Source organism: Cibotium barometz, chromosome 46, assembly GCF_041138505.1.
Source record: "Cibotium barometz isolate CiBa-2024 chromosome 46, ASM4113850v1, whole genome shotgun sequence".
NCBI lineage: Eukaryota > Viridiplantae > Streptophyta > Polypodiopsida > Cyatheales > Cibotiaceae > Cibotium > Cibotium barometz.
This window is the reverse complement of record NC_141091.1, coordinates 18,844,890-18,916,978: the sequence shown is the minus strand read 5'-3', so window position 1 is coordinate 18,916,978 and position 72,089 is coordinate 18,844,890.

Genomic DNA, 72,089 nt, shown 5'->3' with positions numbered 1-72,089 from the left:
TTTATCATATTTGATTTTCATGCATAGAAGTATGCATAAAAGATTATTTTTTTATTATAAAAGTGTTACTTTTATCATATTTGATTTTTATGCTTAAAAGTATGCATAAAAGATTATTTTTTTATTATAAAAGTGTTACTTTTATCATATTTGATTTTTATGCATAAAAGTATGCTTAAAAGATTATTTTTTTAATTATAAAAGTGTTACTTTTATCATATTTGATTTTCATGCATAGAAGTATGCATAAAAGATTATTTTTTTATTATAAAAGTGTTACTTTCATCATAAATGATTTTTATGTATAAATGCTTGCATAAAAGAAATTTTTTCTATATTAAAAGAGTGATTTTCATCATAAATGGTTTTTATGCATAAATGGGTGCATAAAAGATATTTTTTTATATTAAAAGTGTGATTTTTATCATAAATGATTTTTATGCATAAATGGGTACATAAAAGATATTTTTTTATATTAAAAGTGTGATTTTCATCATAAATGGTTTTTATGCATAAATGGGTGCATAAAATATATTTTTTATTAAAAGAGTGATTTTCACCATAAATGATTTTTTATGATGACAAAAGTGTGACTTTCATCAAAATCTGATTTTATGCATAATAAGATGCATATAGAATCTTTATAATTAAATAAGGATTCTCCTTAATCCTCTATTTAATTTTCGCAAAAATTGAAAAAATGAATAAGTAGATAATCTGTGAGAAGAAATGCTACCGTTTCATATTCACTAAGATGGTAATGAGAAAATTCAATAAAACTATCGAAGTCGGAGATCGAGATAAGATCGAGATAAATGACTATTTTATTCCTCAAGAAATTCATGTTTTAGAAACCTGTAAGCAAATATTCATCGAACGAAATTTAGAAAAAGAGAAATTGAAATAGTAGCTTTCGAGAGAGATAGTTTAGGAAGAACCTTTCCAGACCCAAACTGTGATTCAGACTATTGACCAAGACCTAATTCCTTCGTCTCAATGATGATGTGATCAGTTCAGGAAAAATGCACTGAAAACACCCACCGAATTTGAGAGACTAGTTAAGACTTTTGATTTTGATCTGAGGATCAAGTTAACAGAATTCAAGAAATTCTGTTTAGAATTCAGACCTAGATCTAGAAGTATTGGGATATGGATTTAAGATTTATTCATGGTATTCAAACAAAATCAAAACTATAAACTTGCATAGAAACCTTGTTTTCTTAAAAGACTGTCTTACGCCAGAATGCTGGAGGGAGCATTTGACATATATGTTTATCTAAGGGAAGTTCGGTTGCAACAGCTAGTGGGGAGTGTTCGAGGGACAGCTCACGCGGCAAAGCCTACCGAGGTCTTGACCAGCCTCGGTATGGTTAAAATGGTGCGCTTCCGATACGATGGGCGAGGGCCGACGAAGCGGTCCCTGAGTGAAGTGCCAGGACACCTAAGGAGGATCTTGGAGGGTTCTGACAAGGCGATGCACGGGCTCGCGGTGCCGAGGACACCCATACGTATGTCGAGGAAGATATTGTATGACACACCAATGTTATTGTAATCTATCACCGGATCTCGTTGTTGACTCGCTGGTCTCAAACGAAGAGTCCAGAGTGATACTGTTTTGTGAGAAACAAAGACTCAATGGAAATTTTGAAGTATGACATGTGTAACCAGTAAATTGTTTGTCAATGGATTTTTTTAAAGTTTTAAAGAGGAGTGTGTGCGTATCTGTTTTCTAAAGCTAAAGTTAAGAAAGGCATTTCAATTATGGGTGGGTGAGTACTTGTTTGGATCTACCGATTCCAGTGTGGCAGGGTGGTGGCTAACCCATGGGCCGGATGGGGTTAGGCTGGAATCAGTGGAGTTTTAATAATCAAACTGAAAAATCTTAGGATTACGCTAAGATTCGAGTAGATAGTTAATTCCTTGATAAAATTCTCGATTGAGTGGATCAACGGCTGTGCCTAATCTTGATTAGGAAAAAAGCGTTGAATTGCTCAGATGATCAAATTATATCAGTGATAGTTTCCTTCTATCTGGTTTATTCAGGTGGAGGATAGTTTAGATTTTGATCTCGTTAGAAAACTCGTTAAGAAAAATTCAAAAAGGTGGAATTGTCCCCGCTTTTCGGGCATGGGAATTTTTCTCGGTTTCGATTTTCGGAGTGACCACCAGTCTAGTCTCGTGCCCGGACATTCATGGGCGAGGCCCCGAGTGGGAAACCCTACCCCGCGCATGAGGAGGCTGCTTCCGCTATGAGCTACCGAGAATCCGGTGCGTGTAGGGGGCAAAGGGATCCCACAGTGACTATTCCAAACAAAAACCAAAAGTTGCGGGTCTGTGTGGATTACTGGAAGCTAAATGCCGCAACCATCTCAGATCCTTTTCATTTGCCATTCATAGATTCTTTGCTTGATGTTGTGTGGGTGGCCATGAGATGTACTCCTTCTTCTTGGATGGGTTTAGTGGATACAATCAAGTTCAAATGGCCCTGAAAAACTAGCAGAGAAAACAATTTTTATCATAGAATGGGGAGCATTTGCATCAAACATCATGATCTTTGGCCGCAAGAATGCTCCTGCCACATTTCAGCACATGGTCCAAGAAATTTTTGTTGATTCTCTGACCATCGTCATACGGGTATTCATTGATGATCATCTTAGCATCTGATGTATATACAATTGTGCTTGGCCAAGTGCCGAGTTTCTAGATTAAGCTTGAATTTGGCTAAATGTGCCTTTGCCATCCAAAGCAGTATGATTTTGGGCCACATCGTCTCCAAGGAAGGAATTTTAGTCAACTCAGCCAAGGTAGAGGTCATCCGAAAAGCTCCAGCTCCGACAAACAAAGAACTCAGAAGGTTTTTGGAGTAGGTGAGATGGCATAGTCGTATGCTTTGGTATCTGGCTCATTTAGCAGCTCCCTTAAACCAAAAGATGATGCAGATCAAAGCGCTTTTGATAGAGCAGTTGTGGAAGGCCAATTTCAACTAGACTGGGAAATGCAACATCGAATTCCAGTGTCTCAAGATCATGCTGTCCAAAGCACCTGTCGTCCATGCCCGAAACTGGGAATTGCCCTTTAATGTCTTCGTGGATGCCACATTGTTTTGATGTAGGAGGCCGAGAAGAAATGGTTTTGGCCAATCTACTATGCCAGTGGAAGGCTCTCCGATGTTGAGTGGAACTACTCAACCACACATCGGGAAGCCCTTGGCATGAGTTACTCAGTCACCAAGTTTCGTCACACTACTTACTCGGTAAATAACAAGTTTACCTTTCATGTGGATCGCTCCGCTTTGCGGTATTTGGTGGATAAGCAGAGTTTAGCAAGCAAACTAGCAAGGTGGATGTTAATACTGCAAGAGTTTGAGTTCAAAATAGTGCACACCCTAGGTGAAAAACCATACAGTGGGGCAAATTATCTATCCTGGCTAGAGTCTGGAGAAGCCCCAAGCAACATAGCGGATGACCTACTGGATGTCAAGCTATTCGTAGCTGCAGCAGTCATCCCAACTCCCTAGACTTGGTATGATGAAATGCTAACATTTGTTGCCACATGTTTGATGGAGGAAAATATTTCTAGAGATCAATAGAAACGGATTGCGGTCTGCAACTGGCACTTCCAAGACATAGCTGTCATGTTATATACGAAAGGGATTGTCCGGTGGTGCATTCCACCACATGAACAGGAAGCTCTCCTTAGAGACACTCATCAAGGAATTAGTACAAGACAATTAGCTAGAGAAGTAACCAAGAGGAAAATCCTCCAATAAGGTCTCTGGTGGGCCACCAACAGTTCCTAGGTGATGCCTACAGATGGGCCAAGCAGTGTGATGGATGCCAACGGGAGGAAAATCCTCCAAGCAGGTCTTCGGTGTGGCCAATAGTCCCAGGTGATGCTTATAGATGGGCCAAGTAGTGTGATGTATGTCAATGTCTCGGTGAGGCCCATGATGTTTATGGTGTTTACCATTTTTTTAATGTATACAATGTTTACCATTTTTTATGGTGTTTACCATTTTTTATGATGTTTATGGTGTTTACCATTTTTTTAACGTATACAATGTTTATCATTTTTTATGTGTATTAGGTTATTGTTTATAGTCTATGGTTTATGGACATTGTTTATGCTTATGGCTACGTTGTCACACAGCCTGTCATCCCACTGGCCGCATATCACCCATAATCTCACCAACCATGCCAGTGGTGTAGATGTTGAAGCTATCACACCTAGGCAGGTCATTAATGCCCGCCGTAGCACTAGTTGAGCTCGATATCTCAACACTCCCCCTCGAGCTCAACTCCACACACTACACTCCAAGCAAGCTCCTAAACCTATGGAGCTTCTCTGTGCCCAATGCCTTCGTGAAGATGTCAGCCACCTGATCCTCTGTGCTCACATATACGAGATCTACATCTCCTGCTAGAACCTTCTCCCTCACAAAGTGATAATGCACCTCAATGTTGTAAGATTCCTCCCCCACCCCCTTTTTGATGTCTAGTATCTTTCCCTGTAATCAATCCCTCTTCAGAAATATAAAGACCTTGTTTCTATCTGTTTTAGCCTAGAGAGAGAAAAATATTCTAGAGAGAGAATATTCAGATTTTGAATATTTCTGGATAGAAAAATATCTCTTCTAATTCAGATGAGTTTCCCTGAAACAGAAATTCAAAAAGAATTTTCCAATGTGCAATTGGAATTAATTGAAAATAGCTATAAAGAACCTTAGTCTAAGGGTCTAGATTTTCAGAAATCTTTAGACTATGGTCCAATTAAGGTTCCTATGGACCAATAGCATCAATCCATGTGTAGGGAAGAGATAAATCCAACTTGTAAAAAGAAAATACCCAAAAATGAGTAAATGCTCACATGAGGTGAAGAGTTGAAAATGTACAAGGTTTATTAGTAAAAAAATTATGAGCAATATTAAAAGTATGACATATGTAAGGAAGAGGAGTTCTTTAAAGGAGGTGCATATTTCACATAAGATGAAGAGTTGAAAATGTACAAGGTTTATTAGTAAAAAAATTATGAGCAATATTAAAAGTATGACATATGTAAGGAAGGGGAGTTCTTTAAAGGAGGTGCATATTTCACATAAGATGAAGAGTTGAAAATGTACAAGGTTTATTAATAAAAAAATTATGAGCAATATTAAAAGTATGACATATGTAAGGAAGGGGAGTTCTTTAAAGGAGGTGCATATTTCACATAAGATGAAGAGTTGAAAATGTACAAGGTTTATTAGTAAAAAACTATGAGCAATATTAAAAATATGACATATGTAAGGAAAGGGAGTTCTTTAAAGGAGGTGCATATTTCACATGCTTGAATGAGTTTTAAACTCATAAAAATTGAGATATTTCATCTCTCCTCTCTCCTCATTTAAGTCTAGTTCCAAAAAGTTAGCTTAACTGACCTAAAAATGGTCAAATATTGACCAAACTGATTTAGAAAATTCTAGAATCAGTTTGTTTGGTTAGGAGCTCAATTTTTCCTATAAATAGAAGCCTCCCCCTTGTTGAAAAATAGATAGTGTTTATGCATCGTTACTCTACTCCACCTAAGCCAAGAACTGTGAATTCATTTAATAATTCACTAGTTTTTGGAGCTTCCCTCTTTCTTTAATCCCAATTAGTGGCTCCATCAACATACTTAACCAATTGATTGGTTGGGGGCCTCTACCGTGAACAAAGAATCAAGCAACTTGTAAGGTAATTAGTGAATATTGCTCTTTTCTATAATTTCTCAATGTTTCTCTCTTCTCAACCCCTCTCAAGCTTGAGAAGCTTAATTGGTATGGTTTTTTAAATGCTATTGAAGTTAATTGGTGAATAGTAGTGAAGAGTTACATAATTTAATAAATGCTATTGAAGTTAATTTTCATTTATGTTTAAATTCTAATGGTTTTTATGTAATTTCTCTCTCTCACTCAAGAAATGGTCATACTCATGACCCATTCTCAATCCAAAAGAAGCTTTTCATAAAGCTTTTCCTTAATCCAAGATTAAGCTATGCTTGAGGCCAAATTAATGGTTTTTTTTTTCTATGCTTTTAGTTTATGCATATTGATGATTCAATCCATTATGGATTAATGATCCAATTAGAGATCATTTTAATTATTTTCTTAATGATAAGCTTTATCCCGTAGAAAAATTGAGATTTATCAGTCATAGCAGCGGAGCTATGGCAAAATTTTTATAAAAATTATGCATAAAATAATTTCATTCAAAGCATAAAAAGAGAACTTCCTACCATATTCTAGGAATTATCATCCTAGACTAATTGAAAGAATTTCATTATAATCATGGAGAAATTGAATTTCTATATTATGCATAAAGAATAAGTTTTTATATCAAAAGTGTTACTTTTATCATTTTATTTACTTGCATAGAAGTATGCATAATGGATAAATTTTTATATCAAAAGTGTTACTTTTATCATTTTTATTTACATGCATAGAAGTATGCATAATGGATAAATTTTTATATCAAAAGTGTTACTTTTATCATTTTTATTTACATACATAAAAGTATGCATTAAAAAAAATTTTTATATCAAAAGTGTTACTTTTATCATTTTTAATTTTCATGCATAGAAGTATGCATAAAGGAAAAATTTTTATATCAAAAGTGTTACTTTTATCATATTGGATTTCATGCATATAGGTATGCATAAAAGATATTCTTTTTATACTAAAAGTATGATTTTTCTCATAAATGGATTTTATGCTTAACTTAGATGCATAAGAGAAATTCATTTATTCTAAAAGTATAATTCCCTACCAAATTGAAATCATGCATAAGAAGATGCATAAAAGATTGATTTTAATTTCGAAAGTGTTAGTCTCCTTAAATGGAATTTATGTATAAATAAATGTGTAGAGAAATCTTATATCAAATAAAAGAATTCTCTTTTAAAAAAAAAAAAGATATGAAATGTGATAAGATGTGATAAGAGGTGTATGAGATGTGATAAGAATTGATAAGATGCGTATGGAAAGTGATAGGATGTGATAAGAGGTGTGATAAGAGGTGATAAGATGCTTATGAAATAAGTTAGGATGTGATAAGATGAATTAAGATGTGTATGGGGGGATGAGGTAAGAAGTGTATGTGATAGGATAAGATGTATATGGGTTGTGATAGGGCGAGAATGGATGTGATGTAAAAGATTAGATGTGAAGGTATATGGGGTTATATAAATGGGAATGTGAATGTAGATGTGAATGTGGAATGTGGATGTATAGATGTGGATGTATGGGAATGTGGATGTGGATGTATGTGAATGTGAATGTAGATGTGGATGTATAGATGTGAATGTGGAATGTGGATGTGGATGTATGTGAATGTGAATGTAGATGTGGATGTATGTGAATGTGAATGTAGATGTGAATATGGAATGTGGATGTATAGATGTGGATGTATGGGAATGTGGATGTGGATGTATGTGAATGTGAATGTAGATGTGGATGTATAGATGTGAATGTGGAATGTGGATGTGGATGTATGTATGTATGTGGATGTAGATGTGGATGTATGGATGTGTATGTATGAATGTGGATATGGGATGTGGATGTATAAATGAGGATGTGAAAATGGAGGTAAGCATGTAGATGTGGATGCGTGGATGTGAATGTGGATGTGGATGTGGATGTGGATATGGATGTGTATGTATGAATGTGGATATGGGATGTGGATGTATAAACGAGGATGTGAAAATGGAGGTAAGCATGTAGATGTGGATGCGTGGATGTGAATGTGGATGTGGATGTGGATGTGGATATGGATGTGTATGTATGAATGTGGATATGGGATGTGGATGTATAAACGAGGATGTGAAAATGGAGGTAAGCATGTAGATGTGGATGCGTGGATGTGAATGTGGATGTGGATGTGGATGTGGATATGGATGTGTATGTATGAATGTGGATATGGGATGTGGATGTATAAATGAGGATGTGAAAATGGAGATAAGCATGTAGATGTGGATGTATGGATGTGAATGTGGATGTGGATGTGGATGTATGGATGTGGATATGGATGTGAATATATGATATGTGATGTGAAGGAATCTGAAGTGAAGAGATGGAAAAGGAGGTGATTGGATGAGTACACATATACATGGAATGTGGAATAAGTAATGTGGATTAATGAGGGATAATGTGGAAAAATGAGAGTTAATATAGAAACTGTATTTGTAAACTGTTTGTAAATGCTGTTTGTAAATGGCTGTTTTATGTCAAGAATGCTGGGGAAGCATTTTGACCGTCTTGTGATTAAGGTCGTGGAGACCTAACTGATAAAGTTGCAACTGCTGACGGAGAGTCAATGGAGGACGTCTCGCGTAGCAAGGTCGACCGAGGTCTTGACCAGCCTCGGTTCGATTAAAATGGTGAGCTTCCGGTACGGTGGATGAGGGACCAAGGAAGCGGCCTATGAGTGAAGCGCTAGGTCACCTGCGAAGGATCCTAGAGGGTGCTGACCATACGGTGCTCGGGCTCTGGGTCGCCTAGGATACCCACGCGTGCGTCGAGGAAGATATTGGAACAAGGAGTAAGAGTTGTTTTGTGAAACCGGGCATGGATCTGGTTGACTGACCTTGCTGGTCCTCAACGGATGAGTCCATGGCTCTTTTATATGGATCTGTTGGTTGATCTTGCTGATCTTCAACGAGAGTCCATCTTGATAAGTGATTATATTGCCGAGTATTATGGGCTAGGAACTATGGAAACGGCCTCTGTGTGGACAGGTGGTGAGCGTTCTAGTTGCCAATGATGCCATAGATACTCTGATGAAGGAATGATGGGAAATTATGAATCAACTGGATAAATTGGGAGATTGTGATCAGTGGTACTATGGTTTCATTAAAGGATTGTTTTAAAGTTAGCTGATGCTAAGAAAAAGGCAATTTTCATATTGGGTGTGTAAGTGGTGTGGCTAGTTTTATGTTTGCATGAAATTCCGGCTAGGGGGCCTTGGAACTCTTTTCCTTGGTACCCGGGACAAAACCTAACCAAATTCCAAATTGGATCCCATCACTACAGTGGTTGGGCGGTTGGCTAACCCATGGGATCGGATGGGGTTAGGCTGGACTGATGGATCCGTAAACCGAGACTCAATTTCTGTTATTACGATAGATGAAGTAAGTCCCGGATAGTAATTGTTCTATGGATAGGAATCAACGGCTGTGCCTCTTGATGGGGAAAAAAGCGTTGATCCCAATGATCCAAGTGCAAGTTTCTTCCTTGATCCAACCGAGTATCTTTATAGGTGCAGTTGGATCAGCGTGATCAGTAATGATCTTGACTACGTTAGAGTAAAAAAATTATCCTGGTGGAATCGCCCGTGCTTTCCGGGTAAGGGAAGTTTTTCCGGGTTCGGTTTTGGAAAAACCGACGGATTAGTCTCTTGTCCGGATATCCGTGGACGAGGCCCCGAATGTGGGACCCCTGTCCCGTGCGAGAAGTACTACTTCCGCTGCTAGTACTCGAATCCGTTGCTCGGTGGGAACAGGGGGATCTCACAGTTGGTATCAGAGCGTTTGGTTAATAAAGATCAATTGAGAAGACAAATAGGTCAGAAATTTATCAAGAAACACAAAAAGGTTGTAATTGTGTGATATAATTCATACAATTTGATATTCAAACTGAAATTCGTAATTTGGTAATTGGGTCTTCAGATAGAAGTACCGCAATTATATAGAATCCCTGACTTGCTTGAGGCCTAGACATGATGGTATTTACCTTATAAATTCAAGAGCCACGACTACCCGTATATACCGAGAGTATACTGCAGCTCTTTACTGACAGTATATACGAGTAAATCTAAGACTTGAAATTATAAGCGTTAATGCTATCCAAATGATGAATTCGAATGTGGTTGATATGATTTTTAATTCTGTTTGAGAATTGATGAATTGAATTGGATTCTGATTGAAAATTCTGATTGAAAAATGATGATTTTTGAAATTAGTTGAAATATAAAAATCTGAACAAAACCACAATGAGGATGAATGGGACGAGTCCCAGTGATGATATTCATAACAGGAATGATGATAATGAATTCAGCAAATCACTATGAGATTAGTGGGTTGTGCTGTCAAATTGTTACCGTTAACACTTGATCAGTAGATCAAGTTAAAGGATGACAAATTGAGAACTTGCTTGACTGAAATTCCCGTGGAGGAATGTTCAGAAGGAAATTTTTCGGTCTAATGGACCATTATCATGTTAAAGATATGAATGATATGATCTGAATATTAATGATGAGTTCTATATAAGGGATATTTATCCCAGTGTTCTGTTGGGTTGACCAGAATATAAGGAACCCCAAAATAAAATTGGATGTTAAGAAAAAGAGTTGTCCTCTACCTTGCGAGATGAGGACATCTCGCACTTTTTAAGTGGGGTAGAATGTAAGATTCCTCCCCAGCCTTCGAGGTATACAGGAGTAAGAATCTCCCTTTCTGATCTTATAATTATTCCCTCTCTAAAATAAAAGAAAGTTCTGTTTAACAAAGGACGACCCTTTTCCTAGAATACTTCTCAAGAGTCACGCTGTTTTAAGGATTCAGAACAATGAGTTCAGAAGTGAAAATCGGTGTTTTGGATACCAAGGTTTTGGTCTTCATTCGAGTACGGCACAAAAGAAGTTCTTTATCTATTGGGGAGTTTAAGAAGTTATCCCCCAGATATTGTGAGCCTTATCTGACTTCAAAGAAAGTAAGTGACTTAGCTTACGAGCTTCTTTTATCTCCTCATCTCAAAGTTCTTAATGCCTTCTATAGAAAAATGTGTCAAACCCAAATCATGGAAAGACGGTAAAACTTCAGTGGCAAGTTACCGTTGGCTTCTAAGTTACGCTAGCTCCTTCCTTTATATAAGTCGTAACTTTTACTTGTCGCTCACAGTAATCTTACTTCCATCGATCTCCTTTCTTTCTTAATCTCCTTCATGGCTTGGCAACAAGAACTAGTTTTATCCCTAATGATTTCTCACCTTCAAGACGCAAGGGAGTCTGTGAAGAAAGATTTTATAGAGCAGTATGAGCGCTCACTTTTCCCTCACTTGGGAACTTCTGTAGCGCAGACAAAATGGCGGACCTATCAAGACATAACTAGGGTAACACCCTGGGGTCAGCAGCACTTTCGTAACAATGTCCGCTTGGCCATGGTTATTGAAGCTTTGGGTTTGGGTCCCCGATACTACTGCGTCATGAGATCAAGACATCCTGGGTTTTCTGAGCGGGTCTTCTTACTGGCGTGTTTTCTTCCTCATGAGAAGATATGTCTTTACCCCGTTTTTGGCTTGCCTCTCAGAGGTCCTTTTGTTAGAACACCTCATACCACTGAGATAGGCGCAGCAATAACCCCCAGAATCATTCCCATAGATGAGTTACCTTATACTTGTGCAGCTTGTGAGGACTGCTTTTGTGACCATATGATGGACGGGCTTATGGAAGTGTAAAGAGTTCCTCTATCTTTACTGTATAAGTTCCGAGAATGAATAAAGTTTAAATCTTGTTCGTATTTTGAATCTTGCTCTCTTTAAGACTTATCTTGGTGGTTAATCTTGATTAAAATTTTTCTCTAAGTCTCATATTCGTGAATCTTGCGAAATTATCACAAGTTGCGAGATGAGGACATCTCGCGTTTTTTAAGTGGGGTAGAATGTAAGATTCCTCCCCCACCCCCTTTTTGATGTCTAGTATCTTTCCCTGTAATCAATCCCTCTTCAGAAATATAAAGACCTTGTTTCTATCTGTTTTAGCCTAGAGAGAGAAAAATATTCTAGAGAGAGAATATTCAGATTTTGAATATTTTTGGATAGAAAAATATCTCTTCTAATTCAGATGAGTTCCCCTGAAACAGAAATTCAAAAAGAATTTTCCAATGTGCAATTGGAATTAATTGAAAATAGCTATAAAGAACCTTAGTCTAAGGGTCTAGATTTTCAGAAATCTTTAGACTATGGTCCAATTAAGGTTCCTATGGACCAATAGCATCAATCCATGTGTAGGGAAGAGATAAATCCAACTTGTAAAAAGAAAATACCCAAAAATGAGTAAATGCTCACATGAGGTGAAGAGTTGAAAATGTACAAGGTTTATTAGTAAAAAAATTATGAGCAATATTAAAAGTATGACATATGTAAGGAAGAGGAGTTCTTTAAAGGAGGTGCATATTTCACATAAGATGAAGAGTTGAAAATGTACAAGGTTTATTAGTAAAAAAATTATGAGCAATATTAAAAGTATGACATATGTAAGGAAGGGGAGTTCTTTAAAGGAGGTGCATATTTCACATAAGATGAAGAGTTGAAAATGTACAAGGTTTATTAATAAAAAAATTATGAGCAATATTAAAAGTATGACATATGTAAGGAAGGGGAGTTCTTTAAAGGAGGTGCATATTTCACATAAGATGAAGAGTTGAAAATGTACAAGGTTTATTAGTAAAAAACTATGAGCAATATTAAAAATATGACATATGTAAGGAAAGGGAGTTCTTTAAAGGAGGTGCATATTTCACATGCTTGAATGAGTTTTAAACTCATAAAAATTGAGATATTTCATCTCTCCTCTCTCCTCATTTAAGTCTAGTTCCAAAAAGTTAGCTTAACTGACCTAAAAATGGTCAAATATTGACCAAACTGATTTAGAAAATTCTAGAATCAGTTTGTTTGGTTAGGAGCTCAATTTTTCCTATAAATAGAAGCCTCCCCCTTGTTGAAAAATAGATAGTGTTTATGCATCGTTACTCTACTCCACCTAAGCCAAGAACTGTGAATTCATTTAATAATTCACTAGTTTTTGGAGCTTCCCTCTTTCTTTAATCCCAATTAGTGGCTCCATCAACATACTTAACCAATTGATTGGTTGGGGGCCTCTACCGTGAACAAAGAATCAAGCAACTTGTAAGGTAATTAGTGAATATTGCTCTTTTCTATAATTTCTCAATGTTTCTCTCTTCTCAACCCCTCTCAAGCTTGAGAAGCTTAATTGGTATGGTTTTTTAAATGCTATTGAAGTTAATTGGTGAATAGTAGTGAAGAGTTACATAATTTAATAAATGCTATTGAAGTTAATTTTCATTTATGTTTAAATTCTAATGGTTTTTATGTAATTTCTCTCTCTCACTCAAGAAATGGTCATACTCATGACCCATTCTCAATCCAAAAGAAGCTTTTCATAAAGCTTTTCCTTAATCCAAGATTAAGCTATGCTTGAGGCCAAATTAATGGTTTTTTTTTCTATGCTTTTAGTTTATGCATATTGATGATTCAATCCATTATGGATTAATGATCCAATTAGAGATCATTTTAATTATTTCCTTAATGATAAGCTTTATCCCGTAGAAAAATTGAGATTTATCAGTCATAGCAGCGGAGCTATGGCAAAATTTTTATAAAAATTATGCATAAAATAATTTCATTCAAAGCATAAAAAGAGGACTTCCTACCATATTCTAGGAATTATCATCCTAGACTAATTGAAAGAATTTCATTATAATCATGGAGAAATTGAATTTCTATATTATGCATAAAGAATAAGTTTTTATATCAAAAGTATTACTTTTATCATTTTATTTACTTGCATAGAAGTATGCATAATGGATAAATTTTTATATCAAAAGTGTTACTTTTATCATTTTTATTTACATGCATAGAAGTATGCATAATGGATAAATTTTTATATCAAAAGTGTTACTTTTATCATTTTTATTTACATACATAAAAGTATGCATAAAAAAAAAATTTATATCAAAAGTGTTACTTTTATCATTTTTAATTTTCATGCATAGAAGTATGCATAAAGGAAAAATTTTTATATCAAAAGTGTTACTTTTATCATATTGGATTTCATGCATATAGGTATGCATAAAAGATATTCTTTTTATACTAAAAGTATGATTTTTCTCATAAATGGATTTTATGCTTAACTTAGATGCATAAGAGAAATTCATTTATTCTAAAAGTATAATTCCCTACCAAATTGAAATCATGCATAAGAAGATGCATAAAAGATTGATTTTAATTTCGAAAGTGTTAGTCTCCTTAAATGGAATTTATGTATAAATAAATGTGTAGAGAAATCTTATATCAAATAAAAGAATTCTCTTTTTTAAAAAAAAAGATATGAAATGTGATAAGATGTGATAAGAGGTGTATGAGATGTGATAAGAATTGATAAGATGCGTATGGAAAGTGATAGGATGTGATAAGAGGTGTGATAAGAGGTGATAAGATGCTTATGAAATAAGTTAGGATGTGATAAGATGAATTAAGATGTGTATGGGGGGATGAGGTAAGAAGTGTATGTGATAGGATAAGATGTATATGGGTTGTGATAGGGCGAGAATGGATGTGATGTAAAAGATTAGATGTGAAGGTATATGGGGTTATATAAATGGGAATGTGAATGTAGATGTGAATGTGGAATGTGGATGTATAGATGTGGATGTATGGGAATGTGGATGTGGATGTATGTGAATGTGAATGTAGATGTGGATGTATAGATGTGAATGTGGAATGTGGATGTGGATGTATGTGAATGTGAATGTAGATGTGGATGTATGTGAATGTGAATGTAGATGTGAATATGGAATGTGGATGTATAGATGTGGATGTATGGGAATGTGGATGTGGATGTATGTGAATGTGAATGTAGATGTGGATGTATAGATGTGAATGTGGAATGTGGATGTGGATGTATGTATGTATGTGGATGTAGATGTGGATGTATGGATGTGTATGTATGAATGTGGATATGGGATGTGGATGTATAAATGAGGATGTGAAAATGGAGGTAAGCATGTAGATGTGGATGCGTGGATGTGAATGTGGATGTGGATGTGGATGTGGATGTGGATATGGATGTGTATGTATGAATGTGGATATGGGATGTGGATGTATAAACGAGGATGTGAAAATGGAGGTAAGCATGTAGATGTGGATGCGTGGATGTGAATGTGGATGTGGATGTGGATGTGGATATGGATGTGTATGTATGAATGTGGATATGGGATGTGGATGTATAAACGAGGATGTGAAAATGGAGGTAAGCATGTAGATGTGGATGCGTGGATGTGAATGTGGATGTGGATGTGGATGTGGATATGGATGTGTATGTATGAATGTGGATATGGGATGTGGATGTATAAATGAGGATGTGAAAATGGAGATAAGCATGTAGATGTGGATGTATGGATGTGAATGTGGATGTGGATGTGGATGTATGGATGTGGATATGGATGTGAATATATGATATGTGATGTGAAGGAATCTGAAGTGAAGAGATGGAAAAGGAGGTGATTGGATGAGTACACATATACATGGAATGTGGAATAAGTAATGTGGATTAATGAGGGATAATGTGGAAAAATGAGAGTTAATATAGAAACTGTATTTGTAAACTGTTTGTAAATGCTGTTTGTAAATGGCTGTTTTATGTCAAGAATGCTGGGGAAGCATTTTGACCGTCTTGTGATTAAGGTCGTGGAGACCTAACTGATAAAGTTGCAACTGCTGACGGAGAGTCAATGGAGGACGTCTCGCGTAGCAAGGTCGACCGAGGTCTTGACCAGCCTCGGTTCGATTAAAATGGTGAGCTTCCGGTACGGTGGATGAGGGACCAAGGAAGCGGCCTATGAGTGAAGCGCTAGGTCACCTGCGAAGGATCCTAGAGGGTGCTGACCATACGGTGCTCGGGCTCTGGGTCGCCTAGGATACCCACGCGTGCGTCGAGGAAGATATTGGAACAAGGAGTAAGAGTTGTTTTGTGAAACCGGGCATGGATCTGGTTGACTGACCTTGCTGGTCCTCAACGGATGAGTCCATGGCTCTTTTATATGGATCTGTTGGTTGATCTTGCTGATCTTCAACGAGAGTCCATCTTGATAAGTGATTATATTGCCGAGTATTATGGGCTAGGAACTATGGAAACGGCCTCTGTGTGGACAGGTGGTGAGCGTTCTAGTTGCCAATGATGCCATAGATACTCTGATGAAGGAATGATGGGAAATTATGAATCAACTGGATAAATTGGGAGATTGTGATCAGTGGTACTATGGTTTCATTAAAGGATTGTTTTAAAGTTAGCTGATGCTAAGAAAAAGGCAATTTTCATATTGGGTGTGTAAGTGGTGTGGCTAGTTTTATGTTTGCATGAAATTCCGGCTAGGGGGCCTTGGAACTCTTTTCCTTGGTACCCGGGACAAAACCTAACCAAATTCCAAATTGGATCCCATCACTACAGTGGTTGGGCGGTTGGCTAACCCATGGGATCGGATGGGGTTAGGCTGGACTGATGGATCCGTAAACCGAGACTCAATTTCTGTTATTATGATAGATGAAGTAAGTCCCGGATAGTAATTGTTCTATGGATAGGAATCAACGGCTGTGCCTCTTGATGGGGAAAAAAGCGTTGATCCCAATGATCCAAGTGCAAGTTTCTTCCTTGATCCAACCGAGTATCTTTATAGGTGCAGTTGGATCAGCGTGATCAGTAATGATCTTGACTACGTTAGAGTAAAAAAATTATCCTGGTGGAATCGCCTGTGCTTTCCGGGTAAGGGAAGTTTTTCCGGGTTCGGTTTTGGAAAAACCGACGGATTAGTCTCTTGTCCGGATATCCGTGGACGAGGCCCCGAATGTGGGACCCCTGTCCCGTGCGAGAAGTACTACTTCCGCTGCTAGTACTCGAATCCGTTGCTCGGTGGGAACAGGGGGATCTCACAAATGTGCTTCGTTCTAGCATGATATACTAGGTTATTGGCCAACTGTATGATGCTCCTGTTGTCACAATATATGACAACTGCCCTATCCCAGGCTCTCCCATGTCACCAAGTAGATTTTGAAACCACGCTACCATAGCAGCACCCATGTACTCTGCCTCTGTTTGATAAGGCAACTGTTCATTTTTGCTTATTTCTCCAACTCATAGCAGCACTCCCAAATGAGAACATAAAACCACTCGTAGATCTCATGTTTGCCAAACCACTTGCCCAATTAGCATCTATGTATCCATGCAACCTGTATTTGTGGAAAGCTTTGTGTTCTACTCCAATGGAACTGGATAGGCTTACAGCATGTCATACCATACTTGGACAATATGTCCAAGCCATACTGCCTCTACAAAATAGCAAAATGCCATGAGGTGATCTCACCACCTCTATGCCCAAGAAATACCACAGCTCACCCAAATCCTTCATCTCAAACTTCTGCTTCAAAAGCATCCTGACATCATGTATGTCTGCATCACTAATCACCAGTGATAATCAAGTCATCCACATAGATGACTAATAGCATGATCCCTCTATCTGTCTTTTTCACATATAGTGAAAAATTTGCATTGAATATCTGAAATCCAATGGTAACAAGATACTCCCCAATCCTGTTTGATCATGGGGTGAAAGCATGGTACGGTAGTAGTGTTTTTGGCAAAATTTTGGCGGTCGGTACTAAGCATACTTTTAGTATCAAATAAAGATACATGGCAAGATAATTTAGAACTTAAAAAATAGAAATCCTCCCACAATTCAAAAAAATTTGGACATGCATGGTAGTTCGCTTCAACTTCATTGAGTGCTCGATCTTCCCCGATTTACGTGATTCTCATTTCTCAGAAGCTTTCTTCTACTTTGCCACCACTACCACGCTTCTCTCCCTCCCCCCCTCTCCCTCTCTCTGCCTCTCCCTCTTCCTCTCCCCCTGCCCCGCTTGTTCTCTCTCTAGATATCTCATTTTTACGGAACATTCAACAAAGCCATGCGTGTTCACGGGATCATCAGATGGATATTCAAAGTGCTTGCACAGGAACAAGTGTGGTCTTGCATTGTCTACATTGCGTTACTTCCTTAATGTTACTAGCAGTTTTGATAGAGAAGGATGATCAGAAATTCTTGGTGGGATTTTACGACATCCAGAACTACAAGAAATTGTGAAGAAGACAGTGTTTCCTAACCAGATGATTTCGGAGGCGATTGTAGAGAACATAAAGACATCACTGAGCATGGTCAAAGGTGTGGAAAGTGTAGATAAGCTAGCTGCAAAGAGAGCAGCACTTCACATGGTTGCTAACAATGTGGCAACAAAACAATACAGTGATAGGAGATTTGCTAAAGCCCTTGGTATCTAACCAAGAAATTTGAAGAAACATGGTGCTGATGTATAAGCTAAACAGTTCAAATGGGTGGAAGAAGGTCACAAACGCAAGAATGATTGTCTAAGTGAAGAGGTTGTTCACTCTGTCATTCAAGTTTGGACAAGCAAGGGTGTCTCCAAACAAGAACGATGTCTGCAGGCAGCGGGGATAAGTTAAACAAACTACAGAGTTCATCACAGCCTACTTGGAGCTTACCGAGGTATATCTAATCAGTATTTTTTTCTTAGGAAAGGAAATTTGGCTCCTTAAATTGCTATCCAAGTGTAGAAAAAATCTTACTTTAGAAGAGATACATCAATCAAAACTCCCTTCAGCACCTAAATGGCCAAGTATTGCTTTCTTCTTCTTCTGCCAAAGGGAGTCAAGGGCACTATCTACATCATTATTATCTTCAGCATGATATTACCTCTTTGATCTTCTTCTTCGAATTATTTAGGCTATTAGTACTAATAGTACTAGCAGTATCAACACTAAAACCACTAAAACTACTATTGGTGTAGTATCAGAGTTCATACTTACAAACTCTTGATTTTGTAATTTTTTTGTTTTGGTTATGCAGGCAGAATTCTTCATGAACTTCAAAGAACAACATCCCTCCATTAACATCAGCTTTCATGCTTTTCAAAGCTTGAAGCCTTATTTTGTTAGAAAACTTAAGGAGAGAAACACGTGCTATGGTGTTTACCATACAAGAATTGATTTAATGCGGCTTGCTGTGAATTCCATGAGGACCGATACAAAATCATTACATGGAGATGCATGTGATTACTTGTGTATGGTTTGCAGGCCGAATGAGGAGGAAAAGTGCAATGCCTATGCAGCCACGTATTCTTCAGTGTCAGAATTGTGGATGTCAACAGTATGCCCAAAGGAAGAGTCAGTTGAGTGGCACAAGCTTGCATGCTTACTGCAAACATGTAAGAACTGTCCGAAACCTTTTTTTTTGTCCTTGTGAGCTTGATGTAGCAAATCAAGAACTGGTAAAGTGGAAGACTTATAAGTATGTCACAGAGGTCATAGGAAAAGTTCAAATAAGGAAACGCATAAAACAAGTCTACAAGGAGACACCTGTAAAAGACATTATCCCACTATTTTTGCAGCATTTGTGTAAGATCCCTATCCCCACCATGCAACGAATTCAAGGGTGCTAGCAGCGGAAGTAGCACGTCTTACACGGGGTAGGGTCCCACACTCGAGGCCTCGCCCACGGATATCCGGACAAGAGTCTAATCCATCGGTTCTTCCAAAACCAAAACCGGAAAAACTTCCCTTGCCCGAAAAGCACGGGCGATTCCTCTAGGATAAAAATTTTCTCTAACGTAGTCAAAAGCCTTAATTAACTGAATTGATCTGACCAAACTCGTAGTATCAAAGTCAAATCAAGGAAAAGACTGCACTTGGATCATAGAGACCAACGCTTTTTTCCTCATTGAGAGGCACAGCCGTTGATTCTTTTCCATAAAACAATTTTTATCCGGGATTTACTTCATCTATCGTACCATCACAAAATTGAGTCTCATTTTAGGGATCCATCAGTCCAGCCTAACCCCATCCAGTCCCATGGGTTAGCCAACCGCCCAACCACTGTAGTGATGGGATCCAATTAAGAATTTGGTTAGGTTTTGTCTCGGGTACTAAGGAAAAGAGTTCCCAGGCCCCCTAGCCGGATATTCATGAAAACTTAAAACTAGTCACACCACTTACACACCTAACATGAAATTACCTTTTTCATAGAATAATCTTCTAAAAACAATCTTTTAATGAAACCATTGTGTCACTGATCATAATCCTCAAAATCTCCGGTTGAATCCTTATTTCCAATCATTCCTTCATCAGTGTACCTATGGCATCATTGGCAACCAGAACGCTCACAACTTGTCCACTCAAGGGCCTTTTCGATAGTTCCTAGCTCATAGTAACCAGCAATATATTCACATATCAAAAATGGAATCTCCGTTGAAGATCGGCAAGATCAACCAACGGATCCATATAAAAGAGCCATAGACTCATCCGTTGAGGACCAGTAAGGTCAATCAACCAGATCCATGCCTGAATTCAGAAAATAACTCTTACTCCTTGTTCCAATATCTTCCCTGACGTATGTGTGGGTATCTTCGGTGACCGAGAGCCCGAGCATCATATGGTCAACACCCTCTAGGATCCTTTACAGGTCACCTAGCGCTTCACTCATAGGCCGCTTCCTTGGTCCCTCATCCACGGAAGCTCACCATTTAAATCAAACCGAGGCTGGTCAAGACCTCGGTCGACCTTGCTACGCGAGATGTCCTTTGTTGACTCTCCATCAGCAGTTGCAACTTTAACAGATAGGTCTCCACGACCTCATTCACAAGATAGTCAAAACGCTTCCCTAGCATTCTTGACATAAAACAGTCATTTAAAAATAGATTTCACATAGAAATACAATTCCAACAATATTGTCATTTTTTCTCATCACTCCACAGCCTTTCACATTAGTCCCCATCTTTTCTCATCTTCTCACAATTTTTTTTTCTTCATCGATCCCTATCACATCACATCATTTCCACATCAAATCACATCCAATCACATCCAATCACATCATCCACACATCAATCCACATCATCCATGCATCCATCCACATCATCCACACCAATCCACATCATCCATATAGCAATCCACATTATCCACACATCCATCCACATTAATCCACATTATCCACACATCCACATCATCCATACATCCATCCACACCAATCCACATCATCCTACATCCTTGGTTTGGTTTATTGCCGCCCCAAGTTGAAAACCGTTTTGAACCATGCCTTGCCTTGTGAGGGAGGATGGTTTCTTTTTATTTACTAGATTTTCCAGTACTTAACTTCCCCAAGTAGTCTAAGATCTAAAGGTTGACTGACTTGAAATTTGACAGTGAGACATAGTACACATAGACACATAATAAAAGAAGGAAACAACGCACATACAAGGAAGATAGAATCATAGAAGAGTAAAGAATTTGGCATTTGTTTGTATATGGGTTGGAAACATCTAATCTAGTATCTGAATCTATACTGAAGGAATATGCAATGTATAAAAAGTTGAATTTGCAGCAATGTAAAGGGCTATGGTGGATCAAATGCAAGAATCAACATGATTAGTAAGCAATTAGAGAGTGATTAAAGTAAGATTAGTGCACAATTAATCTAATAGCATAATGTAGGCATGGATACTCAAAAACCAGCAAATTCTCATTAGGCCAATGCCTCAATATATATCTTTTACTTCCACAAAGTGCCAAGCACCCACTCCCCACCATTGATTTCTCCTTGATTTGTGCCACCTCCCCTACATTTGGGGGGAACCTTTTCCTAGAATCTTTCCACACCTCTATATTCACTCATGCTATCCTTGATTCTCTCATCTAGTAGATTTCTCTCATCTTTTCACTGCTACCCACTCAATTACGGACTCCCTTTTACAATCTCTAGCTAAGGGCTTGTTCCCGCACACACCCATTCACTTGCATATTTCAAAATAAAAGCACACCAAATCAGCACAGGTGTTGGGAGCATGGGTTGTTGCTGCTACTTGAGATTGATTGAGAAGGCGCTTGCGATGACATACATCATTTTTGTTGGGTGAATCATGAGTATGGCTTAATCAAAAATTGAAAACAAGCTCTTTACCTCATCTCACTAATTATGCCTACTGTACGGGCTTGCCGATGGCATGAAGATAATGACAAAATACCATTTAGTAGAGGTTTGCAAACGCTCTCTTGCTACATAGAAATTACGTCTGTGCATGTTCAACTGCATAGAAATTACGTCTGTGCATGTTCAACTGCCTTGAAGCCTCTGCAATGTTAAGAGAGGATGTATTTGTGTCGACGCCATTCATAAGAATCATTGGAATAGACCTTTTAAGAAATATATCCTCAGAGTTTCTAGGAACTTTGATTGCTTCAAGTGTATGTCGTATGCCATCTATTAGAGTTGTGTGGTTTCATAGTGAAAAACTGTTGGAAATTTCCTTCATGGAGTGATGTTGGAGAACTTAAGCTAATATATCAAACCCGGTCTTCTCATCTAGACCCTTGGTTCGTTGATTAAAGTACTAAACAATGTCATTGCATATTTTTTGACACTTCTGCTTGTTTGCACCATCACTTACATTGTGCTCCTGTTTTTCTTGTACCTTAGACTTCATCCTTGCATCCTATAAAGCACAAGGCTATTATGAGGGTGCAACAGCAATTTGGCTTCCAAAATGCCATGCTTTGCTAGGGGTAAAAGAGTGTTTTAGAAAGATTCCAAAAGCCACCCTTGATTTCTCATATCAGTGGGTGCAAAAGAAATCAACACAAACTCTTCAAGAAAGGAAAGGTGGCTGTGATAGCACCTACAAATCTACTTGTGTTGATCTTCCTAAAACATGTATTGAAACACCGGTTGTCCCAATTTCTCCTTGTTACACCATTCCACCATCAACTTGTGTACCTAAGACAAGTCCAAATGAGTCTCATTTGAGCATAGATTCTAGCATTTCAATGCCTAAATCCTCTTATCTTGCTCAAATTCCAAGACAATTGCTAAAATTTCCAGCTCTTAAAAAGGATATACCTAAAACCAAAGATAAGGCATTAACACTACAATTGAAGCTCTTTGGTAAATCAATGTTTGAATAATAAAGTTCCTTATGCCTTTAGAAGATGTGTTCTTTTTGAGATAATCTTGTTTTTGATTGAAATTGTAATGATGGATATGAGTGTTCTAAATTTCATTGTTCTACGTCCAGATAACTCCTGATGGATATTTGGCGAGATACATGTCCACCATGCATTGACCCTAATAGTACTCGACCTGATCATCGCGGGGGTTATAGTGCTCCTCCGTTTCAAACACATTCTAGGTACTTCTATGCTCCCTTAGGTGAAAATTGCTGTGGGCATCACTTTGTCACGTTATTCTATCAACAGCATCACCCATTTCCACATTGTCAAGAGTGTGCACGGCTCGTATTAGGAGAAGCTTCACATATTTGTTGGATATGCCGCTCTTACTTTAGACGATATGGCACGGGCTTAATGAAGCAAATTGTGGGAATTACATCCCAACGCCATAATCTTCTTAATGTGAGAATACCAGAGAGAGGACCACATCAACGTAGATTACCTGAGGAGGTTCAAGCACAACAATGGAGGGATACAAGCTTAAATGACTTGCAACCACCGATCTTGCAAGCCCTCCTTCCCCAAGCCTCAACATGTCAATATTGGATCAATATGAGTACCTATATTGCGCAGTTCCAAAATCGAAATTGTCTGATTAACCTTCCCATAGAACCAATGCCATATTTTAGTGAGGAAGCACTCCTTCCTCTACCACCTTCTCCAGAGGCCGGTTTTTGTGAGGGGTTGTCCCTGCATCTTGAGGAAATTGATACCATCTTTCCAGCAGACGAGGACACGGATCCACCACCAGCGCAAGGGTAAGCTCAGTGACTCCATAATAAGATCAACAAGCCAGGGCACTTTTTCTCCCATTGGGTTTTTCCCCTCGGCTATATTCGGTGATTGGCACCAATGGCAAATTTTATTCTTTTCTTTTCTTTTCTTGTTTGTTAATAAAAATTTTGCAGAGATCTCCGCTAAAAAAAGAGCATCAAACACGCCCCAATAGTCCACCTACCGTGCACACAAATTAGGAAGGGGGGAGACATGCTACGCCTACCAAGATCAAGGAGGAGCAATTTGCACAAAATCAGCAATGCATCAATGCAAACGAACAACATCAACAGGGCACTACAACAGGTGTATTCAAATCTTAATCTTTATTTCTTTAAGTGATTTTATCTTTTGAATATATGGTTTGCATGTTCACACAATGTTGGCTGGTTTAAGTTTTTATTAGTTGTTAAAATATGGTGAGTGAACTCTAGACTCTTAGAAGACTTAGTAAAAGATATTTCTATCTAAAGACAGTGTAGGATATATACCAATGGAGTATGCTAAGTTCTTATGCTTTCAAGGTATATTAGTTATCCCTAGTGGTAGCTACCTCTTAGGTATGAGCTAGGTGCTAGGATTAATAAAAAAAATTATGAAAATATACCATTAATATATATATATATATATATATAAAGTAAATTGAGACATGATGTGTCTACAGCCATGTGGAATGCTTGGTAGGACCTGGGGTTGTCTTAGCACCTTGGGGCCGATGCCTTGGTTTCCATGGGGTGAACACTGATGTCTAAAAGCTTCGGAAAAAGACCTTTGAGGAATCTATCGCCTTGATAGATGTTGGTAGGACTCTGGGGTACACTATGGGCCCTCGAGACCGATGCCCTCATCTTCATGGGGTACTCCTTAGGTCATAAAAGAAAGAAAAAGGGTCTGTCGTCCTTGAGATACTTAGCGGTCTTTAGATTCTCTTGGCGGAGGTCTCTTGGCCATTGCTTGGGTCTCTTTGGGATGGAACCTTAATCTTTATCACCTTCTACACACACATAAAAAAAAAAAAAGAAAAAAAAAAGAGAGAGTTCCAATCACCTTTGCTCACACATTAGTAGGTTTGCCACTTAGGAATACCTTAAATACTTGTAGGACATTGAGACTAAGATCATAACCGGCGGTGTACAAAGCACACTTGCCTTTGCATAGCACTATCTACCACTTAAGTCTCACTTTGACTAGTCTTTACTCACCTATTTTAGTACTCATTAAAACTTTAATCAGCCTTGCACTTGTATGCTCACGTGTGAAATTATCATTGCTGGTTTTTCTTTTCTTTTCTTTTCTTTTCTTTTTTTTCAATAAAAGACTTTACTTGTATCCATTGTTTTTTTTTGCAGCTCTTGCTACTACCGCGCTCGAGGACGTGCGCAAAATAGGAAGGGGGGAGTGTTGCATGACGAATGAAGATCAATACAAGGATGCAACAAAAAAGACACTTAGGGCTCTTGTAAAGAATTCCAAGTTGTAGATGAATGTGGGAGAGGGCTTGACAATAATCCCACATGGGAACTTTTGGGAGTTCTAGAGTTTTTGTATAAAAGGTGGCCCATTTGAGAGCTAGAGAGGACTCTTTGGTCATTTGGGTTGAGAGGCTCATAGAGAGAGCTTGCTCCATAGCTCCTTCTCATGTGCTCTCCCAAGGCTCTCCATCTCCATTCATGCTTCAATCTTGTACTCTCTATTCTCTACATTTTCAATGATATGAGGTTTTGGTCTACACACTTGCTAATCTAGATTTCTTAATGATGTTTTGATGCTAAAATCTGAATTGTAGAGTGCATGTGATGAAGCTTGTGCATGAAATGATGTGTAGTTGAGGCTTGTGTGATAGCTCTTTGCATGTTAGATTCTTTGCATAAGTTGCATTTTTATGCTTAAGTGTAGCCTAATCTTGATGCTTTGATTATGTTAGATTGATTGCTTGAGTGTTGAAGAAGGATTGAGTAGGACTAGAAGTCATTAGTGTGTGGTTAACTAATCTTCTCCCATTCGGGATAGCCTCTATGTGCTAACCGGGTTGCATTCACGGATTGACAAAGCGTGTGGGTTGGAGTGTAGCCTCCGCTATGCTATGATGTCCCAAACAACCATTGCAAATTGAGTTCAAGACAGTTAGCGAGCTATAACACATTTATCCTATTGTTGTTAAGGTGGATTCATATGCGGAGGCCCTAGAGACACACGATCCTGACTACCGATCATCACAAGGCTAAACTCAAATTAGCTTGGTTAGTACTACATGTCTAGCCATCCTATTGCCTTTTGTACATCTTTAGTGATGTTTAGGTACATTTAATGACACTTTTGTTTATGATGACTAAAGTCACATTCTACTAGGTTAGTCCCACATGTTGAGCCAATTTTTGATATATACTATTAATGTTTTTCATTTTTTAAAGGTAATTCATGGTCATGATTTAGGGTTATGTTTAGGGTTACTAATCCCATCATTCTAGAGTATGCTTTTGCTTATGATTATGGTCATGCTTATCATTTATGATCTTTGGTTGGGCATGGTTATGGTTCATAGTCATGGTTATAGTCATGTTTATGGTTATAGTTATAGTTTCTAATATATGGTTATGGTCATGTTTATGGTTTATGGTTTTTGGATGCCCATGGTTATGGTTCATAGTCATGGCTATGGTCAGTATGGTCACAGTATGGTCACCTTTGTGGTGATGGTTATAGTTTTTCCAATGTATTCTTATGGTTATGGTCACATTTATGGTTATGGTTATAGTTGCCAATGTATGGTTATGGTTATGGTTAGCACGATTCCTGTGCACCGCCCAACCCATTTGAGCTTTAATGGCCCTGAAACTTGGCAAGCATGCCAAGAGATACCCCTTCCCTATACTTGCCAAGTTTCATGGCCATCAAAGCTCAAACGGGTTGGATAATGTACTAGATTTCCCTAGTTTTTGGCTGGAGAGATGGAGAACTCTCTCACTTGTAGCAAGAGTAGTATGATCCACACGTAGCTCAATCCAATGGGATTTGCATCCCTTTCGGAGCTAGGGATTCAACACGTACCCGTGCACAAAAGCTTATCCATTTGATGGAGAGAATGCTAAGAATACTACTACTATTGACATAGACTTAACACACACACAAGCTCAATCTTGCTATTGCTCACTCAACTTCACATTCCACTCATCCATGCATCCAAACAAGAAGAAAGCTTAGCTATTGCATACACAAGATCAAAGCATTCTTCATTCTCAAATACTCATTTCCCTAGCATGCACACAAACCTTGAAGCTATGAATAAGAAACATGCACACTAGAGAATTGACATGAGAAGAGAGACAAATATCAACTCATTGCATTGAATTAACAAACATAGAACTTACAACAATGTAGATGGGGAGAGAGAAGAGCTTGCACCTCTATGGAAGAAGAGGGAGAGCTAGTCTCAAGAGAGCTCAAACATGAGTTTGCCCAATGTGTCCCTAAGCTCTCAAATGAGCCACTTTTTATACAAAAACTCTAAAACTCCCAAAAGTTCCCATGTGGGATTATTGTCAAACCCACTCCCACACTCATCTACAACTTGGAACTCTGTACAAGAGCCCTAAGTATCTTTTTGTTGCATCCTTGCATTGATCTTCACTCGTCACGCAACACTCCCCCCTTCCTATCTTGCGCACATCCTCGAGCGCGGTAGAAGCAAGAGCTGCAAAAAACAATGGATACAAGTAAAGCCCTTTTATTGAAAAAAAGAAAAGAAAAGAAAAAAAACCAGCAATGACAATTTCACACGTGAGCATACAAGTGAAAGGCTGATTAGAGTTTTAAAGAGTACTAAAATAGGGAGTAAAGACCGGTCAAAGTGAGACTAAGTGGTAGATAGCGCTATGCAAAGGCAAGTGTGCTTACACACCACAGGTTAGTCTCAATGTCCTACAAGTATTCAAGTTATTCCTAAGTAGCAAGCCTACTCCTAAATATGAGCAATGGTGATTGGACCTCTTCTTCTTATCTCCCTTTTTTTTTTTGTAAAAGATGAATAAAGAGGAAGGTTCCATCCCAATGAGACCCAAGCAATGGCCAAGAGACCTCCGCCAAGAGAATCTAAAGGCCGCTAAGTATCTCAAATGTGACAAACCCGTTTCTTTCTTTTTGTCCTAAGGAGTATCCCATGAAGATGAGGGCATCGGTCTCGAGGGCCCATAATGTACCCTAGAGTCCTACCATCATCTATCAAGGCGATAGAGTCCTTGAAGGTCTTTTTCTGAAGCTTTTAGACGTTAGTGTTCACCCCATGGAAACCAAGGCATCGGCCCCAAGGTGCTAAGACAACCCCAGGTCCTACCAAGCATTCCACATGGCTATAGACACGTCATGTCTCGATTCACTTGTATATATTTTTTTAGGGTATATTTTCGTAAATTTTTTTATTAATCCTAGCACGTAGCTCATACCTAAGAGGTAGCTACCACTAGGGATAACTAATATACCTTGAGAGCATAAGAACTTAGCATACTCCATTGGTATATATCCTACACTGTCTTTAAATAGAAATATCTTCTACTAAGTCCTCTAAGAATCTAGAAATTACTCACCATATTTAACAACTAATTTAAAACTTAAACCAGCCAACTGTGTGTGAATATGCAAACAATGTATCCAAAAGTTAAAAGCACATAAAGAACAAAAGATTATGATTTGAATACACCTGTTGTAGTGCTCGTTGATGTTGTTCAGATTGCTTCTCTTTGCTCTTTGTAGGCATTGCATGTCTCCCCCCTTCCTAATTTGTGTGCACGGTAGGTGGACTGTTGGGGCGTGTTTGATGCTCTTGTTTAGTTGAGATCTCTGCAAAATGTTTATTAACAAACAAGAAAAGAAAAGAAAGGAATAAAATTTGTTATTGGTGCCAATCACCGAATATAGCTGAGGGGAAAAACCCAGTGGGAGAAAAGTGCCCTGGCTTGTTGATCTTATTGTGGAGTCGCTGAGCTTACCCTTGCGCTGGTGGTGGATCCGTGTCCACGTCTGCTGGAAAGATGGTATCAATTTCTTCAGGATGTAGGGACAACCCTTCACAAAAACCGGCCTCTGGAGAAGGTGGTAGAGGAAGGAGTGCTTCCTTGCTAAAATATGGCATTGATTCTATGGGAAGGTTAAGCAGACAATTTCGATTTTGGAACTGCGCAATATAGGTACTCATATTGATCCAAAATTGACATGTTGAGGCTTGGGGAAGGAGGGCTTGCAAGATAGGTGGTTGCAAGTCATTTAAGCATGTATCCCTCCATTCTTGTGCTTGAACCTCCTCAGGTAATCTACGTTGATTTGGTCCTCTCTCTGGTATTCTCACATTAAGAAGATTATGGCGTTGGGGTGTAATTACCACAATTTGTTTCATTAAGCCCGTGCCATATCGTCTAAAGTAAGAGCGGCATATCCAACAAATGTGTGAAGCTTCTCCTAATACGAGTCGTGCACACTCTTGACAATGGGGAAATGGGTGATGCTGTTGATAGAATAACGTGACAAAGTGATGCCCACAGCAATTTTCACCTAAGGAGGCATAGAAGTACCTAGAATGAGTTTGAAAAGGAGGAGCACTATAACCCCCGCGATGATCAGGTCGAGTACTATCAGGGTCAATGCATGGTGGACATGTATCTTGCCAAGTATCCATCAGGAGTTATCTGGACGTAGAACAATGAAATTTAGAAACACTCATATCCATCATTACAATCCCAATCAAAAACATTTTAGATAAGATCATCTCAAAAAGAACACAATCCTCTAAAGACATAAGGAACCACACTATTCAAACACTGATCTACCAAAGAGCTTCAATTGTAGTGTTAATGCCTTATCTTTGGTTTTAGGTATGTCCTTCTTAAGAGGTGGGAATTTTAGCAATTGTCGAGGAATTTGAGCAAGATAAGAGGATTTATGCATTGAAGTGCTAGAATCTATGCTCAAAGGAGACTCATTTGGACTTGTCTTAGGTACACAAGTTGATGGTTGAATTGTGTAACAAGGAGAAATTGGGACAACTGGTGTTTCAATACATGTTTTAGGAAGATCAACACAAGTAGATTTGTAGGTGCTATCACAGCCACCTATCCTATCTTGAAGAGGTTGTGTTGATTTCTTTTGCACCCACTGATATGGAAAACCAAGGGTGGCTTTTAGGATCTTATTGATACACTCTTTTACCCCTAGCAAACCATGGCATTTAGGAAGCCAAATTGCTGTTGCACCCTCATAATAGCCTTGTGCTTTAAGAACATGCTTTGGGACCCAACGAGTAACAATCTGAGGTTTAGGCTTGGAAAAGATGTGCTTTTTAGGAGGCTTAGCAACTAAGCTAGATGGCACAAATTTGTACGCATCTTTGGGTAGCCAAATTGATAATTCCTTCTTGTTGCCTGGCCTTCTTTGAGCAGTAAAGTAGTTGGAACATGCCAGCCATGGCCCTCACTTGAGTACTCATCAATTATCCACATCATTTGTGTTGGAGCTTCAAGATCAGATTTTGAAAGTGGGTTGTGTAGGGTAGAAACACCACCCTTTTGACATGATAAAGCTCGTGGAGTAGCAGATCCCAGAATGCAATCAGAATCAATTTGCAATTTGTATTGTCTATTCTTCCAATCTAATGAGCAATTGGTAGCACTTAACCATGATCGACCGAGAACAGCCTCTACCACTGCCTTGGACTTACTTGAAACATAAAAGGGCACTGACATCTGGTGATCCTGAATGGACATCATAATGACACATTTTTCCTCTATAGGGTTATCTTCACCTGAGAAGCTTCGTAAGTCAATAGGAATGTGCACAAGTGTTGGTTGTCCCAAGGCTATCCATGTGTCAAATGAGAGAACATTATAATCTGCACCAGAGTCAATTAAGGCAGAGACAAAGTAGGTAGTCTCATGAAGATGAAGGCACACTTGAATATTGAATGGATCGACATATGGTTCATCAGTAGCCAACTGTAAGGCCAACTGTAAGGCCAACATAGAAGCTTTGCGACGCTCCTTGGCTTTTGTAACTCTAGCTTTAGCTTCCTCTTGAGCCTGACGTTTAAGTAGGTCAAGTGCTTCTTTTCGTGTTTGTGCAGCATGCATTTGTTGAAGCATGGCTTCAGTTAATGGTTCATTGTATTTCTTGAGACGACGTCCATTAATGAAGTTGCTCACCTTCGAGTGTCTCTAAATGTACTGCACCACTTGGAGTAAGCTCATTAATCACAAACGGTCCTAGGCCACGTTTCTTGAGCTTTCTCTTATGCTTCTTAAGTGTGTACAAGAGCACTAGGTCCCCTTTTTTGAATCGGCCAGTTGTTACATTTCTATCATACCATTGCTTCTGTCTCCTCTTCTCGGCATACATCCCCATTACCGCCAATAAGCGGGTCTTATCAAGCTTTTCCAATTCATCAATGTGTTGTGAAAGCTCATGACCAGTCCAGTCCAATTGTTTAGCAACTCATAGAGTAGGTACAAGAAATTCAATGGGAAGAATTGCATCTAGCCCAAAAGCAAGCTCAAATGGAGTTGTGCCCACAGATGTTTTATAGGCTGTCCTATATGCCCAAAGAACTGAGTGCAACTTTTGCTCCCAATCAGTCCTATGTCCCTCAACAATCTTTGTGAGTGCTGTGCAGAGAATCTTGTTAGTACTCTCAGCTTGTCCATTGGTCTGGGGGTGATAGGGTGCAGAACGCTTGTGAATTACCATAAATTCTTGAAGCAAAAACTCTATGACCTCATTTACAAAGTGCACACCTTGATCACTAACGATTTCAATAGGTAAGCCATAGCGTGTAAACACGTACTCATACAGGAACTTGGCCGTGGTTCTGGCATCATTTTTGACTGTAGCCTTTGCCTCTACCCATTTGGTCAAATAGTCAGTTTGTTGCGACTATAATATATTCTGCATGCGTGTGACGGGCTGGAGGTTTAATGGGACCGACAAAATCAATACCCCATTTTGCAAAAGCACGTGTGCTTAACATAGGCCGCAATGGCATATTGTCCTTTGTGATGGGAGGTTTGGTCCTTTGACAATCGTCACAACGTTTCACATATTCTTCGGCATCCATTTGTAAGGTTGGCCACCAAAGCCCAGACCACCTAATCAACTTAGCTGTGGTATTGCCCGAAAAGTGTCCACCCCCGACACCTGCATGTGCATGAGTCAAGATTTTCAAGTAGTCAGCTTCACATACACACATGCGTAAGTTGCCATCCTTGCCCCTCTTGTAGAGTTGGCTCTCTATCAGCATATAGTTTGCCGCTTCAACTTTAATAGCACGCTTTCGATATCTAGGAATTTTTTGATCTGTATGACCATGCTGAAGATAGTCCACAATATACTTACTCCGACTTGGTGTAGTTGAAATTTGGAATAATGTGACATTATGAATTGGCTGTTGGATTTGACATGAAGCACAGTTTACGAACAAATTTTTCAGCATCCGCATGCATGGTAGGCCACCATTGCCCATCCTATGATATACGTCGCACACAAGTAGCAGCTGATGCATGGATTCCACCGATACCCGCATGTGCCCATTCCAAGATCTCCTCATATTGATCAGGGTTAGGTATAAGTCGCAACACTCCATCATTACCCTGACGATATAATCTCCCTGATTAACTTGAATGGTTGCCATAGGTCCACATTAGGACCCGCTAGTTGTATCTGCCCACTTGTCAAAATTTCTAAGATAGGTTCAGACCATTTAGGAGCTGTCTCTACAAGGAAAAGTGTTGAATCTAACATATCATCATCCACACCCACAGGAGCTTTGCCAGAGGTGATTCGAGACAAATGATCTGCCCTAAGATGAGTTGTTCCTTTTCGGACTGCCACTTCAAAATCAAACTCAAGTAGGATGATAAACCACCTCACAATCCTTCCGATTGCACAAGGCTTATTCACCAAATATAGCAATGCTTGATGGTCCACAAAAAATATGAATTTGTTTGCCAAAAGGTAATGGCGAAACTTTTTCACTACATATATCATGGACAAACCTTCTCTTTCTGTTGTGGTATAATTCTTCTCAGCATTGTTCAGTTGTCGGGACTAGCATATGAGATTGGGAAATCCTTATTATGTTCTCCCGATTGAGCCAAAATACATCCAATTGCAAAGTTGGAAGCATCAATATGGACATGAAAGATTTGGTTCCAATCTGGTGCCCGTAAGATGGGTGCAGTCACTAATGCTTGCTTCAACTTTTCAAAGGATTCCTCACACTCATCAGTCCAATTAAACTTTACAAGAAGAGCATATAATGGTCTGGCTAGGACAGCGTACATGTAGGTGAATCGACGATAATAGCCACAATGTCCCATGAATGTTTGTACCCCTTTAGGGTTGATAGGCCGAGGTAATGAGACAATGACATCAATTTTATCCATGTCTGTTGAAATCCCATTGCGAGAAACAATATGGCCTAAGATTTTCCCTTGTCTTACCATGAATTTGCACTTGTCAGGATTCAAGCATATACGATAAAGTTGACACTTTTGAAACACAAGTCTGAGGTGTTCTATATGATCATCACGCTCTTGTGAGTGAACACATAAATCATCCATGAAGATCTCAAGAAATTGCCTAAGGTACTCCTTGAATACATGACTCATTAACACCTCCCTTCCTCTCAAGAGTAGGCGTGCCTTTCCTAACTCTTCCTCAGGGATTATCACATTATTATCAAAATCAGAGTCCCATCCATCTTCCTTATCAGCATCATTAGCAGATTCGAGTGTTAAATCCTCCACTGAGACTTCCTCTACATGCAGTGCTGTTGTGGATGCATTCCTATAGTACAAATCATCTAGAAGGTCACGTGGTTGTACCATTCGTATAGGAATAATGTCATATCCATTTGAGTCACAAAATTGAATTGGCTTAGGTAAAGCACATGTCGATAATGTTGCAAGGACATGACTCCATTCTAGTGGATCAATTAAATGCTCAGGGAAGGGTTGTGGAATGTATGCCTCATCTGATACACTTCGATTACCCTTAAGTCTCTCAGTGTTGAAATCCTTACATGAGGCTCCACACATCCATAGATCTTCTCGACCGTCTGACAATGTAACTCTTGAGCCCTCAGATGAAGCAGAATCAAACTCATCTATTGGAGACTTTGTTACATCTCACGATAGGAATGATTCTTTAGGTTGACCCTTGTGATGACAGAATCATGTCGGAGGTACAAATAATTGTATCCCCAATCTTGAATCATTTGAAATTGTCGCATGCCCAATATCACTTCATAGTTTGGATGTTTTCCAAAATCCACTACTGCAAAGGTGTGCTCATATTCAATCCCACATGTGGTGACCAATATGTTCTCAAGCAGCCCAAGGGGATGTTCTAAGCTTCCATCTGCTAGCTGCAAGCGCATCCTGGTACTCCTAATATCTAGTTTGCCCCACTTTTCCCATATGGACCTTGTCACAATGCCCACTCCTGCACCACTATCAAGTATTGCAGTTGAAGCTACTTTTCGCACTTCTAATGGGAGGGTAGCATTTCCCTGATTGTCCTCACAAAATTTTTCTACTTTGTTGATAGGAACTGGCATAACATGCTTTGTCTCAGGGTGTATAGTACACTGATGGTGACCCTTTTGTAGCAATACCTTCTCTGACAAACATGTGGCAATATCATTCCACAACTCAGGTCGAAGCTTTATCAAATCAAGCAAAGGTAAGGTACAAGCCACTAGTGCTGACAAAATAGCTTGCACGATACCCATATCCATCTCCTTTGTCAACCTTCTATGTATGGAGGGTATTCTCGAGGTTTGAGAACAGTTCTCATATTCTCCCAAATATGATGGTAAGGTTTTCATTGTATGCTTACTTCTAGGAGAAACAATTGTTTGAACTTCCTCCTGGATGCTTGGGCGTCTAGAATTGTTTTCTGTGCCCCTGGTAAAATCCACCTCAGAGAATGGAGGTGAACTAATAGAGGACATGTTCTCATTAACTTTCTCATGAACTGCTGCCCACATCTCATTTGCCATGTCCTCGTTAGCATCAATAACTTCATCATTGCATGGGAAGGCAAGGCTAGGTGGTGGCAGAATTCCTTCTTTCAATGGGGTATCAATTGGTGCAGACCTCTCGCTATGAGCTTGTGAAATGAGCTCACTTTTCATTTCCCGACTTGATGACACTTCTGGTATGGTTTCTAATGTTGGCTTAAGAGAGGTTGGGCCCCGAGGAATAGGTGGAGGTGGTCCTTCAAGTATTGACTGAGCTTCCCTAATGAGTTGCTGATGTACAGCTAGATTGATCTTCTCCTCACTCACGAGGGTTTGGGTATTCTTGAAGCTTCTTGGGTAGCTCAGATAAAGCTGCAATGCGACTTCTATGAGCATCAATGATAGCATCTAGAGTCTCATTCACCTTATCCACAAAAACAGAACCCCCAAAACTAACCTCAGTCGTACTAGTCTCATCTTGCTTAGCACTAGGCCCAGGTTGAGGTTGATGCTCCTCATGCACTTCTTGGGATGTAAAAGTTTTATCCCTCATGTTTTGTTTAGAGGCTTCTTGAGAATTAGTGGATGCACTTTTAGTTTGCTTGTTGCGGTTCTTTTTCCTCCTAGTGGTCCTTTTTCTATTGGAATGTAGGGTCTTGTCCACTAGATTTGCCTTTGCATCCCTAGTTCGAGGTGTCTCATCAATTTGCATTTTGGCATTTCGTGTCTGCGATCTAGTCATGACTCTAAGTGGCACAACATCCTCATTCTCAGATGAAGGTGGCCATGGAACTGTCCCTACAAGGTTGAGTGAGACCTTTGGTTGAGAGGTGCCTTCCTCATGTGGTTTCAGCAAACAATCCTTTGGGAAGTGTTCTACACAACACCCTAGACAATATCTTTCAATTGGTGAAAACTGTGGTACTGTTGTATTGGATCGTTGAGCACTGTGGACAATCACGAGCCCAATGGGGTTCTCCGCACTCATAATAGGGGCCCATTAGTTTGGCTTCTACTTTCCTTTGTTGCCATTGACCTGAGGGGCCTGGAGTCCTAGGTTGGTAGCCGCCTAGCAACATCAAAGAATTTTGTTCCCCTGGTTGAGTCTCCAGTGCTTGGCTTTGATATGCGGGACTTTCAAAGAGATTTTCCTTGGATGAATATGATGCATATTCGTCCTCCACATAGCCTGGGTTTACCAAGTCTCTACACATATTTGAATTGTCGTAGTCAACAATCCTCACACAAGAGCAGTCCCAGGAGCAGGAGGTTGAGCACCAAGAACAGGTCGTGCTTGATCTTGTGCCATCGGTGGCTTACGTTCAAAATTAGTATATTGTTGATGCATTTGTGGAGCCACTCCACCCCTTTGCTGCTCACGCTCCTGTCTCATTCTTGCAATGCGAGTACATTCCTGTGTGGTGTGGGTAAAGTTCCAAGCAGCACAGGCTTGGCACCACTTTTTTGTGGGTTGGTTTGTGACTAGAGGAGAAAAGGTATTACATTCTTCAGTTTTATGGTTACCGCCACATGCTCCACAAAGATGAGGACCTGTAGGTAGTACACTCCTCATTCGTTGCTGCTGTTGTTGTGGTGGCCGCATGGGTGGGCGATAGGTTTGTCCCAATCTCCTTAGTACTAGGTTAGCTATCTGGTCTGGATTTACTAGCGCGCTAGACCCTGAACTTTGGTCATCACCCCACTGATCTCTAGGTTTCACCTCAGGGCCAGTACCATCTTGGAATTTGAAGTTATCGGTGAAATCCATAGCATCATGGTGGCAACACTCATTGAAATTTGTATGCTTCTTTGCATAGAGATGTGTATGCAGTGTCGAATTTTTGAGTCCTTTTAAGAAGAGAGAAATTAATCGACTCTAGGTGGGCTTCTCGTCTTCTGGGCAACGATTAATGTACTGCTTCATTCTATTTACACAGTCTCTAACACTCTCAGTCTCGCCTTGCTTGAAAGAGTAGATGTGTGCTACCGTGTCATGTTGAATTCCCATCAAGGAAAAAGCAGCAATGAATCTCTCTTCCAGAACTCGTAAAGTAGATTTGTCTAAAGCCTCTAGTGCCTGAAACCAAGCAAGGGCCTTTCCCTCAAGAGTAAGCCCAAATCCTTCAATTTGAGTATGCTTGTCAGCCACTTGCTCAGCTCGAACTACTTGTCTAAATGCTGCTACATGGTCATATGGATCTCTCGACCCTTCATACTTCTTTACCAGTTTCTGAAGAGTTGATGGCCTTACTTGTCTTGAATACTCATCATAGGGCCTACGGCCTCTCACTCTGAGTGGGAATTGTTCCTCTCTTTGGTAAGATGGTCCACAGGCATCCCAAATTGGTGTGGGTCCCCTATTACCAGCCTCACCAAACCCCTCCAAAGATCTTGTTACCCGCATTTCAGGAGGTGCATTTATGGGAGGCCGAGTTGGTTCCCCTACTCTCCGATTGTCATAGTGAGAGAAACGTTGTTGTGGTGTGATCTGTGGTTGCACTTTTGGTGTAGGATAATGTCTTGGTGCTAGAGTTGGGCTACTAGCAGTTGTCCACTTTGATGTTGAGGGTCCCTCTCTAGTGAACTCTCGTAGGGGAGGAGCCACAGTTTCTCCAAGAAAGGCTGTCTCTCCTGGTTTGGCTGTATTTGTTAAGAACACTTCCATGAATAATGGTTGTCCTTTCCACGTGAGCTCCCGAATCTACTTCCAATCTAAGGTTCGGTATTCATTGGCCCATTTATCAACGATTCGGTTCATGTGTCCTGCGAGCTTCTCAACTACCACCACAAATGCTAGAGGAAGATCTAGCTCTGGCAATCTAGTTGTGGCATAATATCCCTCTAAAGAGTCCTTATAGACCTCTTAAAGTGGGTCGTCTTGTAAGACCTTTGTCACTGGAATTTGTCGTACAAACTCCCATTGGTTCTCAGCCCCCTGATCCATTTTGCTCTTGCCTTTCCTATCCCTTTCCAAATTTAGATCTACAAGAAGTAAATCATCTATGGATGGCTTTGAGGACTGGGTATTGGATGGTCGTGGCATGTCCGGCTCAATGAGCCAGTCATCTCTAGACTCCCTTTCTCTGGAAAGCTTTGATAAGTCTAAGAACTCGGTTTTAGAGAGCTCCCCTAATTTGTCTACATTCTCTGGATGGTAGGTGACTTCGTAGCGAACACCATCTCCACCCATGTACATGTTACCCTGGTCATTGACTAGAGGTGCTCTATCAAGTTATGAGAAAATGTCTGCGATCTTAACAAGATACCGTTGTTGTGGATCCCTAAAGATCTCAGCTCCTTGAGCATTCGTGTAGACATATTGGAGTCTCACATTAAGTGTTAACCCCATAGTGTCGGCTTCAAATGGATTAAAAGATCTTGTGGGTGTCCTATTTGGGGCTAAGGGATGACTATTTGACGGCCCTAGATTGTCCATGGACAATGAGCTAGTTGTTCTAGAAAGGGTCTCAGATTGGGATTCGGAAAAGGTTTCAGCAATATCTGCCAAATTTCCTACTGATTGGGTTCCACTTTCCTGCGTAGGTACTCTAGAAGGTGCCCTAGGCCCTATGGCAGTGTCTATGTGACGTCCCGATCGTAAGTGCATAAGGTCAATTTTTTTTGGTTTTTTATGTTTTTTTTAATATATATATATATATATATATTTTACCCTACCTAACCACTAAATGCAACTAAAATGAATATGTGTATAAATACCTATCTTATTTTTTTGATTTTTTTTAATGATTTTATTTTTTTAACTCTTCTTTTTTTTTCTTTTTTTCCTAATTACACAAAAATATAAATTTTGCTAAAAAAATACTAATTATGCACAAAATTACAATTTTTTTTTAAAAAAATGCAAGTACTCTAATTATGCAAAAAATTACAAAAATTTAAAAATAAAAAATTACAAAATATGCAAAGAATATGGACTTCTAAAGAAAACACATAATTTACAGAATTTTTTCTATTTCTATTTCTTTTCTTTTTTTTGTTTTATATATATATATATATATTTACTAATTAAACAAAAATACTAATTATGCACAGAATTTACAAAAGTTTAAAACAATGCAAGTTACACTAATTATGCAAAAAATTACAAAAATTTAAAAAATAAAAAGTGGACTCAAAATACAAACACAAAAATTGTTTTTTTTTGTTTTTTTCTTTTTCTTTTTCTTTCTTTCTTTATTTTTTTAAAAAAATTATTGTTTTATGGTTTTTATTTTTATTATTATTATTATTTTTAAAAAAATATAATTACAAGAAAATTAACAAAAATAAATAAATAAATAAATAAATAATAAAAAAACAAAAAAATCACTAACCTTATCAGCTCCGTTCGGATTCTTCGCCGCTTTCACGTGCTGTTTCTTTTTCTGCCCGCTTGCTCTAGCCCACGCTAGCTGCCCTCTTCAATGCGCCCACACTGGTGCGTTGGCCACAGCAGGCGCTCTCAGGCGCCTTCTCCTCTTTGACCCTCCTTCCACGTCGGCTACTCCACGTTGCTCTCCACGTTTCGACGGCCTCCTTCTCTTCCACGCTGTCTTGCCTCCACGCGGCCTCTCAAGCCAGCCATGCAGGCTTACTCTCCAGCCGCCTTCAGCTTCACGCCTCCCACAGCCCGCCTACGGCCTCTCAACTCCATGCCTACGGCCTCTCAACTCCACACAGCGCCTTCCGCCTCCACGCAGCTTCAGCCCGCCTACAGCCTCTCAACTCCACGCTGTAGCCCTTCACCACTCCACGCCGACCTTCTGCAATGCCTACAGCGAGCTCAATTTTGTGTGTTTTCTTTTTTTTAATATATATATATATATATATATATATATAACAAAAAATAAAAAACAAAATTTCAACCTCTCTCTTCCTTTCTCCCTTCTCTTTCCCTCTCTCCTCTCATCCTTAAGGGGGCTTCTCACTTGGGCGCCTATGGAACTTGCATAAGCTATGGAAGAGCTTAGCAACGCACCTCTTTTATTTTTTACTTTTTTTACTAATTACATAACCAAGAGCATGAAAGCATGAAATGGCAAAAAAAAACAATGAATGTAAGCATAATGATGGTCCTTGAAAAGGAATAAAAGCAATAAAACATAAAAAACAATGCGGGAGAAACCTCAACCGTTCAATGTTTTTTTTTCTTATCCTAACCTTATCCACTCACACCGGTATCGCACACCCGCACTTAACCTAATCACTCAATGGTTTTGCAACCAAAAGAGGAAATGGTGGTGGTTTCCACACACTCTCAACCGGATTTGAGTCTTCTCCTCGGCAGCGGCGCCAATGGAGAGACGGAAAACTCTCTCACTTGTAGCAAGAGTAGTATGATCCACACGTAGCTCAATCCAATGGGATTTGCATCCCTTTCGGAGCTAGGGATTCAACCCGTACCGGTGCACAAAAGCTTATCCATTTGATGGAGAGAATGCTAAGAATACTACTGACATAGACTTAACACACACACAAGCTTAATCTTGCTATTGCTCACTCAACTCCACATTCCACTCATCCATGCATCCAAACAAGAAGAAAGCTTAGCTATTGCATACACAAGATCAAAGCATTCTTCATTCTCAAATACTCATTTCCCTAGCATGCACACAAACCTTGAAGCTATGAATAAGAAACATGCACACTAGAGAATTGACATGAGAAGAGAGACAAATATCAACTCATTGCATTGAATTAACAAACATAGAACCTACAACAATGTAGATGGGGAGAGAGAAGAGCTTGCACCTCTATGGAAGAAGAGGGAGAGCTAGTCTCAAGAGAGCTCAAACATGAGTTTGCCCAATGTGTCCCTAAGCTCTCAAATGAGCCACTTTTTATACAAAAACTCTAAAACTCCCAAAAGTTCCCATGTGGGATTATTGTCAAACCCACTCCCACACTCATCAAAACCATGATTCCAATGCACCACCAAACCCATCCGAGATTCAACAGCCACAAAACTTGGCAAGCGGGTGAAGCCAAGTCCCCCTCCCCATTTTCCAAAGTTTCATGGCCATTAAAGCTTAAATGGGCTGGGCGATGTGCTGGATTTATCTACTTTGAGGCCATATGTAGAAAGCGTGCTTCCAACACACCGCCTAACCCATTTTAGCTCTAATGGCCATGAAAATTGGTAAGTTGGCCTAGCCAATCTCCCTGCCCATTCTTGCAATCATAGGCATCAGAGCTCGGATGGGTTGGGTAATTTGCTAGATTCCCCTACCTTTTGACCCTCGCCACTATGAGGTCCCTATCCCCACCATGCAACAAATTCAAGGGTTCTAGCAGTGGAAGTAGCACTTCCTATACAAGGCAGGGTCTCACACTCGGGGCCTCGCCCATGGGTATCTAGACAAGAGACTAATCCATCAGTTCTTCCAAAATCGATCCCGGAAAAACTTCCCTTACCCAGAAAGCACGGGCGATTCCTCCAGGATAACTTTTCTCTAACATACTCAAAAGCCTTAACTAACTGAACTGATCTGACCGAACCCGTAAGTCCAAAATCAGATCAGGGAAAAGATTGCACTTGGATCATAGAGACCAACTCTTTTTTCCTCATTGAGAGGATTTTTTCCTCATTGAGAGGCACAACCGTTGATTCTTTTCCATAGAACAAATTTTTTTCGGGATTTACTTTATCTATTGTACCATAACATAATTGAGTCTCGATTTAAGGATCCATCAGTCCAGCCTAGTCCCATGGGTTAGCCAACCGCCCAACCACTGTAGTGATGGGATCCAATTAAGAATTTGGTTGGGTTTTGTCCTGGGTACCAGGGAAAAGAGTTCCCAGGCCCCCTAGTTGGATATTCATGCAGACTTAAAACTAGTCACACCACTTACACACCCAATATGAAATTGCCTTTTTTCTTAGCATCAGCTATCTTTAAAACAATCATTTAATGAAACCATTGAGTCACTGATCACAATCCTCAAAATCTCCGCTTGAATCCTTATTTCCAATCATTCCTTCATCGGTGTACCTATGGCATCATTGGCAACCAGAACGCTCACCACCTGTTCACTCAGGGCCCTTTTCGATAGTTCCTAGTTCATAGTAACCGGCAATATATTCACATATCAAAATGGAATTTCCATTGAAGATCAACCAACGGATCCATATACAAGAGCAGTCTGGCCTTGTAATGGTCATGTAGATCAAACTAAACCCTATGCACACCTGTATGTAGTGGGGTCCTCCAAAATCTCACCTATATTTGCAAAAAGCTTTGTGTTCTACTCCAATGGAACTAGATAGGCTTACAGCTTGTCATACCATACTTGGACAACATGTCCAAGCCATACTACCTCTGTAATAGAAAAATGCCATGAGGTGATCTCACCACCTCTATGCCCAAGAAATACCGGAGCTCACCCAAATCCTTCATCTCAAACTTCTACTTCAAAAGCATCCTGATATCATGTATGTCCGCATCACTATCACCAGTGATAATTAAGTCATCCACATAGATGACTAATAACATGATCCCTCTATCTGCCGTTTTCACATATAGTGATAATTAAGTCATCCACATAGATGACTAATAGCATGATCCCTCTATCTGCCGTTTTCACATATAGTGAAAAAATTGCATTGGATATCTGAAATCCAATGGTAACAAGATACTCCCCGATCTTGTTTGATCATGGAGTGAAAGCATGGTATAGTGTACCCATTTAGTAGTGTTTTTGGTAAAATTTTGGCGGGTACTAAGCATACTTTTAGTACTAAATAAAAATACATGGGAAGATAATTTAGAACTCAAAAAAAAGAAATCCTCCCGCAATTCAAAAAAATTTGCACGTGCGTGGTAGTTCTCTTCGACTTCATCATTGAGTGCCCCTCCCCCCCTCTCTCTCTGCCTCTCCCTCTTCCTCTCCCCCTGCCCCCCGCTTATTATCTCTCTAGATATCTCATTTGTATGGAGCATTCAAACTGAGCCATGTGTGTCCGCGGGATCATCAAATGGATATTCAAGTGCTCGAACAGGAACAAGCATGGTCTTGCATTGTCTACAATGCATTACTTCCTCAACGTTACTAGCAATTTTGGCCAGACAAGGACGATAAAAGTTTCTTGGTAGGATTTTACGACATCCAGAACTACAAGAAATTCTGAAGAAGACAGTGTTTCCTAACCAGATGATTTTGAAGGCGATTGTAGAGAACATAAAGACATCACTGAGCATGGTCAAAGGCGTGGAAAGTGTAGATAAGTTATTCTTTTCTTAATTATTTAATTATGAATAAAGTTTAAAAATTAGTTTTCCATTGAATGTGATGAAAATCATTCTTTTAGCATAGGATGATCAATCCTAGAATATGGTAGGAAGTCTCTTTTCACGTTATGCATAAGAATGAATTATGTATCAATTTCATAAAAGTTTTTTCATAGCTCCGCTGGTCATCTAGCCCGGCGGGCTACAATCTACAATTTTGTATATATATGGGCCCGAGGGGCCCTTTGGGAGTTCATTGCTGACAGTATACACAGGTAATGACAGTTGTGGGGGTGTGTGTTTGTGTGGGTGTGTGTTCATGCGGGCAGCCGCCCATTGTCGCAATGCACGACAGGATGTGGGTGGTCTGCCACACGAGGGGTGTGTGTGTAAGGCCATTCTTCGGAATGGTGCTTATCCTGGGGCACTTAGTCGGTAACGCGGCTGGTCTGTGTCCTATGGTAAGTATGGCAAGCCGTAGCGGTACTAGTCGCGGTAACGCGGCAAGCATAATATATGGTGATGTCACCTTCCCTTCTCTTCCCTTTGTCAAATGCGAGCATATGGTCGGTAACGCAGCTAGTGCATGTCCATATCCTATTCGTATTCCCATAGAATCGGGCGGCATTTTGTCGTTAACGCGACAAGTTGGTGTCGTCCGCTATTGTTTTTTTGCATTTTGTTGGTGGAAAAATGTCGTAAATTTGCTTGATTTGACTTGTATTGTTTTTATTGTGTGTGATCCATGCGATACTTGGTTGGTAACGCGGCATGAAAGTTTACATCATATTATCTTTAAGTTTAATTTCATAATATCGTGACTCGAAAAAATGAATATCTCTCTCTCTCTTCCTCCCCCCTCTCTCTCTCTCATGATACACTTCACAACTCTCTCTCTCTCTCTCGATACACTTCACAACTCTTTCTCTCTCTCTCTCTCTCTCTCATGATACACTTCACAACACGATAGATGTGTAGATGAGGAGTTCTTTTTTTTTCTCTTAAAATATACATAATCCCTAATAAATTCCTTTTTCTCCCTCTATTTTCTTAAAATATAAAACAGTACATTATTTTCCTCTCTTTAGGAGCTCACAAAACTATTGAAAATGTCATCTAATGTTTCTTCTCTCTCTATCTTTCACAACTCTCTCTCTTCCTCCCCCTCTCTCTCTCATGATACACTTCACAATTCTCTCTCTCTCTCTCTCTCTCTCTCTCTCTCTCTCTCTCTCTCTCTCTCATGATACACTTCACAACTCTCTCTCTCTGTCTCTCTGTCACGATAGGTGTGTAGATGAGGAGTGCTTTAGGAATACAAAACATTATTTTCCTCTCTTTAGGAACTCACAAAACTATTAAAAATGTCATCTAATGTTCCCTCTCTCTCTATCTGTCACACCTCTCTGTCTTCCTCCCCCCCTCTCTCTCTCTCTCATGATACACTTCACAACTCTCTCTCTCTCTCTCTCTGTCACACGGTAGGTGTGTAGATGAGGAGTGCAACATGTATACACTTGATAAGTAATGATAAGTAATGATGCACTTGTTGCGGTTGTCTCACGTTCGATAATGTATTGCATGATGTTGAGTTCAGTAATATTGTTTGATATTCCGTTTTTGATTGATCATTGATAAGTAATGATAAACTTGTTGCGGTTGTCTCACGTTTGATGATGTATTGGATGATGTTGATTTCAGTAATATTATTTGATATTCCGTTTTTATTTGATCATTGATAAGTAATGATACACTTGTTGCTGTTCTCTCACGTTTGATAATGTATTGCTTGATGTTGATTTCAGTAATGTTGTTTAATATTCTGTTTTTATTGTGTTTAGTGATATTTGCTAGATTTACGAAGATGACCAACATGCTTTCCCCTGAAGAGCGTAAAATCGTTCTACGAGCAATTCGCATTGAAGCAGTCATCGCAGTGTCACAATGTGCAGAAGACGTCAAAAAGATCAATGAGTCTGAGATACTCATGCGAGATCTATTAGAGTAGTTATGGGAAAATGCATAGCGTCGACTTCGAAGTAGAGGCAACGTTGAGTTGCTTGATAGACAAAAGATAGCAGACTTCAACCATCAACATATAACACGAACTATTTTGGGGAGCATGCATGTAGCATACAATGATCTTAGAGATGCTGCCCCGCCTGAAGCTAATATGCATTGTCTACAGTTATGGGACGCTGTATGGAGTGAGCAAAGAGCCAAGAGCAAGCGCATGAAGGCGTTGGATGCAGAGTCACTCCCCAAAAGAGTGCCATTGCCCAGGACATCGCTGCAATGTCTAGCCAGGCAGATGTGAGTGGGACGGGTGCCATTAATCGTACAATCTACAATTCTATGTGCACACACCTCATTGGCGTCCCGCACGAGGCTCTGCTCGAAGGGCGAATAATAGGCTTTGGTGTTTTTGGCTCAGTAAAAAATTATACAGTTAGAGGTATATCATTTTTGCCAGAGCACATTACTTTTTGCGGAAAGCACTCCAAAGGAGAAGGCAGCGCCAAGTTTGAGAGCTTCCAGGCAAAGCAGGGCATGTAGGTTCTACACCCATCAATTGTCAGGTGTATTGCCTTCACAAAAGAATCTCCTTGGATCACTATTTTTCCATACTATAATGGCGGCTCGCTTGGTGATACTCTTCTGAAGGTCCCCTTCAAATTCAGTGAGTTCACCAGAGCAATTTTCCGTTTGGATCGAGGATGGAGAAAACCCCCACCCGATAATATTTCTTTAAGTCATCTAGAACTTTCTAAAATAAAACAAACAGTAATAACCATGCCACATATTATGCATGCCCTGGTGGAAGGCCTAGCGGCAGCACATTTGGCAGGAATTGTACATACCGACCTACATCCATTCAATGTAGTGTTGGATCTTACAAAAGAGTTGAAGCCACACGTAGGTATTATTGATTGGGGGTTACTGCTGAGAGTGCCCAAAAAATGGATGTCTCTCAATTTTGTATTTGAAGCAGACAAGACCCCTGAGAAGGTGGCACAGGCGGTCTCCTACGCAGACAGAGAGCGAAATAAACGGCCGTGGATAGCCCCGGAAATTTATGATCCATTTTTGGCAGATGCATACACTCCTGCATCTGATGTTTTTGCTTTAGGGTATTTATTACAAATTTTATATGACTTTTGGCAGAAAGTACAAGAGTTGTGGATGGACAATAGTTTCTATGATCAAGTTACCATGGATACTATTATTTATAGAGTCAAAAATTGGATGTGTCTGCCTAATCGCGACGAGTGAAAATCTGTTTTGCAAGTAGTGAAATTTTTCAGATCACTAACCAACGAGGGCACAACGTCCTCTTGTAGAGCTATCGGTGTCATTCACCCCAATTTTGTAATGATACAGTATCAAGAGATTAAGTTTCAAGAATGGCTCTTTGTTTGTCTCTCTTCAAAATTTGATATGTGCCCATTGTTTGAAATATTTTCTCATTGAGTCTTTGCAATATCTCTCTCCTCTTGTGGTGTTTAAGTTTATGTTTTCTCTTCAAAATTTGATGTGCGTGCATTGTTTGAAGTATTTTTTGAGTCAAGTGGATATTTCTCATTGAGTCTTTGCAATACATATCTCATCTCGTGGTGTTAAACTTTAAGTTTTTGAGGGTAATGGTCAATTTATCTTACGTTGATCTTTATAGTTCATTAAAATCCTAAAGTCATTTACGTTCATGCAAATATGGGAGAAGCGCAAGCAAACGAGCATCAAGAGTTAGCCAAGAAGGCATATGAGCAAATGAAGGCCCTTGCACATGGACTAACAGCCCGCGAAGCTACGAGAACAGCATGCAGGTTGTCGAAATGGACAAATCCTACTTATGCCCAATGGAAAGACATAAATAAATGCATAACCACAGAGATGATAAAGGAAATATGGCCATGTCCAGATGGCGAGATTAAGAAGGAAAGATGGAAGGTTTTGCGTTGCACTTATAATGATATCAAAATTAATGCCGAGCGCATTTTCTTGGAGGTGTACGGTCATCCTCTCCATAATGCCGACGCTCCACTCTATTTTGCTAAGATGCTATATGCACAATTTATCCTAGAAACTCCAGTGGACTTCACCTCCAGAGAGGCCACTGTCAACACCCACGACATACGTGAAGAGACAGTGACATTCACAAGGGAGGAACTTGCTCTCATGGTGGAGGGCGCTGGATTGGAATTAAACAAGGTCAAAGAAAGCTTAGGGGCACAGCTAGCAGAGAAGGAGAAAGAAGCTATACGATTATCTCAAGCGTCAACTCCTCCCCCGGCCAATAGAGGGATTCAAGAGCAGCTCACAAAGATCAGCCAAGATGTACAGACCATCTCTTCACGTATAGCTCCTGTGTGCCAAGGGATCCACATCTCTCATTTTTTGATACATCCTGATCTTGTGGGAGTTTCTGCTGAGGCTACTAGTTCCTCCACCCCCCAATGTCCTGTATGTTACAAAGTATTCGATGGGTGGAGCGGCCAGTATATACTACCCTGTGGACACTACTACCACTTAATATGTTTAGTGAGGCAAATGCAAAATATTTCCACATGTGCATTATGCAGTGTCCCAATAAATCAAGGTATTTATACAGTGTTCGGCATGGCTAGTGAATATAAACCACCAGGACCTTTAGATGCAACTCCTAGTGCAATTCGTAATTTATTTCAAGATGAAAGACATAAATCCTACTTTTGTATTGATAATTTCTTCAAATACAATCATTTGTACAAGTACTTTTTATGAAATTAATGAAATGACTTCTTCCTCTATGTCAGTATCTTGCTCCAAAATTCTTTCACCGTTTACCCTCTCATCTGCTAAATTAAGCTCATCTAAGTCAATGTCCAAATTGTCTTCTATCTCAAGGGTAGTGCACGACGTACGTCCGACATCAAAGTTCTCATCTACTACATCATCACAATCGTACATCCATCTGGGCATATCTTCTTCATACTCTTCGCTTTCAATGTCTCGCAAGATCTTTTCATTACAATACATGTAAACAAGTTTATCTGCTCGATCTGCAAGAAGTCGATTACGAATAGTACTGTGAATATATTTGTACATACTCCAGTTTCTTTCTGAGCCTGAGTTTGAAGAGCACTAACTTAGAACCTTCATCTCGCAAGGTTGCGCAATAAAGCATAATGCTCACCATTCATCATCCACCACTTCCATGCAGGTTGCTCTTTGGCCATTTGTTGAACAAGGGAGTTGGAAAATAAACCCTCTTTCAATCGAAATGAGGTCATCTCCTTTATGCACTTTACACGATCATCAACATTATTATAAAAAGTGTTCACCACTTTATAAAAATCGTGCACCACCTCAACGTTAGACATCAAATCCATATTCCAATATTCAGGATCTATGTAAGTAGCACTGTGTAGTGGTGAATGCGCTCCAATCCATCTAGCATGGAAGTACTTTAATAGGACTTTTCTTTGTCTACTAGAGAATGGTACACGCCATTGCTTTTCCACCACTGAATGCTCTAATTTCTCAGGACACTCCAAACTCCACTGGACAGTCCACCATTGCATCCATGCTTTCTTGAGATTAGGTGCTCTTTGATCAAGACTTCGTACGGCATACATAACAGGCATCATTACATGGTATGCATCCATCACACTGTTCCACCACCTTCTTCTCGTAAGCGCTGCCTTCAAGACTTTGATTTTCTCTTTCACTTTTTCAGATTGAGTGCTCTCCCAGTCATCATGAAATGCCATGCATGTAAATGTTTCGCAAACTGCATCTTTATTTCGAAGAAGAGACTCAAAAGTGTAAAAGTGAGTGCAAAACCTAGTCTCCGCTGAAGCTTTAACATAACTGACATGCGAGGTCAAAAAATATCTAACAGTCTCTGTCTCTTGAGCATGAATCTCACAAGCTGGCGACTCGAGCAGTGTCGATGATTGAGGCAGACCATTTGGTATCATCACTTTTATACCAATCTTTTAATACAAGATTCAAACTATGGGTATTACAGCCTATTGGAAAAACATGTGGATAGTGTTGCTTTAGGATTTTGGATGCATTCTTGCAATTCTTTGCATTTTCCATGATGATTTGGACTACATTTTTGGCACCCACTTCCTCACAGAGCCAATGACTTGAGCAATGTAAGCCCCAATTTTGATTGAACCAGCAGAATCCACGGCACGGATGAAAGTCTCACCTCTAGGTGAAATAACCATTATATTAATTAATGGTTTTCTTTGTACATTAGACCATCCATCACTTACTATACTACATCCAGAAAGCTCTATATTGCTAAGAATTATTCTTTGTACACGTTCTTTTACTTGTGCATAACATTTCTCTAATAGATCATTTCGCATAGCATGGTATGTAGGTGGTGAAAACCCTGGTCCAAACTCACCAATTTTCTTCCATGCTCTCTTCCAATGCTCACTGTCCACCATCATCATAGCACTCCCAGAAAAGTAAATCGCTTCAGCAAGGGCGAGTTGTGCATCATCGAGCCGACCTTGACGTAGGCTTTCTTGCAATGAAGTTTGACGCATGGGTATATTTCCTACGTCAAGGTTTCGCTTGTTGCAGGAAGATGCACTGGGTAGATTACTTTCTGGTTGCACATTGACGTTTGGAGTACAAGCAGGCGATTAGAACAACAATGTTCTTGCTGCCTTGATACATTAACGGTAGGAGTGTAATGTTTTCTTGAATCTTTCTTTTGAATTTCTTCTCTTATGCGTTTGGCCATTGCAGGTGCAGAGGGGTGGGTACATGACTTTTTCTTCGCTCCGCCTAAAAAGTGTTCTCTTAATCGAGGCGCCCCACCTGATTTTACTGCGTGGCATAGCTTACAATCCCAATCTATGAATCGATCACCAACGTTAATTGCATATTGCCACTCTATCCCAGGTGCCTTTTTTTTCCTGCTATTTGGAATTTGGACTCTATTGGAGGTATCATTGGATCCAACATTGTCCTCCATCTCAAATAACCTATTTAACCAAGCATATAACAATGAATACACAAATGAAAAAACAACAAAGTCACTCATGTATTACAAAACATACATTAGCAGACAAACTACTTCAAAACTATCTTGACAAACACAAAAGATTGGATATTTTATCTCTCCTCTCTCCTAATTCAAGTCTAGTTCCAAAAAGTAAGCTAAACTGACCCAAACATGGTCAAAATTGACCAAATTGATCTGAAAAATTCTAGAATTAGTTTGCTTGGTTAGAAACTCACTTTTTCCTATAAATAGAAGCCTCCCCCTTTGTTGAAGCTTAATAGTGTTTTATGCACTGTTACTCTACTCCTCCCCCCAGAGCTAAAAACTGTGAATTTCTTAATAATTAATTAGTTTTTGACCTTTCCCTCTTCTGAAGAACTAGTGGCCACTCTTGTTGTTGCAAACAAGAGTAGATCCCTCAAACCATCAAGCCAAAGGAAAGCTCCCAGAATTTCATGTAAGTTAGAAATCCTACTTTTTCTTATTCTTTTAATGGTTTTCTAATTTTTTTGTTATCTTTAAAATGATAATCTGATGCTATGCCTTGCTGGAAAGGCTTTCCCCCTCTCTCATTCCTAAATTCAGCCCTTCTTTATCCTAGTTAAGTAATCAAATTGTTTGAATTAAACTTTTCATATTGTTTCTCTTTTAAAAGTGAAATTTGATTAGATTAGAATGCTTTAAACAAATTGGGGATAATTTTTAAGTAAATTAAGAATAGGAAAATTTGAAAAATGGTCAACCATACAAAAGAGGTTATGGCAAAATTTTCTTAAATTTTGCCATAACCTCTTTGAAAATTTTTAAGTAAATTAAGAATAGGAAAATTTGAAAAATGGTCAGCCATACAAAAGAGGTTATGGTAAAATTTTCTTAAATTTTGTGAAATAAGTATTATCTTTTATTATTCAAAAAGAGTAATCCCCATCGTTTGTGTATTCTAAAAGTGTTATTTTCATTCTAGGCATAGAAAAATGCATAGAAAAAATATTTTTATTATAAAAGTGTTAATTCCTTTAAAATTAAATTCTATGCATAGAAAGATGCATATTGATTACTTTTTTTATTATAAAAGTGATTTTCATTAAATTTAAACTCTATGAATAGAAAGATGCATATTGATTTTTTTTAAATTATAAAAGAGTGATTTCATTAAAATTAAATTCTAAGCATAGAAAGATGCATATTGATTATTATTTTTATTATAAAAGAGTGATTTTCATTAGATTTAAATTCTACACATAGAAAGATGCATATTGAATTTTTTAAATTATAAAAGAGTGATTTCATTAAAATTAAATTCTATGCATAGAAAGATGCATATTGATTAATTTTTTATTATAAAGGAGTGATTTTCATTATATTTAAATTCTATGCATAGAAAGATGCATATTGGTTATTATTTTTAATTATAAAAGAGTGATTTCACTAAAATTTAATTCTATGCATAGAAAGATGCATATTGATTATTTTTTTATTATAAAAGAGTGATTTTCATCAATATTGATTTTTATTCATAAATAGATGCATAAAAGAATTTTTTTAATTATAAAAGTGTTACTTTTATCAATATTGAAATTTATGCATAAATAGATGCATAAAAGAATTTTTTCTTTTATATAAAAGTGTTATTTTTGTAGAAGTTGGATTTTATGCATGAATAGATGCATACAAAATTTTTATATGAAAATAAGAGTTCTCTTTAATCTTATGTTTAAATCCCATGAATAAGTAAATACTCAGTGAAGGAAAATTATACCGTTTCATATTCTCTAGGATGGTAATGAGAAAATTCAGAAAAACTATCAAAGTCAAAATTTTAGATAAATGATTAATTTATTTCTCATAGGAATTCATGACTAGTTTTGAATTCTGTCGAATTCAGTTAAGGAAAATACTCAATGAATGAAATTGAGTAAAGTAGTAATTGAAATATTACCCTTCAAGAAAGATAGTTCAGGGAGAACCTTTCCAGACTCAAACCCTGAATCATACTATGACCAAGACGTAACTTCTTTGTCGTCAGTTTCAAGAAAAGACGATGTGACCAGTTCAGTAATCTACACTCAAATCACCCCCCGAATCTGAAACTAAGTTGAGACCTTTGATTTTGATCTAAGGATCAAGAACTCAGAATTCGAGGAATTCTACTTGGGAATCCAGACCTATGATCTAGAAGTCTTGGGATACCGATTTAAGATATACCCATTGTATTCAAAAGAAAACCAAAACTGAAAACTTGCATAGAAACCCTGTTTTCTTAAAGGAGTGTCTTATGCCAGAATGGTGGAGGGAGCATTTGGTATATGTGTTTTCTAAGGGAAGTTGGGGAGTATTCAAAGGACGACTTGCGTGGCAAAAACCTGCCTGACCAGCCTGGGTATGGTGTAAAATGGTGTGCGTCCGGTACGATGGGCGAGGACCGACAAAGCGGTCCCTGAGTGAAGTGCCAGGACAGCTAAGGGGAGGATCCTGGAGGGTTCTGACCAGGCAATGCACGGGTTCGCGGTGCTTAGGACATCCATGCATATGTCATGGAAGATATATATATATATATATGATGGCGAGAAAATTATTGTAGTCTATTTACTGGATCTTGTTGCTAACCTGCTGGTCTCAACGGAGAGTCTAGAGTGATACTGTTTTGTGAGAAACAAGGATTGAATGGAAATTTTGAGTCATGACATCTGTAGCCAATAATTGTTTGTCAATTGGATTGTTTTATAAATGAAAGTTTAAAGAGGAGTGTGTGCGTATCCGTATTCTAAAGCAAAAGTTAAGAAAGGTATTCAATTATGGGTGGGTGAGTACTTGTCTGGTTCTACCAACTCCAGTGGTTGGGCAGCGGCTAACCCATGGGCCGGATGGGGTTAGGCTGGAATCAGTAGAGTTTTAATAATAAAATTGATCAATAGGTATACGTTTAGAACTCGAATAGTTAAATAATAACCTAAAGACTTCTCAAATGAGTAGATCAACGGCTGTGCCTAATTCAACTAGAAAAAAAGCGTTGATTCCTTCAAGTTAAGTCTGTAATAGTTTCCCTTCTATCTAGTTTATTCAGATGAAGGTTAGTTCCGTATCTTGACCTCATTAGAAAAATTCGTTAAGAAATCCAAAATGGTGGAATCGTCCTCGTTTTTTGGGCATGGAAAATTTCCTCGGTTTCGATTTTCGGAATGACCACCAGCTTAGTCTCGTGCCTGGACATTCGAGGGCGAGGCCCCGAGTGGGAAACCCTGCCCCGCACAAGAGGGAGCTGCTTTTGCTGCCAGCAATTGGGAATCCACCCCAGTGCGCGGAGGGGGCAGTGGGATCTCACAGTTGGTATTAGAGCGCTGTTGTAAATTTACGTAACAGCATCAAAAATTGCTTAAAATTTTAAAGTAAATCTGGGAAATAATGTTTTTGCTTGTTAAATTTATGTTGAATGATCTTCAAAAATTAAAAACTTATAAATTGAATTGGAAATTTATAGTTGGATACCTCGAATCTATCAGGCATTCGTGAACTCTCCCAGAGTCATGATATGATAGCCTTTGCATTTGAGCACCTCATCAACTCTGCTACGACCCGAGTAAGCAGAGACTCGCACGTCATTTTGAGAGTCTTTACTTTCCTGATCCTCTTGAGTGACGTCGGTATATGTGGTTCTATGGAGGACGATGTATTAATGTCAGTACGAGTCAGCGTTAGAGGCTCAGGTAAAATATTTCCTTAGCCATGATTCTGATAAGGCTAGGGCTTATTCAGCATGTACAACTCATTGATCATTCACCCCGAAACTTCAGAATTTCATGCCGAGTTTTTAGGCTTCTTAGCCGCTTTATCCCTAGAAGTAGAATTACAGCACCTCTTTTTGTAATGAATCGTGTGTACCATGGCATGTCTCCTTCGCAGTTTTTCTTCTTTATGCATATACGATTGAGGCAGTGATTTTGGGAGCCATGATGCTCTATGTATATATCAAAAACTTTTGATAATAAACGATGTTTTGCAAAAAAATTCTAAATTGTTTTCATGATTGTGAATATGGTTAATAAAATTATCAGAGTAAATCTTGTTTCATGAAGTATGATGAAATAATCATTTGTTGAAAAAAATAAATTGCAAAAATTAAATAATCATAAATCTGTTGTCAAAGTTAAGTTGACAAAAATCTCGTTTTGTCAGAGTCATGAGGCGTGTAGCCCGTGCAAGGCAACTGGATCCTCTAACCGATGTGACGAAGAGTTAGATCATCCGGATGTTCGAAAAGCCCTCCACAGATCTCAACCTGGTCCCTTCAAGGGTGAAGGAGAGCAGTTAGGTGAAGTAGTGGAAAAGTGGATTGAGGCAATGGAGGAATACTTTGATGTAACTGGCTACAATGAGAGAAGCAAGATGGCTCTCGCCAGGTTAAAGATTATGGAAATGGCTAGGGTCGCTTGGAGGAATCACTGCGAGACTAACCATCTCGATCGGAATACCCAGACCTGGACCGATCTTAAAGCTTACCTCAGAAAGAGGTTTTGTCCTCCGGGCTTCCTTGACACTAAAATGAATGAGTTCTTAGAACTAAAGTAGGATAACCCGACAATTGAAGAGTACCATCAAGCTTTCGCCCTTCTCCTCAAATATTCTCCTCAATTGGATGAAGAGCAGCTGATGGCCAGGTTTTCAAGGAATGAACAAGCCATTGGACACCTAGTAGGAGGTCTTGAATGACTATTTCTTGAAAGGATTAGCAAGGGGGCCACTCTAGACAAAGTGAATACGCCGCTGGTGGTGGTGGCGGAGGTCATTGCTCAGTCTATTCTCATAGGGGAGTCATTGGAGGATAAAGATTCCACCACCATGAAGCAATCCAAGAAGAAATCTAACAGCAACACGTCACGGGGACGCCATCGACATAGCTCGGAGGAGGATTTGGACACACAAAGCTTGGACAGTGAATCGGAGGATAGTAGCAGTACAGATTCTAATGAGGCAATTCTGATGAGGCACTAGTGCGGGAGACCAGGAAATCTCACAAAAGTGGGAAGGTCAGCACAGTTCCCGTAGGAGAGTCTTCGACTGCTAAGTCCATGAAGGAAGTCTGGTGTCTTCGTTGCCATAATCTTGGCCTTTGAGTAATGGAATGTGCGATGAACGACAAGTGGTGTGCTATCTGTATCAGCAATTCCCATAACATGTCAGAGTGTTACTACAATGGCAGGGGGCACAAGGCTCACCCCGACAACCAGGTCATTAACATTAAGAAAGACACGGAACCACCAAAACTCTCAGCCGCATGGGTACAGGTTGGGAGCACTTCTAAGCAACCCTATAGCAACAACAGAGGCGGTAGGGGTGGCGGTCGTGGTCGTGGTCGCGGAGGCCGGGCCATAGATTGTCCAAAAATTTATCTTTTTTGCACAAAGGAAGGACATTGGTGTCAAGATTGCCAAGAAGCACAGGAGTATGATCGGAAGAAAGCTGAGAAACAGGCAAAAGCTGTAGGAAAACAACCGGCAGTGGCTATGGTTCAGATTGAGTTGATGGAGGAGACTGTGGATCCGGAGGTGTGCATGGTCACACGCTCTGGTCACAAATTGAAGCCCCCCAGCAAGCGCACAGCACAACCACTTCTGGACTGGCCCACACAGGAAGCTGTTCTCACCACCAGCAAGTTACTTCCTGGGTGGACAAGCAAACTCTAGAATGCATCTAGTGCCCGGACCAAGTAAAGTGCAGTTTCAGGATGCTGTGATTCTCATCGGGACGACATACCTCAGTCTCGAGGCAGCCTCTGCCACAAGCCTAGAAGGATCTTCCAAAACAACCGTCCCAACAGCCCAGTTCGATCGAGAGTGAAGGATGGGATGGATTGCTCGATGCCCCTCTACAATCAAATTGGGTCACCTTCTCCAATTGGTTCCGAATTTTCATAAAGCAATGCTTCCATCGGAGAAGATGGGCAAGGCAATCACACTGACTATGGTGTCATCTGTGTAAACAGCACACCTGGAGCCTGGCGGTAGTTCCCGCGGCTGATATAAGAATTCTTGAAATTTCTCTAGGCTTTCGAGGCCTCAAGATTGATCAAGTATTGATCGATGGTGGAGCTGGTGTCAATATTGCAAAACGGAGTCCACATGTAAGCGCATGGGTTACCAAGCATGGGATCCTGCACCATTTCTGGTACGCATGGCTAATCAGAGGAGAGTCCGACCCTTGGGCATCTTGAAAGGCATAGTGATTGAGGTGGCCGGCATACCCTTCGTCATGTCCTTTGTAGTGCTGAGCATGGAGGATTTTGCTGCTCTGCTGATGAGGAGTATAATCTGCTGTGCTGCTGCTGGGTCGTTCCTTGGTCGCGCCAGCCGACATAATTGGGAGCATAATCTGATGACCATCCGTAGGGGTTCCAGGAAGGTTAAATTGGCTCTGAGGGAACGCCGTCAAACTCAGTAATTCTGTTTGGCCTATCATTGCGGAAACAGTGAATATGGTAGATGGCTTGGATGAAGATGAAGAGGAAAAATTCTTGCGGGAAAATGAGGATTTGATTCCATTCTGCTCAGTGGATGTGGCATGTATTGCTGCGGAATACCTCAGGCCTGTGCCTGCGGTGTGTTTAGTCACCATGGACAAAGGGAAACTCTTTGGGGAAAATTTGCTCAGTACTGAGGAATATGCACCTAAAGATAACATGAAAGATATTCTCAAAAAGGAGCGCGTTTTTGAGGCGCAACTGAGCCGCATTACCCATGTCAAAGAAGATGTCTTGGAGACCATTTTCTTAGGTGATGAACAAGGAGACTAAGTCGGTGAAAATTAGTACCTTGTTGGAACCCACATTTAAAACTGATCTGGTGGAACTTTTGCGGGAATTCCTGGGATGTGTTTGCCTGGGATTATGCTGATATGAAAGGTCTGGACCTGAAGTTTTACCAACACCTCATTTACTTAAAGCCGGATGCGATACCCTCCAGGTAGCAGCGTTATCGCATAAACCCGCATGTAGCCAAGCAGGTCAAGGAAGAGATGGACCGCTTGGCTGAGGGTGGGATTCATAGCACCTATTAAAAACCCAGACTGGATTTCTCCTATAGTCATTGTCCCAAAGAAGAACAAAAAATTACGCATCTGTGTGGATTACAGAATACTTAATGTGGCCACAGTCCCGGACCCTTTTCCCTTGCCCTACATGGATTCCATTCTGGATGATGTAGCAGGGCATGAAATGTACTCGTTTCTTGATGGATTCAGTGGCGGCTACAATCAAATCTGGATGGCACGAAAGGATCAAGCCAAAACCGCATTCATCACCGCATGGGGGGTGTTTGTGTGCACAGTCATGTGGTTCGGATTTTGCGCAATGCACCTTCCACCTTCTAGCGCAACATGTATGAAATCTTTTGGCCCTTTCTCACCAATTTCATGCACATTTTTTTGGATGATCTGAGAGTGTCTTTGGCACTAGTGTGTTGCATTTGGGGCACTTGTGGCTCTGTTTTCAGCGCTGCCACGAGGTGTCCTTCAATCTTAATCCACTCAAGTGTGTTTTTGTGGTGCGAAGTGACAAATTGCTGGGTCACATCATTTCCCAGGATGGCATTGTGGTAGATCCAGACAAAGTGGCGGCTATTATGCAAGCACTTGCACCTATGGATCCAAAAGGCTGTATGCAATTTTTGGGCCAAATTTGGTGGCATGGTCATCATTTGTGATTTTTGGCACATTTGGCAAATCCTTTAAATGCAGCCACTCATTTTGACAGCAAGCATTTTCATTGGTCTCAAGACTCTGATTTGGCTTACCGGCCGGATCACGATTCAACTTTCTCAAGCACTAGTGATGATTCCTCCCGATTGGGGGGTTGATTTTCATGTTTTTGTGGATGCTTCTGATGTGGCAATTGGCAATGTTTTGATGCAAGAGTAGACTATGGGATGGTTTTACCCAATTTATTATGCCAGTTTTGCCAGTTGTCTTCTGCTAAAAAGAATTATTCCGTTTACAGAGCGGCAAGGCTTGGGAATGTTGTACTCTATGCGGAAGTTTCGGCACTATCTTTTGGGCTGATGATTTTTCTTCCATATGTGGATCATTCTGCTCTTCTTTACTTGGTGCGGAAACAAAATTTAATAGGAAGTTTGGCTCGATGGGTTCTATTATTACAGGAATTTGATTTTGAAGTCATCCATCGCCCTGGTGCTTAGCATGTGGTGGCAGATTACCTTTCTCGATTGGATTCAAGGGAGCCAGCAGTCGGCATTGGATGATGAATTTTCGGATGCTTCATTGTTTACGGTTCAACCAAATACGGGGGTACAGTCTGAAGAGGAAGGAGCAACTCTCTCAAGCATCCCATGGACCTGGTATATGAAGAAATGTTTTCTTTTATCTCTAGTGGTGAGATGCCTGCTCATTTAACCAGGGACCAGTAGCAGCGCTTGCCTTGTGGAGCCGCTCATTTGAAGTTTGTGTGGGGGAACTTTATTATCGCAATGTTCAGACGCACGGTTGCAATGCATCTTGCCCCATGACCAGGAAAGAGTGTTGTGGGAAGCCCATTGCAGAGTTACTGGTGGGCATCTCTCAGGAAAAATCATCGCGAAGAAGGTCATACAAAGTGGATTATGGTGGCCGTCTGCTCATGCGGATGCACAGTAGTTTGTGAGGCAATGCGATGTTTGTCAGCGCGCATGGGACAACCGTCCCATTGGGATCGAATGCCTCTCATTAGATTCTTCCTTTGGAACCATTTCAAAAATGGGGTTTGGATTTTATAGGCCCAATCAAACCCGCAATGGCTCTAACCAGGAACAGGTATATTTTCACTTCTACCATGGATTACTGTACGAAGTGGGTAGAAGCATGGGCTTTGTGAGATAATACTGCTTTCTTTGTGGTAAAGTGTCTCTTTAAGGATGTTTTTACCACGTTTGGCTGTCCAATGGAGTTGGTCAGTGATCGGGGCTGTCATTTTTTTAATAAAGTCATCAAACAAATGATGGGGTTTTACTTTGTGCTGCATCGCAAATTGTCCCCGTATTACCCTCAGGCTAATGGGCAGGTAGAATATTCCAATAAGCAGATAATCCACATTCTGACTAAAGTGGTTAGTCTTCATCATTAGACAGATTGGGATGTGAAGCTTTTGATCGCACTCTGGGCTTACCACACAGCGTTTAAAGTCGCAACTGGGTTGACACCATTCAAACTTGCTTTTGGTATGGAGGCCATCACGCCGGTCGAATTTGTGGTTCCCAGTTTACGCCTTGCGGTTATGGACAGATTGGTGCTAGAGGATTCCTTGGCATACAAACTAGAGGTCACCCAGGAATTAGATGAAGAGAGGAAGAAAAGTTTTTATTGGGCGCAGGAAATTTAAAGCCGCAGAAAGTGGCAAGTGGATCGGCATTCGAAGAAGAAATTTTTCCAAAGAGGGCTATTAGTGCTGGTGTTTTCTTCACGCATGTTCTTCGGTCCTTCCTCTTATTTCCTCGTAAATCTTCATGGTGGGGAAGTCCTTTCTTCTCCGGTTAATGGGGGCTTCGGATGTCACGAGATCGACCGAAACGGTCCCACGCGAGTCTTACTGATCACTTACGTTCATGCCCGGCTCGGCTCCCTCGGCCTGGGTCTTGCCTTCCATCCATGATTCGCCGGCCCGGCCGTGGCCCGATTCGCCGCCGTTGGCACAGCACGGCTCGCCGGTTCATCAGTCGACCGTTTTCTACCATTTTCGGTCCCGACTCCACGTTCGGCCCGATCACCGTTAAGGCGGGGAGGGCAACCCGTGGGGCACTCGGCACCCACAGAACCTCTCCCGGACCCGGGAAGTCCTAACGTGCCTACCTGGTGCGTGAGTGCATTCCTAAGGTGCCTACCATGGGTCGACTGTGCTTTGCCTCTCCTTGCACCACCTCCCCATATAGAGGCAAACTATTCGGGGCGGGCTAGCATACCCCCAAGGCACCATGTCCCTTCGGATAGAAATCCCACCTCACATACACCCCCCTTTACAGAATTGACGCCCTCGTCAATTACTTTTGAAACCAAAGGTTGAGTGCATGTGCCTCATAGAATGCTCTATGTGCATAGTAATTACCCGCGAGAGGTCTTTACCCTGCTTTATAGCCATCACAACAAGGTTAGTGTCTAACCCGTTTTACAAATGAAAGACGGTGCATATTTTTGTATTTTTCTTTTCATCTAAATGGCCCAGACTTCAAGCCCCTGCTTGAGAGTCCCCCAATCCCCACAAAACTGGCGAGGTGACTGCGTGGTCTCGCTGTGGCTCCTCTCTGAGCTGAATAAGAGTGATTACCTGAGGCAATGCAGTGTTGCCCGAAATGCATAAGCCATCAAGGAAGTCGAGACTTGTCTGCCGAGTTGACACCAACTTGGTTGCAACATCTTTACTTCAAATCTGACTTCACATTCCTCTTCGTTGGAGTGTTGTCTTGAGCCTTGCTACTCCCCGACGACCCTTGAGATCTTTTGTGCAAAATCTTTATGGACAAGAGACCTCACTGACTCCAGCTTGGTTTGCCCCATCTTGTGCCACTTCCAACTCTGCACCTAGTTGTCATGGACCTTGATGCCCTGTTGCAACATGTTCAGTACTTAAGTGCATTGATTCTCTGTGACAAAGTGTCTTTGGCCCCACCCAACACCAAGTGAAACCATCACGAACCTTTGGCATTCGAACCTTTGCACCTCTTTGGCTTTGGCTCAATTGACTTGAGTGCTCTAGCTTGCCTTGACACGAAGACTTGCTTTGCCATGCTCCAGCCAAACTATTCCGAAACCTGTTCAGGCGGTCTTGACCTTTACGCCAGAATCTGCCTGTTCCTGTTCACCAAGGCCCAAAGTCCCTCCACTTAGTCCTGCTTAGGCCCCCATGACACCATGACAACCTTTGTAACATACCCATTGTAAATAACAATGTACTTGCTTCATAGTTGAAAAATAACAATGTACTTGTAAATAACAATGTACTTACTTCAGAGTTGAAAAATATAACATACCCATTGTAAATAACAATGTACTTGTAAATAACAATGTACTTACTTCAGAGTTGAAAAATATAACATACCCATTGTAAATAACAATGTACTTGCTTCAGAGTTAAAAAATATAACATACCCATTGTAAATAACAATGTACTTGCTTCAGAGTTGAAAAATATAACTTAGTTTGTCATTTTTACGATCAGAAAACTTCTATTTTTGGAAAAATGAGCCATTTTTGCTTAGAAATTTGTAATTTTGAATCCAAATTTGGAATCTACGCGTAATTTTATGCTTAAAATAGTTTTTTCTGAACTAAAAACAGGTACCCGGAATGGGTTTAATTAAGCTTTTAAGCCTTTAATCTGTGAACTTCCAACCTCAAATAGTAACTATCTAGGCGTCTAATCAACGAACGGAACACGCCCCCATGGTCACGGGGCAAGGCCGGACATTTTCGTCAAAAAAATTTTTTGACTCCCCGGGACGACGGCGGCGGGCGGCCGGCGTGGGCCCCACCACGGGCACCGCCCGTGAAACGACCGACAATCCACCCGGGATACCCAAGTGTGTACATGACCTAGACACACCCTCCAGCACACCCCTACACGTACCCCCTCCTCCCAGAACCCTCTATCCACAGGTGTCGAGCTCTCTCTCTCTTGGGGACACCTCCACCCCCATGTGTCGCACTTTCTCTCTCTTCGAGACACCTCCACCCCCAGGTGTCTCGCGCCCACACTCTCTCTCGGACACCTACACCACCCAGGTGTCGCCTTCCCGCACCCGGACGTCCACCCTCCAGCACTTATAAAAGGACCCTCCCAGCCCCCTTCTCCAAGAAAGCCCCCAGCAAGGCCCTAGGCGCACGCCCTCCCTCAAGCTCTAGGACATGTCCTACACTCTTGTTCCCCCGTGTGAATAGACTTAAAGTGTGCTTGTCCTCCAACCCTTGCCTTACTCTTCCCTAGGCCTCCCTAACCATGCACTCTTCCCTAGGCCTCCCTAGGCGTACACTCTTCTCAAGAGCTCTCCAAGTTAAGGACACCTCTCAATTCCTCCCCCCCATATGCGGCGACTTAAACTTAGGCTAAGAGGTCTTTCCTACCCATAAGCCCAACAAGCTTTTCCTTCCCCAAACGGACTCCGTTTTCGAATCCGTTTGAATCAGTAGAATTCTCTTTTCTCTCCAAGTTCCCAACCTCTTATATTCACCCCGTTCTCTCTCTATCCTCTTAAAACTCTAGTGCTCCTATGGCACCAAAACACCGCCGAAATGAAGAACCACGCGTTGCCCAAGGAGGGAATGAAGCGAATCGCGCCCCTGCAATCGACTTCGCCCCTCTTGAAGCGAATAGGCTTGAAAACGATAACCACGTTGGTCATTTAACAAGTTTAAGTAAAATTCTCTCTTATGAAGCTTAATGCAAAGATTCGAAATAATAGGAAAGGAACCAAGGTTAAACCCCTAGTATAGATGGCCTAAAGTACCTTATGGTTACTCTTAAGTAAAGTTATAAGAAAATAATCTTGCTTTTGAATCATTGTCTTTTCGAAACGATGGTTTTTGTTAATGTGTGAATTCATTGAATAAAGGCTATGTCTCTTTTTATTGGATATACTACTGGTTTATTGCTAACATGCAGGTACAGCTTCTCCCCCCCTTAGCTAACTCCGTGCTTGCTTGTGTAGCTAGGCGGAGGATATAGCGAGGCCGAGAGTCGGCCCAGGGCAATCCCCTCCTATGCCACTGGGAATTGGATTTCACCACCAGGGTGATGTATATATGCTGCCTAGTTCTGTGGGTCCAGGCTAGTGTGGTGACTTAACCCCCACCTCATGAGGAGACGTCCCCTCCGAGGGGCGAGAGGGTTTGGTACAAGTGGCAGTACCTGAGGGGGTGACAGGAGGGGAGACGGTCCGTGAGGTTTACCCAGCTGGTTGAGACTCGAAGATCGAATTCTAGATCATCGGCGTGGTTGTGGTTGTGGTTGTGGTTGTGATTGGATTGTGGTTATGGTTATGGTTATGGTTTGGACATGGAAGTTTGGATTGGAATATCGGCCCGGCTCTAGGGTCTTTGAAAATATTTTTCACTGTAAGTATGTTTGTTGATTTCAATGTTGTGCTAAGGATGATTTCTTTTAAGGAATCAAGTGTAATTAATTAACAAAGGAATTTGTTTTTCACAGTGTGGTAGGACTTAATTAGAAAACAATTGAACGGGTGAGTGTGTGGAAAGTGGGAGAATGGATGCCCTGATGGTACCATTCTAAGGATGGGTGGACCCGATCAGTCGGGTAGCTTTCTACTAGTCGTAACTTACGATACTTAGGGAATAGTAGAGTCCCGAACAAGACTTGTTTTAGAGGACCGAGCCAGCGGCCGTGCCTCATGAAATACGGGGGGAAAAAGGCATTGGCTTCCTTGAACCAAGTGTGGGTCTTGTTCCATCTCCACGCACATTCCGTGCTGGGGATTAGAATTTCCTTTAGGATGACTATGCTTCCCCCACGAGATAGAGTTAGGTCCCTCCGTTTGCTCGTAACCTCGTATCTCTACGAGATCGAGGTGTCGTCAATCGAAAAATAACACGAGGCTTAACCGCCTATCAAAAGGATTCCCCTGCCTTACGGGTAGGGGTCCTTACACGTGGTATCAGAGCAGGTTTAGACTTGGGAGATTTTATATTGTATTCTCTTGTTGCTTTAGGAATTCTTGTTAAACTAATCTAGTTACAGCTGGACGCAGGAGGATGAGATGGATCCCTATTCTCGCTTCCTGGTATTCCAATGCATGTTCATGACTGCTTGTCGCTCTTCCGAATTTGAGTTCCGTGACACTATGATGCACATTGTAGACAAGCTAACCCTTCCTCATTACACTCGCATCGAAAGGGGATGGAACAGAGCTGAGCATTGGCATCGTCGATCTACCTATTTCATCATTCGAGCTAAGCACGTCGGTAATCTCACCAACGACTTGAGGCGGATCCGATATGCCGAGACGTTGCGGATGGTTTGCCTGTTCTAGTTTATTGGCACTCCTCGTAACACCTATGTCACTATCGATGGGAATCGCATGTTGCAGAATCGATGGGTTTATGATAGTGTGACTCAAGTTGTATCCCCTGATAGAGTAGCCGTTACCCGTCTTTCTAGACGTGGTTTACCTCCCCTACCAGAGACTTATCGAGTTCTTGAAACCATGGGAGAACCCCCCTACTTTTTCAATGCTACCACCACAGATCTTTATTAGGTTCCTTAGAGGACTACCATGTAAATAAATAAGATTGGATTTAGTCCAATCCTTGTAAATGGCTTGGTTCACTTGTAAATATTAAAGCTTGGAATAAAAGGTTTTGATTTTCACACTCATTCTCTTATGTGTATTAAACCACCTAAGTGACATGATTCTAAATTTAGCTTCATATTGATAACCCAGGATCGTCAACTTCTTGCTCCCAATGCACTATATACAGATATACAGGAGAAGAAGCTTCTCCTCAAACAAATGCAACCTCCCTCATTTAATGGGGCAGGTTCAAAGATTGAAAGGGATGCAGAAGTTTGGATAGAAGCCATGGACGATTACTTTTTGGCTGCTGGTATAGGAATTAGGAATCAATCCATGCTTGCCAGATTTCGTCTTACCGGGGATGCCAAACTTTGGTGGAAGCAATGGTGCCGAGATAAGGGCGTCATTGAAGATACCCAAACCTGGAGTGACATTAAGCAAGCTGTGAAGGACCATTATCTTCCTCCATCTCAGGAATCTATTAAGATGAATGAGTTCTTCAGCCTCAAGCAGCTTAGCTTAACCTTGGAGGAATACTACTCAAAATTTGTCACACTTGGCAAATATGCTCCACCTATGTCGATCACTCAACAAGTGGCCTGATTTTTCCAAGGGCTGAATGAACCTTTGGATTCTCGCCTTGAAGCAATGAGGCCAACTACCTTGCAAGATGCTCTTACCCGAGCCAAACCTCTGGCTAAAGAAGTAAAGAGTGGTCAAGCAAAGAGGAGAGTCTATCTTGAGTCTAACCCAAGGGGGCGCCTTCAGAGGAATTACCAATCGAATTTCCGCCACAACACTGTTGTTGGTGAGTACCCCAATAATTTTATCCCCCGCAGTTATGCTAATTCCACTTTAGAATCCTATGGGGACCAAAGGTGCTTTAATTGCAATGAAGTTGGCCACTTCCGGAATGAATGCCCCAAACTTGCAAGACCCTCTCTCAATCCTAGTGTCATTGCTGCTCCACAAGGCGGTCGAGTAGTTCAAGGTCGTGGGATTCCTAATAACCGCCAGGCTGGACGAGGTAGTGGTGGACGTGGTAGAGGTCGTGGAGTGACTGCCCGTGTCTGCTCTATGATTGGTGAATCGACTTTAGAGATGGAAGAAGAAGAGCAAGCCACCATTCATGCAGCTGTAGAACATCAACGACCTAATCAGTAGTTTTCTATTATCCAAGCTTCGGCTACTTATCAAGGTAGATCTTTCCAGCTCTTGATTGATTGTGGTAGTACGCATTCATTTCTTTCTCCAAAATGCTTGCGTAAGTTACAGTTAGATCAAAAACCAGCCCAAGCAATGATTGTTGAGTTAGCTAGTGGAAAAGAAGAAGTATCCCGACATTGTGTGGGAGATCTTGAATTTGAATTGGGTGGTGAATCAACCCATGGGTATTTCAGAAGCTTACCATTAGGGATTTATGATGGAATCCTTGGTATGGACTCGTTAATTGCAAACAATGCTGACATTCACTATGCTGAAGGAAGCATCACCTTTAAGAATAGTCAAGGACAGGTAGTATCAACCCAGGGAAAAACAGGTAAACCCAAATTTCATTTGGTCAAAGCTAATCGCCTTCTTAAGGGAGTGCACAAGGGCCAACAGATCTTCCTTGTCAAACTCAACAAGGTAGAAGAAAGCAACCCAGATTTAGAACCCTCTTGGCTCCAGGAGTTTTCAGATATCTTTCCAGAGGAACTTACAAAAGTACCCCCATCTTGAGAAGTAGATCATGGGATTGAGTTAATCCCTGGGGCTGAATCAGTTTCAAGGAGACCTTACAAAATGTCTCTTCCTAAAGCCATAGAGCTCAAGGAACAACTTAGGCAGCTCATTGAGAAAGGATTCATTCGCCCTAGTAATTTCCCATGGGGAGCACTTGTTGTTCTTTTCCAGAGAAAGAAGGATGGCACGCTTCATCTTTGTATTGACTACCGAGGCCTAAACAAGTCACTGTCAAAAACAAATACCCCATTCCTCGCATCAACGAACTTCCTGACAGACTTTATGGATCCAAAGTTTTCTCCAAGATGGATTTAAGGTCTGGCTACTATCAAATTAGGATCAAGGAATCAGATATCTCCAAAACCGCTTTCAATACCCGCTATGGCCACTATGAATTTACGGTCATGCCATTCGGATTAACCAATGCTCCCGCCACCTTCAGGAATTCTCTTACAATACATCCTATCACCAAAGCATAGGGATGTCACCATTCAAAGCTCTTTATGGTCTCTTCAAAGCATCACCTTCCCTTGGTGGTAACTCTAAAAGATCCCAAATCCCGCTGCTCTTCTTTTCAAAAGTGCTGACATCCCCACAAGGATCCAATTGCATGCTTCTCTGCTCAGCTCATGTGCCAACATCCTTTGCTGGACTTGCACCCGGGACCTCACCTCAATTGGAACCCAACTGTCCCCACCACTGGCCTCTAGGCATGTCAGAAAACTTTGGAATTTCTTCAAACGGACCGCGCGGTTGTGATCCCCTCAAAAAATTGATCATTTTTCATATCTAGCACATCCCCAAATTCCATCGTTCGGGCCCCCGTCGTTCGGGAGCTACGTTGTTTCAGGATGCCTCGTGTCGGCAGCTCGAGGTCCCGGTGGGTTCGACCGACAACGCCATCCTCTGCCTTGCATCCCACTGCTCGAGATAGGTAATGGTCACCACAGGCAAATTCCTTCGTTCTTGATGCTCAAATCTCAATCGGCAACTTTTGTGCCGTTTTCGCCTCGTGGGGTTGGCTGTCACTTGGACTCAACCCAACTTGCCGTTTTTGTCATTTTTGATGTTTTCACTGTTTTTGCCGTTCTTTCCATCCTGGCATCACACGCCTCCCATAGGCTTCCAAAATGCACTTTGCTCTGATACCAAGTGTCACGAGACCCGCAAAAACGGTCCTGCGATGCTTTTGCCGCACGCGGCCTTCCACGATCCATGCTTCATGAAACGGCTCCATCGGCCTGTCGAGTGCGTCTCCCGCGATTTCCTTGGGGGTCTCACCGGTCACTTGCGTTCGTGCCCGGCTCGGCTCCATCGGCCTTGTCTTGGGTCTTGCCTTCCATCCATGATCCTCCGGCCCGCGTCGGCACGGCACGGCTCGTCATGTCCGCCGGTCGGCTGTTTTCCATCGTTTCCAGTCCCGACTCCATGTTCGGCCCGATCACCATCAAGGCGAGGAGGGAAACCCCCGGGGCACTCGGCACCCACCCACGGAACCTCTCCCGCACCCGAGAAGGCCTAACGTGCCTACCCGATGCATGAGTGCGTTCCTAAGGTGCCTACCATGGGTCCGTGCTTTGCCTCTCCTTGCACCTCCTCCCCATATAGAGGCAAACTATTCGGGGTGGGCTAGCATACCCTCAAGGCACCATGTCCCTTTGGATAGAAATCCCACCTCACATTGGATGCGTCACTATTTTCAGGCAGTTCCTCTTCAATGCCCTTTTCGGTTTCTGAGAAGAATACACTTTCTTTCATGATGGTGTGAGTCATTCCAAATCAAGGGCGGGTTTCGTCAATTCATTTTTCTTGGTTTTTTCCACATGTCATACCATCATGCATTGAAAAGTGGTTGTTGTTTTGCATGCAACAACTCCCTCCTTTTTGTGGAAAGGAATTCTATTTTCTCTCTTATTTTTCTGCCTCCCTTCTGTTTTTCTTCCTTGCGCTCTTTTCTTCTACAACAGCCACCATGACTGCCTCTCTTGCACAGTTCTTACCGGTAACGCCGATCGTGCACCTCAAGCGGCCTGCTATTGATGCATGGCTCATAGATAAGCGCATCCATGTTTACTCCAATTTCCATTGGGAGCGTGTGCAGGTACACCCACAGTCCTTACCCTTGTTACGGCAATTAGCTGTTGTCGATGTGGTGGACTTATAGGATGCAGCGGTGGTGCTCACTGAGGAATACATTCAACAGAAGCTGCACTTGCGCGCAGAGGGAACTATTGCTGCTAGCAAAACGGTGGTAGTTCTTGCAGCCGAGATGGAGGACGAGTTTGGTCCAAAAATCAATGGGGAGTATAAACTTTTTGGATGCACTGATTTGGCCACAAAGGAATGCTACAGATGGTTTTTAGAAGCCATTTGGCTCCAAGCAAAGACTTACACTATGTCAGTGAAGGTGAAACAGCTGATCAAAACCTCGGAGTTCGGCCTTATTTTCTTGGGCTCACATTCTGAAGAACAGAATATGATTTGAGGCTCAGAGGGTATGTTCTCACGTGCAGAAAGGGTAGGTAGTACACTCTAAGGTGGGGCAGATACTGTTTTCTCTGCCCGCCAATTTTGCAGATCTTGTTTTCTCTGCCCGCCAATTTTTTGGTTTCTCTTCGGCCTGCCTGTCATTTTTCAACTCCATAGAGGCCAAAAGCGTTCGCCTATGTAGAAGTGGCCAGTGATGCTGAACAGGTTGATGGCACTGTTTTTGTCACTGCGGCTGTGCCAGTGGGTACTCCTATGCACCCTGTAAGCACGACACCGGTAGTTGTGCCAAATACTACCCTTCCAGTATTGATTGAGCAGCTCACAGCACCTGTGGTTTCAACTTCTGGGGTGGGGACTATAGTCTTAACTGATGCGGTGGTTACCACAGTTCTCCCTTTTCCCTGGGAAACCCCACATTATGAGGTTCAACCAGCGCACCTATAAGGTTACTTCAGCATACCGTAGACTTTTGCCGCAATGTTCCTCAAGCTAGTGCTCAGTTACTTGCATAACTGCTCTTGCACAGGTGGCATGGCTTGAGTCTCAAAATGATAATTTGTTGCATGAAGCTAATAGGATTCCAGGTCTTTAGAATATAATTTCTGCTCTAGAGGAGCAATGGTTGTAGGTGGCTGAATGCAGTGAGGAGGCTACAAGAGACAATCATGAAGTCTTTTGCAGAGCTATTAATGAAGAACTGGCCAGACACTGCACTAATGAAGCCTTAGCTAATTATTGGGGATGTTCTGATTAATATGGAAGATTTAGAGTCCTTAGCTTTAACGCTCAGTTTTGAAGTTGCTCATTAGTGGGAAGAGCAAATTGCTCTGTGGAAGACCAGTGTTTCACAACAATAGCCATCACAAGTTTCCAACGCCAGTAATGTTTCTGTGCCGATTGCACAAAATGATCGGGGTAAGGCTCCTATGGAGGAAGAAGGTTCTGCTTCGCAATTTGTTCTTCCAGCTGTGCTACTTCGCAATTTGTTCTTCCAGCTGTGCTACTTGGTCAGATGCAGATATTGCCAAGCTTGTCTGGGAACGTAATGACACAGTCTGTGCTTTGGCAGAGCAAACTGCTAAGAGGCTAAAGCTTCTTCATTGGTGAATAGGCAGAAGGAACAAATTCAACGCCTATGTTTCTGGCTGGAGCAGATGGGACACTCATTTGCCCTAGCATTACCCCCTCAACCACCGTATTGGATTGAAGCTGATTCATATCTTAGCCGGCATTATGAGCACCATGTACCTTTTGCTCAGCTTCAAGCCCCTCCTACTGAAAGGGTATTTCTCAGGGAACCTACACCGGAAGAACGAAGGGCCGACCAGAATGAATATGTGCGAATGGATTCCTCGCACGTAGTGGCCTGCAACACGGCTAGTAGGTGACAGAAAGATACACCGATCTGGTGCGGGAAATAGATGAATTACATAGAGCCAGAGTTCCACAGTCTACGGGAGAGCATGCTGTAGTTGCTACTGCAGAGGATGCACTTGTTTCGAGTTTTGCAGGCGAACAAGTGGAAACTTTGGATTCAGATGATGAAGCTTAAGAGGGATGCAGATGCGGTTGGATGGATAAGGCAAGGGCAACGTTTTTGCCATTTTTTGGGTTCGTGCAAGTCCACCATGCATGCCAAGTGTTGCGGCATTAACCGCACACCGCAATCGTAGTCTTGTAACCGCATTGGGTAAATTGTAGTGCGCAATAGTTAGTTAGGGATTCCAGGGGATGTCATTAGTAGATGTATCTATTCGGATCACAAGATACTATTCCTTTATATGGATGTAGCTGTATGTACAAATCGAGGGGAATTATCAATCAATCAAATCTGTTACAATGTTCTGTGTAATTTTTGCATACTTGTCTTCAATCTGTCATGCTGTTAACTTAATCTTTTATCCATTTGTAAGAAAAGTATGTTGTGAATGAGGATAATCAGTCCCGTAATCGCTTACTATATGTGAAAGAAGTAAATGCGATAACACATAGAAATTATGTCTGTGTATGTTGAACTACCTTGAAGCCTCTGTAATGTTAAGAGAGGATGTATTTGTGCCGGCGCCATTCATAAGAATCATTGGAATAGGCCTTTGAAGAAATAGCTCCTCAGAGTTTCTAGGCACTTTGACTACTTTAAGTGTATTTCGTATGCCATCTATTAGAGTTATCTCTAGTTCCATAGCTTTGGGGGATTCACTTCTTTCTTTAAAGAATCAAGACAAAATCAAAGGTAAGCCTTAATCCATGGTTTTTCTATTTTTCTCAATGGTTATCTCCTTCCCAACCTGTCTAATGCTTGGGAAGCTTTCAATTAAATGGTTTTTTTATTAAAATCAAGCTTTCTAATGATTTATAATGTTTAAATGGTTTAATACTAATCTTTATACTTAATTATAGTATTTTTATTGGTAAATCTCTCTTTTTGGAAAGATTAATCATCTTTATGGTTAGATCCTTGTTAGAAGGATGGTTCTTAATGATAAACTCATTATCTTAAACAAAACTCTAGGCTTGACAAGCTAGAGAAAAAGATTAGGTATTTTTATGATTTTAATCTAGTTAAAAATGATGCTTAACTTCTTTAAGCTTATTTATGATTAAGAAAAATCATATTAATTCATTTTAAGTTGAAAGAGGGTTATGCTAACATTTTTGGAAATGAGGAATGGATATTTACAATCAAGAGATTTAATCGTAATTATGCTTATAAGTATGTTATGTATGCATAAATAAATTTTAGTTTAAAATAGGAGTTCATATCATATTTCAATTATGAATATTCATTTAAAGTTAGAAAATTAAACATTCTCAGAAGTTGCAAAAGCGAAGCTATGGCCAAAAAAAAAATTTAAAAAGATAAATCTTATTTTTATGCATAAATTTAATAAAGCAAAAAGAGGAATTTCCATCATATTCTAGGCATAGATATTTTTATGCTAAAATAATAATTTTTGTCATATTTATGAAAAACAAATTTTATAGTATTTATGCATAATTGTTTAAATAGAGAAAAGAGAAATTTTTGTTATATTTATTTTTACATGCATAAAAATTTAGATGCAAAAAGAGAAATTTCCACAATATTCTAGGTACAAACATTTTGAATATTAAAAGAGTAATTTTTGGCATATTTCAAAATATGGGTATTTTTATTTATTTAAAAGTGGAATTTTGAGTATTATCATTTCTTAGAAAATATAGGGAAGCTATGGAAAAATTTATATCATTAGAGAATGAATTTATGCATAATAAATTTTATGCTAAAAGTGAAGTCTTGAGCATTATTCAATTGTCAAAAAAAGAAGGTTATGCACAAATATTATAGAATCATTCAATTTATGAGAATTATGGAAATAATTCATTCAGATAAATGGATTAGTGTTTATACTAAAAGAGTAAATTTGGGTATAATTGATTTTGTACATCCCATGAATCTTTTATTCAAAAAGAAGAATATTGAGCATATTTTATTTTGAGAAATTTGAGAATACATGTGAATGGATGCGATATGATGTGAATAGATGTGAATGGATGTGAATAGATATGTGAATAGATGTGAATGGATGGCGATATGATGTGAATGGATGCAATATGATGGATGCGATATGATGTGAATAGATGTGAATAGATGCGATATGATGTGAATGGATGCAATATGATGTGAATGGATGTAAATGGATGTGATATGATGCGAATGGGTGTGAATGG